The sequence below is a fragment of the Microcaecilia unicolor genome, chromosome 8 (genome assembly GCF_901765095.1).
Source record: "Microcaecilia unicolor chromosome 8, aMicUni1.1, whole genome shotgun sequence".
Lineage (NCBI taxonomy): Eukaryota > Metazoa > Chordata > Amphibia > Gymnophiona > Siphonopidae > Microcaecilia > Microcaecilia unicolor.
In genome coordinates, this window is record NC_044038.1 from 96294742 (window position 1) to 96366830 (window position 72089).

The 72089-nt window shown below is 44.3% G+C and overlaps 1 protein-coding gene across 1 annotated transcript; it reads left to right on the forward strand.

Annotated features, from left to right (window-relative positions):
- The first annotated feature begins 17157 nt into the window (after window positions 1–17157).
- On the forward strand, window positions 17158–54375 carry LOC115475963 (TYRO protein tyrosine kinase-binding protein-like). Its single transcript, XM_030212053.1, has 4 exons — window positions 17158–17468; window positions 44802–44825; window positions 48567–48704; window positions 52303–54375. Exons 1-4 carry the CDS (start codon window positions 17411–17413, stop codon window positions 52338–52340), a joined length of 258 nt encoding a protein of 85 aa, XP_030067913.1. The 5' UTR covers window positions 17158–17410; the 3' UTR covers window positions 52341–54375.
- Window positions 54376–72089: the final 17714 nt, after the last annotated feature.

The following is a 72089-nucleotide window of genomic DNA, read 5'->3' on the forward strand; positions in this document are numbered from 1 at the left end:
GTACAATGCCACCACGCATGCCGCCGACCCGGAAGGGTAATTTTCTCGAGGCAGAGGTGGAGCTCCTGGTGCAAGAAATTGTACAGCGGCACCGGAGTCTGTTTGCTCCCACAGGGCAGAGGCTGGCAGCAACAGTAAAGCAGCGGGAATGGGAGGCAGTACGGGACAGCCTGAATGCTGTCTTCCATGCTGGGAGAGACGTGGAGGACTGCAAGAGAAAGTGGCGGAAGCTGAGGAGGGATGTTCGGAGGAAGGCGGGGGCCAATCCCCCAGGCAATGACACTGCCAACCTTACACCAATGGAGCTGATGGTGTACTCCCTCCTACCCCAGGAGGGCATCCACGGGATTGGCTCCATGGACACCTCGGGCCAGGCTGAGGACTCAGGTAGGTGTTTCATTATGCAGTTGGGGTATCTGTTGTGCTGCACTACACTTGTGTTGGGGTCAGGGGGAGGGAGGTGAGGAGTGGGGGGCAGGAGGAGGGAGGTAGGTGTGGGGGGGGGGGGGGGAGTATCTCTGGCTGTCTTTATGTATATTAACAGCCCACCTTTATGATGCTGTTGTGACCTGGTAACCCCTACTCCCTAGCTCTCTACCCTTACTCCCTATCCCAACCGTTGTCATTGGGTTTCCTCTTACCTGTCCTGTGTGCCCATATTTATTGAATTAATTGTAAGCTCTATTTGAGTAGTGGTAGTGGTCATGTGTGTTATAGGAGCAAGCAGACAGGGTGGACAGGGTGGGTGCTGTGTGTGTGTGTGAGCACCCCCAATAATGAGGAAAGATCATGTAGCTGTGCAGGGAGGAGGGTTGGTCACTGGGCTTAGCACCCCCAATACTACTTTCCAGTTGGCTCCTATGGGTGTGTGTAGGTTACTACTGTGGCAGAACTTTGGGGGCCGTCCTTCCCTACTACTCCTCTATTTTCCCATTACCAACCTGTGCCTAGTTCCTCCTGTGACCTCTGTGCTCTACTGAGTGTGGGCCACATGCATTCAACTGAAGGAGCCTGTAATGGGGGTCATAAAGCAGTTCTATGCAGTTTAGCAAGTCAGTAGTAACACAACACATGCTGCAATGTTGTTCAATTTAACATTTATACAACTAACAGCTTGAGCACAACGTTGTGAGTGGTGTCCTTCTCTTGGCTGCTCATCCACCACCTCTACCCAGCTGCCTGCGGGGCTCTCTCTTTCGTACCCGTGTCAATTCCATTCCTCCTCACCATCTCTTTGCTGGGTCATCAGGTTGGGGGACATACCAATGTATATGAATGCTGAAAGACAAAAGTGGGTTATTTGCACCAACACTATTCCTCACTCTTGTGCTATACAGGTGAAGACTCGGAGGAGGCCGGCCCTAGTGGCCTGCAAGGCCAACGCCCTACACCATCCGTCCAGCCTCAACCTCCACAGCCTGCAGCACCAGCAGTCCAGCCTCCACCACCTGCACCAGCTATGCATCCTCTGCGTCCATCACCACCTGCACCAGCTGTCCAGCCTCTGCCACCACCACCTGCACCAGCTGTCCAGCCTCTGCCACCACCACCACCACCTGCACCAGCTGTCCAGCCTCTGCCACCACCACCACCACCACCACCTGCACCAGCTGTCCAGCCACCACCACCACCTGCACCAGCTGTCCAGCCTCTGCCACCATCACCACCACCTGCACCAGCAGAGGCCGCACCTCCAGCACCGGAGGACTTTGTTGAGGAGGAGGAGGAGGGCCCAGCTCCCCGCCAGAGGCCATCTGGCCAAAGGAGGCAACTCCTGCGGCTGGCCACGGAGCTACTCCGCCACAACGTGCGCTTGGAGGAGTACCGGCAGCAGAAACTGGAGCTGCAGCGCCAAGCACTGGAGGCACAGCAGCGAGCACACCAGGAACTCCTCTAGGCGCACCGTGAAGGCCACCAGGAGGTGCTCCAGCAACTGAGACGGCTGGAGCAGAGCATCCAACACCTGCGCCCTCAGGACACCGCGCCTACTCCAGCCCCCGTGCTGCTGGAGCAGCCCCTGCCATCAACATCCTCCTCCACTGACCACCAGCAACCACCAGCTAAGAGGTGGGCATTGCGCTCCTCAGCCTCCGCACCCACGAAATCTGCTCCCATTCTGGGTCCTGTGGCCAGACCACTAGAAGCAAGAAGGTGGCCCGATTTCCACGGTGCAGCCGAAGCCGCAGGCTGCCGTGGGGATACGGAGGAGGACACTGGGAGCAGCAGCTCAGAAGAGACTTCCCATGCAGCACCAGCTGCAAAGGAAGGGCGTGGGAGGGGTAGGAGGGGACGGGGGAAGGGAAGGGGAAAATGATGGGACATGCTGTAGGGTGAGGGTTGGTGGGAGGGGGGTGGGTGTGGGAGGGGGGTGGTGGTGGTGGTGGTGGTGGGGTTGACCAAACACATATGCACTGTATGTACAAAATAAATGTTCACTTACATTCACCTAAAACTTGTTTCAATGAGTCTTTGTCTTGCTCTTACGCCAAGCTGGTAGGCATTGAGCTCTGCTCTGTGGGCTGGGGGTGGAGGGGGCTCCTCTTCCAGCTCATCTGGGGCCTCTTCTGGTGGTGGCTGTGGCTCCTCTGGGAGAGGCTGTCCTCTGCGCTGGGCCAAATTGTGTAACATACAGCACGCCACAAAGATCTTGGCCACCTTTTCTGGACTGTAGAGCAGCTCTCCTCCAGACCGGTCCAGACAGCGGAAGCGGTTTTTCAATAAACCAAAGGTGCGCTCAATGATCCCCCGGGTGCTGCGATGTTTCCTGTTGTAGGTTTCTTCTGGCCCTGGTTGTGGGTGGATCAGGGGGGTCATAAGCCATGTCCTCTGCGGGTAGCCTCGGTCACCTTTGCGGAAAAGCAGAATGAGATAGATGAGTGTGTATCGCTTGGAGCAGGTACAGGGGGGGCGGGGGGATTTGGATAGTGGGTTGTGGTGGAGGAAGCCAGGGCGGAGGGTTGCCCAATGGAGGAGGTCTAGTATGGGTGGTACATGCATGTTGCACTTACCTAGTAGCCATCCACCAATGAACTCCCCTCGCTCGAACCTGCGGAAGATGCCCGAGTGCTGTAGGATGTAGGCATCGTGGCTGGAGCCGGGGTACCTGGCACACACGTCTAATATCTCCCCCTGGGCATCACATACAACTTGCATGTTCATAGAATGAAATGCCTTCCTATTTCTGTAGGTGGCTTCGTGTGCCCGGGGGGGTCTGAGGGCTACGTGTGTGCAGTCTATCACACCGATGACCGAGGGGAATCTAGCAACAGCATAGAAGGCGGCCATGTTGTTGTGCAGGGCCTGGGGGGTGGTGGGGAAAGTGATGTAGTGTGAGGTGTGAGTTATGAAGGCATCCAGGAACTGGGTGAGACAGTGTGAAATAGAAGCCTGGGTGAGGCCTGTGTTAGCAGCTAATACGGATTGAAAACTGCCAGTGGCCAGGACAGAGAGAGCGGAAGTGATTTTGAGGTGGGCAGGGATGGGGTTACTCCTACGTGTCTGGGGCTGAAGGAGGGGGTTCAGCTGCTCACACAGCTGACGAATGGTGGCCCTATCAAACCTGAACCTTGTTAGACACTGCTGGTCAGTGAGTTGTAGGAAGGTGGTGCGGGGCCTAAACACTCGGGGCCGTGAAAACCTCCTGCGGTGGGTGGCCTCTTCGTGTAGCATGCATGCCACAAGTGCATTAAGTGCATCCATATCCCCACCACCAGTGCAAGTATTAGGACTAGTAGTCAAACAAACAGCAACACACACAGATCTGTCACTTCCAGCCACCACGCCCTCTGGCCACTCACTCGCCAAACAGTACAGGAACACAGAGACAAACGGAGGTCAGGGAATAGAGTATACACGTGGGAAGAGTGAATGGGGAGGGATAGGGGGAGGGGAAGGGGGCGATGGAGCAAAGGAGTAGGAGTAAGGAACGGTGAAAGGGTAAGACACAAAAAGAGGCAAGGCACACAGACGACCGTCACAGGTACTCAACACGCTCGGCTTTCTCTCTGCAACCACCACTTCAGCTCTTCCACCAACAATATCGCCACTCTCCAACTACACACAATCGCTAATGGGTCTAAAGACGATTTCCTCCTTGCTCTGGTCGCTTTTATTTCGGGTCCATCATATTACGCCCATCTTCCCGCCCAACCAGAGCCCTTTCGCTATTCGTTATACGTTGTACCCGTCCACGTCGTATCACCGCCCCTAACACGCCCCCGACACGCCTCTTATTTGGACGTTTTTACGTCCACGTATGAGCGACACGGACGCACTGAAACATTGCTTTCAATTATATGGATTTACTCGTTTTTGTGAGATTAACGTCCATCTCCCGATTTAGGTCGACTCTTGGGCGTTTTTTTCGTTCGATTATAAGCAGGATAGTAACATAGTAGATGACGGCAAAAAAAGACCTGCACGGTCCATCCAGTCTGCCCAACAAGATAACTCATATTTGCTGCTTTTTGTGTATACCCTACTTTGATTTGTACCTGTGCTCTTCAGGGCACAGACCGTATAAGTCTGCCCCACACTATCCCCGCCTCCCAACCACTAGCCCCACCTCCCAACCACCGGCTCTGGCACAGGCACAGACCGTATAAGTCTGCCCAGCACTATCCTCACCTCCCCACCACCAGCCCTGCCTCCCAACCACCGGCTCTGGCAAAGACCGTACAAGTCTGTCTAGCACTATCCCCGCCTCCCAACCACCAGTCCCGCTTCCCACCACCGGCTCTGGCACAGACCGTATAAGTCTGCCCAGCCCTATCCCCGCCTCCCAACCACCAGCCCCGCCTCCCGATCTTGACTAAGCTCCTGAGGATCCATTCCTTCGGCACAGGATTCCTTTATGCTTATCCCACGCATGTTTGAATTCCGTTACCGTTTTCATTTCCACCACCTCCCGCGGGAGGGCATTCCAAGCATCCACTACTCTCTCCGTGAAAAAATACTTCCTGACATTTTTCTTGAGTCTGCCCCCCTTCAATCTCATTTCATGTCCTCTCGTTCTACCACCTTCCCATCTCCGGAAAAGGTTCGTTTGCGGATTAATACCTTTCAAATATTTGAACGTCTGTATCATATCACCCCTGTTTCTACTTTCCTCCAGAGTATACATGTTTAGTTCAGCAAGTCTCTCCTCATACATCTTGTAACGCAAATCCCATACCATTCTCGTAGCTTTTCTTTGCACCGCTTCAATTCTTTTTACATCCTTAACAAGATACGGCCTCCAAAACTGAACACAATACTCCAGGTGGGGCCTCACCAACGACTTATACAGGGGCATCAACACCCCCTTTCTTCTGCTGGTCACACCTCTCTTTATACAGCCTAACAACCTTCTAGCTACGGCCACCGCCTTGTCACACTGTTTCGTCGCCTTCAAATCCTCAGATACTATCACCCCAAGATCCCTCTCTCCGCCCGTACCTATCAGACTCTCCCCGCCTAACACATACGTCTCCCGTGGATTTCTACTTCCTAAGTGCATCACTTTGCATTTCTTCGCATTGAATTTTAATTGCCAAACCTTAGGCCATTCTTCTAGCTTCCGTAGGTCCTTTTTCATGTTTTCCACTCCCTCTTTGGTGTCCACTCTGTTACAGATCTTAGTATCATCCGCAAATAGGCAAACTTTACCTTCTAACCCTTCGGCAATGCCACTTACAAATATATTGAACAGAATCGGCCCCAGCACCGATCCTTGAGGCACTCCACTACTTACCTTTCGCTCCTCCGAGCGAATTCCATTCACCACCACCCTCTGGCGTCTGTCCGTCAACCAGTTCCTAATCCAGTTCACCACTTTGGGTGAACTGAATAGTGATTTGCATTGCATGTGGTGTTCTCCCCCCTTTCCCTACTGAGGAGCACCACACTGTCCCCCACTTGTGTAAAACAGAGTGTAGTGCAGCACAACAGATATCCCAGCTTCCTAATGGTCAACCTACCTGAGCCCTCAGGCTGTGCTGATGTGTCCAGGGACCCAATGCTGTGGATCCCCTCCTGGGGCAAGAGCCCATGAATGATGCGTTCTAGGGGGGTCAAGTTACTAGTGTCATCTGCTGGGGGGTTGGCACCAGCCCTCTTTCTCACATCACGCCTGAGTCAGCCCCAATTCCACTTGCAGTCTTCCACATCCCTGCCACAGTGGAAGATTTTTCACTCTTTCAAAAAGTACAAAGACAAGGGGCCAATCAATGAAATTACATGGTAATACTTTTAAAACAAATAGAAGGAAATGTTTTTTTTTTCCACTCAAAGAATATTTACGCTCTGGAACTTGTATTTTGCATGGGGGGGGGCATATGTTTGTTTCTCTTTTTCCAGTATTACAGTACATGCATAATCTGACTTCTTAAGGTTTCTATTCAAAACCTTTGCTCTCTTATTCTGTATGTGGGGATAGGGTTGCCAACTAGATCTCGATTTTCAAGATAAGCTGATCCAGTCCTGGATTTACCTTACTACATGGATGGACTTATGTTCTTGTTTTTCTCAGAGAACACAATGGGGGAAAACCAGGAGTCAGTTTGCAACCCTATTTGATGATGGTTTGTCTGTGTTTTGTGTTTGAGAGACAGGAGTGAGGTGTAGAAGCTGAGTGAAAACAGGATTTTGGTTTCAGCCAAAATCGAATCTATGGCCAAAATTCGCAGATAAGTTTCAGCAAAAGCCATAACTAAAACAGGCCTGGGCTAGCTATTGAACAGAAACTGCTCCCACTTCCTCCCAAAGAGAAGGAGCCTCCTCCTAGACCCACCCATAGGTCTGCCCACCCCCCTCTGAGGAGGGGTCTCCCTCCCGGACCCACCTGTAGCCCCCCCCCCCCCGCCTACTGTATCATTAGTGGTGTAGCAACTGGCTGTGACAGGAGTGATTCCTAGTCACTCCTACCCACACTGGCTGGAGATTACGGCAGCTATTTCGGGATTGAAGCCAGCATTGGCAGGAGTGACTGATGGCACCGACTCATGTCAGCTCCAATCTCAAAATGGCTACCACTGGAGATTCCGACAGCCATTTTGACCAAAGAGCTGGCATGGGCAGGAGCAATTGCAGAGCACTCCTGCCTTGGCTAGCCGCTACATCACCAATGATATGGTAGGCCTGGAGGGGAAAAGGAGAGGGGCACTGTTTCTGTTGAAGGGGGAAGAGGAAGCACTTCTGTTCTGGGTTGGGAGGAGAGAGGGAGTGGGGGCCACAGAGCACAAGTTCAGTTTCAGCCAAGTCCATTTTAATAATGGCTTATGGACTTTTCTTTTAGAAAATTATCCAAAACTTTTTTAAACCCTGTTAAGCGAACTGCTTTTACCACATTCTCTGGCAATGAATTCCAGAGTTAAATTACATGTTGAGTGAAGAAATATTTTCTCTGATTTGTTTTAAATTTACTACTTTGTAGCTTCATTTTGTGCCCCTTAGTCCTAGTATTTTTGGAAAGAGTAAACAAGTGATTCACATCTACCTGTTCCAATCCACTCATTATCTTATAGACCTCTATCATATATCCCCTCAGCCATCTTTTCTCCAAGCTGAAGAGCCCTAGCCGCTTTAGCCTTTCCTCATAGGGAAGTCGTCCCATCCCCTTTATCATTTTTGTCGCCCTTCTCTGTACCTTTTCTAATTACACTATATCTTTTTCGAGATGCGGTGACCAGAATTGCACACAGTATTCAAAGTGTGGTCACACCATGGAGCGATACAAAGGCATTATAATATCTTCATTTTTGTTTTCCATTCCTTTCCTAATAATACCTAACATTCTATTTGCTTTCTTAGCCACCGCTGCACACTGAGCCAAGAGTTTCAACGTATCATCAACAATGACACCTAGATCCCTTTCCTGGTTGGTGACTCCTAATGTGGAACTTTGCATCACATAACTATAGTTTGGGTTCCTCTTTCCCACATGCATCACTTTGCGCTTCCTCACATTAAATGTCATCTGCTATTTGGATGCCAAGTCTCCCAGTCTTGTAAGGTCCTCTTGTAATTTTTCACAATCTTCTTGCGATTTAACAACTTTGAATAACTTTGTGTCATCAGCAAATGTAATTGCCTTACTAGTTACTCACATCTCTAGAACATTTATAAATATTTTAAAAAGCAGTGGTCCCAGCACATACCCCTGGGAACCCCACAATCTACCTTTCTCCATTGAGAATACTGACCAGTTAAACCTACTCTCTGTTTTTATCTTTTAACCAGTTTTTAATCCACAATAGAACTACGGACCACCAGGGACATTTGGTTGGCCCGGGGGGGGGGGGGGGGGGGATACCTAGATGGCAGATGGGCATGCCAGCTGGGGGTCCTTGATTATGTCGGGGTGAGGGTTGAGGGAAGGAGGGGAATTTATTAGGGGGCTGGGAGGGGGATTGGGGAGTTAAGGTAAAATAAAGTTATGCAGGTGTAACCCGAGGGGCAAATAAAATTACCTGAGTCCCAGAGTTCCATTGTGGCCAGCAGCATAGGTCCTTAGAATTTGCTGAGACCTGAGCTTCTGTTGGCTTCGTAACAGCAGCTGGCAATTGAGAGAGAGTGAGTTTGGGTCTCAGAGGGAGAGGAAGCGCTGCACTGGTTGTGTGTGAGTGAGAGAGGAGTAATTTGTGTGGAAAAAGAAAGGAAAAATAATTTTAAAGGTAGTTGGGATAATTGAAGGTGGGGAGAGAACTAGAAGTGTCTGTTTTAAGAGGGAAGTGTTTTTGCTGCAATTTATGTGTTTGGTGGGGTTAGTGTGTGAAAGGTATGTGTAAGAGCTTAGTTAAAATTTAATGAATGTGAGAGAGAGGTTAAGTAGGGAGGTTAAGTAGGGGGGTTGAGTAGGTTTAATACATTTTGGGGGAAAATTATACATTGTAAGGGGAAAAGAATTAAAAAAAAACTGTGTATGTAAGGTGAGAACTATGAGTGGAATGTTCAGAGCTGTGCTGCTGGTGGAATGTTGAAACTGTGCTGCACCACTGAGAGAGACCAAACGCACTGATTAAGAGTAGGGAAGAGAAATCAATAGCATAGGCACTGGAAAGTAAGGGCCATTTATTTATTTTGATTTTACTTAAATAGAGCCCACAGTTCCGCTGTTGGCAGCACTCCCTGTTAAAGATTATTAAAAGAAGAAAGTAGAAGGAGTAAGGTTTTCCTTCCAATTATTTTAATTAAGAGAGAGGTGAAGGAGGAAGACCATAGAAAAAGTTAAGAAAACCGGACAACTCACGAGCTCCAACGCAAGCAAGGCCGGGAAGAGAAAGAAAGAAAACTTCTACAGCTAAGTAACTGTATACACTGAACAAGAAACATAATAGGAAAGAAATATACACAGAAATACATGAAAGAAAATAAAAAAAGAGATACTTACCCAAAGTCCATGGCAAAGAAAATTGGCTGAAAACCTGAAAAGAGAGAAAAGCAAAAGCAAAGAATCAAATTCTTGTCAAGCTATACTCACATGAATGATACACAATAACATTTACATCTCCCAAGGAAAAGGTTAAAGAAAGAGACACTTATCTGACAGTGCGCTGAATACAAGTAGATGTTTGATTTATCTGTAGGAAGATAAAAAGTTATTTTAATAATAAAAAAAGTATTATATGTTTGGTTATAGAGTTTTAAGCAAAGTTTGATTAACTGTGCAAGAGAGTTGAGTTTATGTTCATTTTAAATGCTTAAGTTATTAAATTAAAATTGTTTAAAACAACATGGGAAACTAAGTTTGTTCTCCTTTATCAGAAAAATCCTGAACTTTAGTTTTAATTCCTCTTCCGTCCTTTGAGGGCGGAAGACGAGGATAGTATCCTGCACTAGTCCCCTAATCCTGAGTGTGTTTTCTGACAGCAGCCATGACTATAACATCGCTGTCCTGAGACCACATCTCTAGGAAATAACCCTGTCTGGGGGGGGACTAGTTACACAGGTCCCAGCCAGTATTCAGTTGGGACCCGCATAATTGTCTTATGTGGGCCCTTGCAGAACATTGGCCGAGACCTGCATAAGCTCTGGTTGCCAGCATCAGGAAAATTATCCCCAAATATTCAGTGCCAGGGCCCACACATGGCCCAGCACTGAATGCAGAATCCACATCAGACATTTTAGCAGGAATCCAGGTCCAAGTCTCAGCCTGCCTGTCTGACATTGATGCCTTGATGTCTCACTGCCATCTGAAACTAAACTTGTCCAAGACTGAGTTTCTTATCTTTTCCCCATGGGCATATTTTGACTGGTACATTTGGGGGGGTGGAAGGATGGGGCAAGGCATATTAGCATATTAATTTGCATATATCTTACATATTCATTATGGTTATTCCCAAAAAAGCCAGCTCTTTCTCCCTTCCTTCCTTCTTTTGTCCTTACCCAGCACTCTCTCTTCCTCTCCAGTAGTATTTCCCCACCCCCTTTCCCATACCATGCCAGTGTAGACCTTAGAAATGCATATGCTCTATATGTAGATACTTCAAGAGGTAGCATGTCATGATTTAGTCTCAAACACTTTCTGATGATTTGGTGCCACCTCAGTAAGGCCAACACACAATCTCTCCACTGCAAAACAATATACACAAACTTGTGCAAAAATACACTCGTAACCATACCAAACCATAACAGTACTAATTCCAAGGTCAGGACAAGCTACAACCTTATGCATGGAAAGGCAGCACTGTAATTACACTGGACTCTAAAACACCAATACATTACCTAGTGAAAAAAACAAAACAAAAAGGGCTGCAAATACTACATGCTAGCAGAATACTGCACCTTGATCACTCATGAAAAAACATGACAGAACAGATATAACACAAGGAACTAGAAATCAAAAAATATAAAGGCAAAATATTGAACTGGAAAGCTACCTCAAGAAGTCAGACTCGGCTTGCAGCAATACTAGAGAAATTGAAACTTACATGCAAAATATCACAGATGCACATTTCCAAAAGCTGAGATATTCTAATTAATAAATTCTGAATAAAATACTTTTTTCTACCTTTGTTGTCTGAGCATTTAGTTTTTCTATTCGCTTTGGTCCCAGTGTCTTCTTTCCATTTGATATTTTTTCTCTCACCATGTCCACTATCCTCCTTATGCATCCTGTCTACCATCTGTAGCCCTGTCCCTATCTTTCTTCCAGTTTCAGCATCTGCCCTCAAGGTGTTCCGATCCAACCCTTAAATTCAGCAGTTTTCCCTCCATCTATATCCAGCATTTCTCCTCACTCCCCTCCCCTCCATCCATGTGCATCTCCTTCCTTTGTCTTTCCTTCCCTCCATCCTTGTCCAACATTTCTCCTATCTTCCCTGCCCTCCACTCCATCCATGTCTAGCATTTCTCCTCTCTTCCCTACCCTCCATCCATCCATGTCCAGCAATTCTCCATTCTCCCCTGCGCTTTCCTCCATCCATATCCAGCAAATTTCCTCTCTCCCCTGTGCATCTCCTTTCTGTCTTCCCTCCCCTCCATCCATCCATGTCCAGCAACTCTCCTCTCTCCCCTGCCCGTCCCTCCTTCCATCCATGTCCAGCAACTCTCCATTCTCCCCTGCCCTCTCCTCCATCCATATACAGCAAATTTCCTCTCTCCCCTGCCCCCTCCATCCATCCATGTCCAGCAATTCTCCTCTCTCCCTTGCCCTCACCTCCATGTCCAGCGATTTCTCTTCTCTCCCCTGCCCTCCCCTCCCATCCATTTCCAGTGATTCTCTTCTGCCCCTCCCCTCCCATCCATGTCCAGCGATTCTCCTTTACTCTCTATCCTCCCCTCCCATCCATGTCCAATGACTTGCCTCAGCCCCCCCTTTTCAGTCCCCGAGTTCGAGTTCCAATCCAGCCCCACCTGCCCGCCCTCAGCTCCCCGACAGCCCTCTTCTCCGTTCCTGCCGCCCTACATTTAAACCTTTTATTTTAAGTCACAGCGATGGCACTGAAGAAAACAGCACAGATTGCTCATCTCCAGCCTTTCCCTTCCCTCTCAGTGTTCCACCCATCAGAAACAGGAAATACATCATCAGAGGAAGGTGGGACACTGAGAGGGAAGAGAGAGGCTGGAGGCGAGCCTGCTGTATTGTTTTTTTTTTCCACTGCCTCCGCTGCAACTTAAAATAAAAGGTTTAAACAAAGGGCAGGCAGGAATGGAGAGGAGGGCTGTCGGGGAACTGAGGGCGGGCAGGGGGGACTGAGAGCTACCTGTAGCCGGTTTGCGCCGGCCCTGCGTTTGGGGGGCCAATGCCCCCTCACCCCCCAAACTATGCCCATGCTTTCCCCCTAAACCCATCTCTTCTCTTCCACAACTTGTAACCTTGGGGTCATCTTTGACTCCTCCCTCTTTTTCTGTGCACATATCCAACAGACAGCTGAAACCTGTTGTTTCTTTCTCTATAACATCACAAAAAAAAACATTAGTCACACTCTTATCACCTCTTGCTTAGACTACTGCAACCACAGATCTCCCACTAAGCTATCTCTCTCCCCTTCAATCTGTTCAAAATTCTGCTGCACAACTCATATTCCGCCCATATCACTATGCTCATATTAGCCCTCTCCTCAAGTCATTTCATTGGCTCCCTATCTGTTTCCACATACAATTCAAACTCCACTTATTGACTTACAAAGTGCATTCACCCTGCACCTCCTCAGTACCTCTCCATGCCTATGCCCATGCCAGCTCCCTACACTTTTCCCCAGGAGCTCCGTTCATTGGGTAAATGTCTCTTATCTGTACCCTTCTCCACTGCCAACTCCAGACTCTGTTTCTTTTATCTTGCTGCACCATACACCTGGTATAGACTTCCTGAATCAGTACATTAAGCTCCACCTCTGACCGTCTTCAAATCTAGGCTAAAAGACCACCTTTTTGAGGCTGCTTTTAACTCCTAACTCGTATTCCCTGTTTGTCTGTCTTGATTAGATTGTAAGCTCTGTTGAGCAGGGGCTGTCTTTTACATGTTCAGTGTACAGTGCTGAATATATCTAGTAGTGTTATAAAAATGATAAGTAGTAGTAGTAGTAATATCTGGGGCTAATCTACTGGCAACTATCAGCGTTTAAAAAAATGTGACCATTACTGGCTGAATATTGGTTGGATGGTTTTTATATGACATCATTTTCTATGTTTCTGTAGACCATTTTCCTGCTTTCATTTTTGTACACCACTTAGAATAGTACATAGGAGGTCTATCAGCCAATTAAGTGGGTCATTTATTAATGGTTAGCGGATATTAACAATGTTAACATGTGATATCTGCTGCAGAGCCCATAGGAATAAAATGGCCTCTGCTGCATGTAATGTGCACTAATGCTATTAGCAAATCACCCCACAAATAGATGTCTAGTGGGGTTCTGCTGGGGTTACAGGGAGATTTGATTTGCTTACTTTATTTATTTTTTGTCTATTAGATTGTAAGCTCTTTGAGCAGGGACTGTCTTTCTTCTATGTTTGTGCAGCGCTGCTTATGCCTTTTAGCGCTATAGAAATGCTAAATAGTAGTAGTAGTAGAGATACAGAAGGAGGCCTGAAATATGACTGAGAGTGGAAAGGTGGGCTGGGACTCAGAGAGAATACTGAGAGGGGGAGACAGGGCTGAGTGAGAAATGGGAAAGAGGGAGCTAGAAAAGGAGACATGGACATGCCAATCTGTCAGTTTGGAAAATGTTTATATGCCTCATAAGTGGCAATTCTGTAAGTGGGTGCCTCCTTTTAGCTGCACCGATGCAGCACGGGGAGAGCCCGTTCTATAACAGCATCTGGGCACCCAAATTCCATTATAGAATACTAGTATAAGTTGACATTGGCATACCTAAAATTTATGTGCCTGCAGTTACACCAGCCTTAGACCTGGTGTAACTACGGGTGCATAAATGTGACAAGGGTGTGTTACTTCAGTAAGTTATGCACATTAAGAGGGAGCACACCCATGTCATGCAAATTCTGCTCCCATATGTATATTTCCCTTGCAATTACACACAAATAGCGTGTGTCCTTATAGAATAGACTTAGACCACTTATGCTATTTTTCCCTTCTAGGGACACGTAAATGCAGGCATACATGGAGGGGCATAATCGAATGGGGCGCCCAGGTTTTCCTGAGGGTGTCCTCACAGGACATCCCTGCGAAGGGGCGGGGAAAACCGTATTATTGAAACAAGATGGGCGTCCATCTTTCGTTTTGATAATATGGTCGGGGACGCCCAAATCTCAACATTTAGGTCGTCCTTAGAGATGGTCGTCCCCGGTCTTCGCTGATAATGTAAACCGAGGACGCCCATCTCAGAAACGACCAAATCCAAGCCCTGTGGTCGTGGGAGGAGCCAGCATTCGTGGGGCACTGGTCCCCCTCACATGCCAGGACACCAACCGAGCACCCTAGGGGGCACTGCAGTGAACTTCAGAAATTGCTCCCAGGTGTATAGCTCCTTTACCTTGGGTGCTGAGTCCCCCCCAAAACCCACTCCCCACAACTGTACAAAACTACCATAGCCCTAAAGGGTGAAGGGGGGCATCTAGATGTGGGTACAGTGGGTTTGTGGTGGGTTTTGGAGGGCTCACATTTACCACCACAAGTGTAACAGGTAGGGGGGGATGGGCCTGGGTTTGCCTGCCTAAAGTGCACTGCACCCACTAAAACTGCTCCAGGGACCTGCATACTGCTGTCAGGGAGCTGGGTATGACATTTGAGGCTGGCAAAAAATATATTTAAAGGTTTTTTTTGAGGGTGGGAGGGGGTTGGTGACCACTGCGGGAGTAAGGGGAGGTCATCCTTGATTCCCTCCGGTGGTCATCTGGTCAGTTCAGGCACCTTTTTGAGGCTTTGTCGCAAGAAAAAAATGGACCAAGTAAAGTTGGCCAAGTGCTCGTCAGGGACGCCCTTCTTTTTTCCATTATTGGCCGAGGACGCCCATTTGTTAAGCATGCCCCAGTCCCGCCTTCGCTATGCTTCTGACACGCCCCTGGGAACTTTGGTCGTCCCCGCAATGGAAAGCAGTTGAGGACGCCCAAAATCGGCTTTCGATTATGCTGATTTGGCCGACCCTGTGAGAAGGACGCCCATCTTGTGATTTGTGTCGAAAGATGGGTGCCCTTCTCTTTCGAAAATAAGCCTGATAGTATTTATAAAATTTGCTTTCATATTGGCCTCAGTGAGGATGTCAATGAGGGGAATCTTCTGGGAGGAGACAGGATTTCCATGTATAGCAGAGACCTCAGAACTGTGCCGTGTCCACATAAGGAGCATTCTGGAGACCTGGCTCCTAAGCTGAAGGCAGCTAATAACCTGATGTAATAGAGGCTGGACTTTCCTGTCACTAACAAGGCATGAGAAGGCCCTCTCCAAATTGGAGGGAACAGGAGTGGAGGAGTGGCCTAGTGGTTAGGGTGGTGGACTTTGGTCCTGGGGAACTGAGGAACTGAGTTCAATTCCCAGCACAGGCAGCTCCTTGTGGCTCTGGGCAAGTCACTTAACCCTCCATTGTCCCATGTAAGCCGCATTGAGCCTGCCATGAGTGGGAAAGCGCGAGGTACAAATGTAACAAAAAAAAAATAAAGGGGTCTTGGATGCAGGAGCACAAGTCTAATGAAGCCTGGGTGCTGCTTTCAAAGTGATCTACTAAACCATTTCAACAAATGCTTGCAGTTCATCCTCAAGCCGACTAGGCTTGAACCAGCAGCACACTATATACAAGGGAGAAAGATGAATATAGGGAGATCTGTAAAAAATAGAAAAGAGCAACACTAGAGGAGCTGGTGTATCAAAGAAGAGGTAATCATATAAATCACCTGATGGGGGAAAGATGAAAAGAGGAGACCAAACCCAAGGCTGTAGGAAAGACCTGACATCCAGGTGTATCTCTGCTCTTCAGCTTGAGAACTCAGCACCTCAGTGGAGAGACCTGCTCTGCAGCTTAAAGACCCAGCACTGTGATGGAAACAGATGTATCTCCAGATGAATCCTTTGTCTCACAGTCAAAGAGTTAAAGTACTGTTTTACACTTGGTCTTGGGGAGGAGAACAAGGGAACACCAATTCCTCTAAACAGGAGGTTTACCCCTCACTAATTGAATGGACTAGAGGAGAGCTGGGGTATTTCAAGTCCAGAGCATAAATACACTGATGGGGCTTGAACTAAGTTCCAGACAATGTGAAGGAGAAGCTACTGTTCCTCCATGGAGAGTTCCGGCTTGCATGAGTGTGAGGGTGAATGTGCTCACCCTGGAACCGTCAAGGAAAGGAGAATAAGGAAGTGGAATGCCAAGGAGACTTCTGAGTCCAAGCAGGGACTTAGAATTACTCCTTAAACTTTATCTTATATATTATTTTTGCCTAATATAAAGGATTGTATAGACTTTATTTTAGGGGATCACGTAATAAGAGTGTGTGACTTGAAAATACAAATTTGTCTTGCTGCCTTTTGCCTCTTAATGTACTCCAGACCTTTAACTCTATCTTCCCTTATCCACCAGGACCCTTCATCTTGATTTCAGTGCACTGGTTTACTGTCTTTTTCTGTTTTCATTCCATTTAGAGCAACAGTCACATATAGTATATGAGTATCATGTGTGCAGCACCTCTGGGGTATCTTCACTTTTACTGAGAGACTGACTATAAGTGAAGAGACCCCCCCCAAAAGGTAAGGCAGGTGTACTGTGATGGGGGGATTCCCCTTTTGCCTCCCTGGCAACATCATTGTCTCTTGACACGTGGCTGAAAAAGCATGGCCAACTCCCATTTTAGGTCATGATATGATGCTGAAGGGAGCAGATATAAGAGGATACTTCATGGAAAAGGTGGTGGGAGCAAAAGCTGGTAGAATTCAAGAAAGCCTGGGATTGGCACTGAGAATTCCTAGGTGTGAGAATGTGAGAGACAGCCTTAGATAATAATCATAATCTAGCATTTATATCTCGCTTAACCTAGTGTTTCTAAGCAGGTTACAATACAATTGATAAAATCAATTGATAAGAGAGCCCCTTCCTGATGAAATACTGCAGAGCCTCACTAGAACGGTCTCGTGGTGGTTATCTGTCATTTTCCTCTTCTATGAGCTGCATCACTGTTTATCCCTCCTCCTCCAGGAAGGAGCTGCCAGTGAAGGCATAAAGTAGGGCGCTCATCACCAGCTACATGCCATCATACCCTTACCTCTCCCCCTCAGAAAAGGGGCTGCAAATATACCAGTGAGACAGTTGCCTGAGCTGTGGTTTCCAAGCTGTGCTGTCCACAGAACGTCAGAAGCGAGAAAGATAGCATAAGCTTTCGAGCCCACACATCTCTGGGAGAGGTGCTGAGAGGAAAAGACCACAGAAGTTCTCTGTCTACAAAACAAAAAAAAAAGAAAAAAGAAAAGAGAAAAGAAAAAGGTACAGGCAAAATCAACCTGATTCTGATTGTGCCAGGTCTAATCTGGACAAGTTGCACTAAGATGGGATTCAGAAGCCTGATCAGCCATTTCCCTGCTGTATTCCTGCTGCTCCTTTCTAGTAAGTGACTGCATATGTATTACTAATTATTGTTATTATTTTTAACTTTATTTATAATGAAATTTTACAATTACAAGGAGAAAGAACTTGTTACAGCAATGAGGTCAATAAAACAAAAAAAAAAACAAACAATCGTCATATATTTAAAAAAAAATGGAAACTGAATAGTACTCTCTTAGCCACTATGTTAGAGACCTCTAAAATTTAGGAGGATGCTTAAGAAATAAGATAACCTAAAGAAAAAGGACATCCAGCATATTTAAACGAGCACCCAGTTCACAACTAAGAACATCCTTTAAGAACTAGGGAGCATTACTACTTATCAACAACAGCCATCAGTTGTTTAGGGTCAAAGCAAATAAATTGAACATTTTCAAATTTTATCAGGCATTTAACTGGGAACCTCAGAAAAAAAGTATCACTATTCTGTATCACCCTTGGGCGCAGAGCCAAGAACTTCGTATGACGTTTCTGTGTCTCTCTGCACACATCTGGGAAACACCATTTTTTTTCTTGTTTACCCAAAAACAGATTGGCACGATGGTAAAAAAAAATAAAATTAGAATATGATTTCTGTACATTTCAAAGGTAAATAAAACAAGGAGATTAGTTTGGTCTTCCATATTGTCTATCAATGTTTCCAAAATATCAGTTGCATTTAAACTGTCTGGAGAGACAGGTAACACAGTCTCTGCTCTTACATCTTGTTCATCCACTTTCCACTTCTTAAAAGGCATATAATAGATCTTTTTTTAAAAATTACATTTGTACCCTGTGCTTTCCCACTCATGGCAGGCTCAATGTGGCTTACATATTATATACAGGTATTTATTTGTACTTGGGGCAATGGAGGGTTAAGTGACTTGCCCAGAGTCACAATGAGCTGCCTGTGCCTGCAGTGGGAATCAAACCCAGTTCCCCAGAAACAAAGTCCACCACTCCAACCACTAGGCCACTTCAACAATGGGAGGCAAAGTTTCCAATGGAATTTTTAATACCTCGAGCATGTACTTTTTAAACAACTCTCTAGGTGGAAAATGAACTGCTTGAGGAAAATTTAAAAATCTTAAATTGCACTTACTTAAACTGTTCTTGTTTCCAATGAATTTTAATGCAATCCTGCACAATCTTACTCTGGATATATTGTAATTCCTCAACTTTCCTCCCCATGTCACCAGCCTTTAATAATTTTACCAAAGAGCTATTCTCCAAGTTCCATACTTTAGTAGATGATGTCCTGAGCTCACCTTCAACTTGATTCAATCCTGAACTCTTAGTTTTTTTTCAGGTCAGGAACTGCTTACCAAATAGCCTCTAAGGTTACAGTTGTTACTCCTCCTCCTTGATTTCCCAGCACTTTAGCACCAACAGTCACCATCGGGATTTGTTCCACTAGCTCTGGATTAGTTTCCAGCACAGCTAGTGTGACTCCAGAGCCCGGGGAGAACCCAAGTCCATTCCTCACACTTTCTAGGTCGGGTTCTTGATTCAGAGCAGGGGCCACTGCTAGGTCTTCGACCTGGAAGGGATCTCCAGGGAGGACAGACTTGCTGCAAATCAGGAAGCTAGTTGCAGCCAACTGAGGGGGAGTTCAGGCTGGCAGATTAGGGGCCTCATTTTCAAAGCACTTAGCCACACAAGGTACTTTGTCTAAGTACTTTGAAAATGAGTTCCTAAGGATTATTTCCTTCTCCGTGCACAGGAGACTTCCCTCTCCCCCTTCTTCCACGAAGCTCAAGGAGTCATCCAACAGCTCCCAAGACCTCAATGAGTATGGCATATTTAATTATCATCGCCTGGGTAGCTGGAAGATTACTCGGCAAGGAATATTTTACCTTTCCTCTGAATCAAGAACCCATCTCCAAAGAAGAAAAAGGAAAAAAGGTTTTAAAAAAAAAAACAATTGGTAACTGTGAGAGCTTATCCGCCCAATGTTATGTATTGGTGACCATCTTGTCAGGTCCCTGATTATTGTTATTATTTATTTATTTATTGCATTTGTATCCCACATTTTCCCACCTATTTGCAGGCTCAATGTGGCTTACAGAGTTTGGTTATGACATAATCATTCCATGATATCAGACACAATTAGTGATGTACAAAGATTAGGTGAGGGAAGAGAAAAGGAGGGTGTTAGGCAGGATATAAGGTGGACTGTAATAACTGGGTGAGTTGGTGAGGTAGTTTTGTAAGGCTATGGGTTCTCTTTGTAGGCCTTGCTGAATAGATGTGTCTTCAGAGATTTGCGGAAGTTAGTTATTTCATCAATAGCTTTCAGGGCTGTAGGTAATGCATTCCACAGCTGCGTGCTCATGTAAGAGAAGGTGGTGGCGTGTATCAGCTTATATTTTAATCCTTTACAGCTGGGGAAGTGCAGATTGAGAAATTTGCGGGATGATCTTATGGCATTTCTGGGAGGCAAGTCCACAAGGTTTAGCATGTAGATTGGGGCACCTGCATGAATGATTTTGTGTACAATCGTGCAGATCTTGAACGCAACTCGTTCCTTGAGTGGGAGCCAGTGAAGTTTCTTTCTTAGGGGTTTCGCACTTTCATATTTGGTTTTTCCAAATATGAGTCTGGCGGCGGTATTCTGGGCTGTTTGGAGTTTTTTGATAGTCTGTTCTTTGCAGCCAGCGTATAGTGCATTACAGTAGTCCAGATGACTTATTACCATTGACTGTACCAAGGTACGGAAGATGTATCTCGGGAAGAAAGGTTTTACTCTTTTGAGTTTCCACATGGAGTGGAACATCTTTTTCGTTGTGTTCTTCACGTATCGAGAGTGAGGTTTCGGTCGATAGATTTTGTTCTGCAAATGTGGGTTGGGGGGAATAGAAGATCAATGACAGAAGGCAGATGTGAAATAAGCAAAACAAAAATCAAAACTAGCAAAAATCAATCAGACAAATAAGACAGGTGGTAGATGACTCTTTCTTTTTATATAGATTTAGGAAGGAAGTTATCAATGCGGGCTACTGTTAAGATGCGTTATTTTACTGTGAACCCCAGTTACTACTACTATGTATCATTTCTATAGCGCTACTAGACTGTACACTTGAACATGAAGAAACAGTCCCTGCTCGAAAGAGCTTACAATCTAATCAGGACAGACAAACAGGACAAATAAGGGATAAGGGAATTAATAAGGTGGGAAAGGTAAAACATACAAGGGTGCTGTACAAGTGAATAGGGGTTAGGAGTTAAAAGCAGCATCAAAAAGGTGAGCCTTTAGCCTAGGAAATCTATTTCAGGCATATGTTTTATTTATTTAGATTTTTTTTCACACCTTTTTTCAGTAGTAGCTCAAGGTGAGTTACATTGGATATTTCTCTGTCACAGGAGGGCTCACAATCTAAGTTTGTACCTGAGGCAATGGTGGGTTAAGCGACTTGCCCAAGATCACAAGGAACAGTAGGGGGATTTGAACTGGCCACCTCTGGATTGCAAGACTGGTGCTCTGTCCACTAGGCCACTCCTCCACTCCATATGTTGCAGCAAGATAGTAACTAGGTCCCGTTGCATAAAATGGGATCTGTGCTAAAATAGCAAGAGTTGGGGGGACATTATCAACATGCTGTAGGCCAAAACTCCTGACACCCTTCAGTATGTAGAAACGGTAATAGTGTGAATAAAAGAAATTACATCCAATCTTAGGAACTAAAGGGTTGATACCCAAAGTGATTTAACTAGGCAGGAGAGACTCAGGCCTCTCCCCACCCAGGTCCACCTATGGCTATGCCACTGGCTGATGCAATGCCTTTTCTAAAATACCTGTGGGAATGCACATGTATTTGCTGGCATGTGCAGCAGGTGCTCCTGCCCCCAAAGTACCATCATGGATAGGAGGTAGGTCTGGGGGGGTGGCTATTGAGCCCCAGTGAAGGGGTCATGGGATGTCCTGGGGGTAGAGGGGGTTGTCAATATCATGGCTGGGGGGTGCTGTCTGGAAGGAGAGGGCTTGGGCTCGAGGGGGGATAAGAAAAAAATATGCAGGTTCCAGCTGATATTCAGCCTAGGCCCACATAATTGTACTAAGAACATAAGTAAACATAGTAAACATAGTAGATGACGGCAGAAAAAAGACCTGCACGGTCCATCCAGTCTGCCCAAGAAGATAAATTCATATGTGCTACTTTTTTATTTGTACTGTCCTCTTCAGTGCACAGACCGTATAAGTCTGGCCAGCCCTATCCCCGCCTCCCAACCACCAACCCCGCCTCCCAACCACCAGCTCTGGCACAGACCGTATAAGTCTGCCAGCACTATCCCTGCCTCCCACCACCGGCTCTGGCACAGACCGTATAAGTCTGCCCAGCACTATCCCCGCCGCCCAACCACCAGCCCCGGCACAGACCGTATAAGTCTGCCCAGCACTAGTCCCGCCTCCCAACCACCAACCCCAGCACAGACCATATATGTCTGCCCAGCACTAGCCCCGCCTCCCAACCACCAGCTCTGCCACCCATTCTAGGCTAGGCTCCTGAGGATCCCTTCCTTCTGCACAGGATTCCTTTATGTTTATCCCACGCATGTTTGAATTCCATTACCGTTTTCATCTCCACCACCTCCCGCGGGAGGGCATTCCAAGCATCCACCACCCTCTCCATGAAAAAATACTTCCTGACATTCTTCTTGAGTCTGCCCCCCTTCAATCTCATTTCATGCCCTCTCATTCTACCGCCTTCCCATCTCTGGAAAAGGTTTGTTTGCGGATTAATACCTTTCAAATATTTGAACGTCTGTATCATATCACCCCTGTTTCTCCTTTCCTCCAGGAACAGGGGTGATAAGAATAACCATACTGGGCCAGACCAATGGTCCACTAGCCCAGTATCCTGCTTTCAACAGTGGCCAATCCAGGTCACAAGTACCTGACAGAAACCCAATTAGTAGCAACATTTCATGCTACCAATCCAGGGGTAAGCAGTGGCTTCCTCCATGTCAAATCAAAATAGCAGACTATAGACTTTTCTTCCAGGAACATGTCCAAACCTTTTTAAAATCCAGATACCCTAACCACTGTTACCACATCCTCCAGCAACAAGTTCCAGAGCTTAACTATTCTTTGACTGAAAAAATATTTCCTCCTATTTGTTTAAACGTATTTCCGTGTAATTTCATCGAGTATCTCCTGGTCTTTGTACTTTTTGAAAGAGTGAAAAATTGATTCACTTTTACCCATTCTATACCACTCAGGATTTTGTAGACATCAATCATATCCCCCCTCAGCTGTCTCTTTTCCAAGCTGAAGAGCCCTTACCTCATTAGCCTTTCCTCATATGGGAGGAGTTCCATCCTCTTCATCATTTTGGGTGTTCTTCTTTGAACCGTAGAGTGATAAAGAGGGACTATAATATTCTTGTCTTATTTTGCATCCCTTTCCTAATAATTCCTAACATCCTGTTTGCTTTTTTGGCCACCACCATATACTGGGCAGAAATTTTCAGCATATTGTCTACAATGACACCTGGATCTTTTTTTTGAGTGCTGACTTCTAAGTTGGACCCTAGGATCAGGTAACTATGATTTGGATTATTCTTCCCAATGTGCATCACTTTGAATTTGTCCACATTAAATTTCATCTGCCATTTGGAATCCCAGTCTTCCAGTTTCCTAAGGTCTTCCTGCAATTTTTCACAGTCCGCGTTTTTTGACAGCTTTGAATAGTTTTATGTATATGTTTATTAAATTTATGTTTATTTTTTGATATACTGACTTTACATTAAATAGGTCAAAGTGGTTCACAAAACCAATTAAAACAAAGTTTTTAAAAAGGAAGCAGAAAGGAAACTTCAGGTATGGATAGGATATAGCGCAAACATACAATAGTTCCAATTTCCAGATCTTTTTTATCTTAAATAGCACCAGTCCCAGTACAGATCCCTGTGGCATTCCACTATTTACCCTTCTTCATTGAGAAAATAGCCATTTTACCCTGTTTTGCGTCCAGTGTCCAAGTCCTAATCCACAGAAGGTTATTGCCTCCTAGTCCTATCCCATGACTTTTTAATTTTCTCAGGAGTCTCTCATGATGAACTTTGTCAAAAGCTTTCTGAAAATCTAGATACACTACATTAACCAGCTCATCTTTATCCACATGTTTATTTACGCCTTCAAAGAAATGAAGCAAATTGGTGAGGCAAGACTTCCCTTGGCTGAGCCCATGCTTACTCTGTCCCATTAAACCATGTTTGTCTATGTGTTCTGTAATTTTATTTTCACTATTTTGCCTGGCATGGAAGTCAGGCTTACCAGTCTGTAGTTTCCTGGATCACCCCTGGAACCCTTTTTTTTTATTTTAATATTTATTCATTTATCCATTTTATTACAAGAAACATCTTGCTTAAGAAAGTATGCAAAAATAAGGCAGTTATATAACTACTAAGGAAAATTAAGAAAATATATATTAAAAAAAAAACAATATACATTTTCAAGGTAACCCATACTCAAGTCCATAAATTCGAAATCCAAGATTAGGAAGTCTAAGGGAGTATAACAAAAGGAAATATATGACTGATAGTGCAAACCTTGCTAAGTGGAGTTATCTTATAATTTAATGCTTATCCACTTTTACCGAGGCAATAAGTGCCGACACGTGAGCTGGTTCTGTGAAAACATATTTCTTCTCCCTAAGCCTTATTATGCACTTGCAGGGGTACCTTAAAAAAAAAGGTTCCCCCCAAGTGCAAAACCAGGCCTAAGGAGCAAGAATTGCTTCCTCCGTCTTCTAGTCTCTTTAGAGACATCAGGAAATAATAATATTTTAAAGCCCAAAAAAGGCTTATCTTTATTTCAGAAAAATAAACAAAAGATCCAATTCTTATCCGGTAATAATGCAACTGTCGCCACTAACGTGGCGGCAGTTGCTAATTCAGAGTCAGAAGTCTGAAGCAAAAGAGAGACATCAATCAGATTATCAAGTTGGTTCAAATCTTTCCCAGGAATATAATATGCCATAGTTAATGGTGGTAAATTCGACTCAGGTATCATCAAAATTTCACGCATATGGCGTTTCAGCATCTCAAGGGGAGCAACATTCTGTAGTCTAGGAAAATTAACAAATCTCAGATTATAACTTTTAGTATAATTGTCAAAAATTTCAGTTTTCAGTCTGAGGTTTGTCAAATCTTTCGTCATAGTAGGTTGTATTGTTTCAATCTTCACAATTCTTTGATCCATTTTATCCACTTTATCATTTAATTCTTTAAGCTGCTCATCTTTTTTTTTTTAAATCAATTTCCAAGGATTTTACTTTTGGCAATACTTCATTAGTCTGTTTTAGGAAGGTTTGTCCAAAATTAGAAACTAAGTCCCATAATGCGTCTAATGTCACTTCTTTCGGTTTAGTTACTAACTCTTTAGGTAATTCAAACCCTTCAGAAAACCGCTCACAAGTCTCACCTAGTCCCTCAGGTCCTCCTCCCTCGATCCGTGGCGATTCCATGGGCAAACTGCCCTCCGTTCCAACCTGAGATGTAAATGAAGCTTCCAATCGGCGTTCCTCTGGGCCCCTACCACCTTCCAGAGTGGTCCCCGTCGATTCAATAAGGAAAGAACTTGCGCCGATCGGCTGGGGAGGAGGGGTGGGCGCAGCGGGGCTCAAGGTGACTTCATAGCCAGGAGAAGCCGAAATCTCCAAATTGCCGGCATTCCCTACTGGCTGCATTCCGCCGTCTGTAGTAACTCCCTGTGGCCTCAAAAAACGATCCATCGGACCAGGTAAGGAGGGGGGTAACGGGGAAGCTCTGCTCGTTGTTCTCCCTCTTCGTTTAGGCATTTTAGTAGAACACGGAAAACGAGGCTCACAGCAACTTAGCTAGGTGCAGCCATCTTGGATTTCGTACTGCCCCCCCCCCCCGGAACCCTTTTTAAAAATCAGCATTACATTGGGGCCATCCTCCAATCTTCAGGTATTACGGACGATTTTAACGACAGGTTTCAGATCACTAACAGCAGATCAGCAATTTCAAGTTTGAGTTCTTTCAGTAACCTAGGGTTTATACCATCTGGTCCAGGTGATGTATCACTCTTATGCAGGCCCCAGCTGAATGTCGGCCAGGACCTGCATAAACTCCGGCGGTCACATTAGTCTCAGGTATTCAGTGCCCATGGCCACATATGGCTCAGCACTGAATATACTACTACTACTTATCATTTCTATAGCGCTACTAGACGTACATGGGGCTAATATAACCAGCGATGGTCAGCGTTTAAAAAAACAGTGCTGCTGGCTGAAAATTACCCCCATAGATTTGAGTCCCACCTGTCCCACACCTAAACCACGCACCTTGAAACCTCTGTATGGCGTGGATCTTCACGTGTAAATAGCAGCTTTCTGAAATCAGTATTTACTCTTGTATGTGTTATATACATGAAAATTATGTTATTTGCATGTGGGTATGTTTTTAAAATAATGAACTTGCGGCCCAATACACAAAGCTTATCGTGCTTGCAATATTTGCTTAAGACTGGTGGTAACTGGTCTAAAACAAATGTTATTTAGCATCTAATGCACAAAGGGGTTCTGCTTGGCTTTAACTGTTTGCCGTAGCAGCTACTGAAAATCCAATGCAAATGTATTACAATGAGCTCATTAGTATTAAAATTAGCATTCAGTTCGACACATAGATATTTCTGTGTGATGCACAGAAAGGAATGCCTACTTTTAATGTGCAAAATTTTCTGGCAGGTGTGGAGCTGCCATTGTATGGGGTCGACTTTCAGAGAAGTAGCCTGCTTTCATTTCTTAATAGTATCTGCACATGTGTAGCACTGGAATAGAGGAAGATGCAAAACAGCTGATCAGCCAGTGTTGTAGAGCATAGAAAACAGCTCCTGAAGGTTTTCAAACCCTGAACTGGGGAAGGTCACATGCCCAGATTCACCAAGGACCAGTGTCTTCATTACTCAAAACAAGAGCACCAATCTTTCCAGAGTAGTAAATAGATTTGTATCCTGTGGTTTTTTCCCCCAGGATCAGCCCAAATGTTGGTGGAACTCGTAGATGCAGGGAATTCCACAAGCAGCCCAATGAGATGGGGATATTCAGCGGCACTCTAAGGTTAAGTACTGCTAAATATCCCCACTTGGGCAGTGTGAAGTGATTTAAGCGGGCAGGAGAGGCTCTTGCCTGCTTAAATTGCTTTGAAAATTGGCCAGTTCATTTTCTGCAGAGCTGGTCCTGGTTTCATGTCATTGTATGTATAGAGAGTTAGGGAGGAAGTTATCAACATAGGCTACCGTGAAGATGTGCTATTTTATTAATCCTAGTTTCAAGTTTATTCTGTGTTTGATATACCATCTGTTCAGAGGATTTTCAAGGCAGTTTACAGCATACAATTAAAAAGAAAGGTATACAGAATGATATAAAATACAATGTTAAAGTAAGTAAATAAAATAAGAATATGCTGTCACTGCAGAGATGATAAGAGGAAGAATTCCGCGATGTCCTTTCAGAGACCATGGAGGTGAGGACAGATACCTAAATCAGGCAAAAGCTTCTCAGTTCTCGAAATAGAAATGTTTTAAAACTGTTCTTGAAGTCTTCCAGAGAATGCTGTAATCTTAAGGATAACGGAAGAGCATTCCAGAGTGTAGGTCCGGTTACTTGCGGAAACAGGAAATAAGGGCGGGATCAGAGTCAGAGCTGAGCGCGAAGAGAAGGGAAGGCAGCAGACTTGCGAGGCTCTTCACTGCTGCCGCCAGGACCCTGGTAAGAGGGAGGAGGGGAGGGTAGCAGAGGGGGAGGGTTGACGATTTTGGAGGGGGGCGACATGCACGTAGGGGGATGGGCGGGGCCAGTATCGGGGAGGACCGCGGGTGGAGGCATCGCAAGGATGTGTCTGTGAGACAGAGAGGAGGGGGGACTGGAACTCGGGGGAGGGACAGAGGGAAGGAGAGAGAGGGAGGGAGAGAGAGAGAGAGAGAGAGGGAGGGCCTGGAAATCGGAAGGGAAGAAAGGGAGCTGTGGGACTTGGAGGGGACAGAGGGAGAGAGCGAGGGAGGGAGGGAGGGATAACCTTGCTAGCGCCTGTTTCATTTCATACCGAAACGGGCCTTTTTTTTTACTAGTTATTACATATAGCAGTGATTTCAATTTCTAGAGATACTTCTTTCTTTCTTTCTTTTTCTTTTTTTTTTAATTAAGGGAGGGAGTTACTAATGTGAGCTACCATTAAGATGTGTTATTTTACTGTTAATCCCATTTATTAGTAACTAGGTCTCATTGTATAAAATGGGATCTGTGCCAATGTAGAATGAGTTAATGATAAAATAACACTTCATAACAGTGGCCCAAGCATGCAGTTGGATAAATCCAGGCCTGGATTAGCCAGTCACTTATGACAGCATGTACTGTACATTTGGAATGGAAAGTCAGACTCGCATTTGAAGAATCATCAGTCAAGTGTTAAAATGTTGCTTGTGCAGAGTTTTTAAGATTCTGAGACCGGACGTTGCTTTGCTGTCTCCACTCCAGCCATATTTGTTACCACATCCTTATTTCTTGAACAGGAAGTTTTTGTAAGTTTCAGTAGTTATACAAATTTCACAGTAATCATGACACTCTTGTATTTTTCTTTTTCAACTAAAGGTGACTGAAGTATGGGTAAAACTGAAGTTGGGCACAAAGTTCATATCTACAGTTTAGTGCTTTCATAAAAAACAACAGTTGGAGGTCTGCACAGCAGTTAAATATTATCACTGTCAACGTAAAAACCGAGGGCCCTGTTTACTAAGGTGCACTAGTGTTTTTAGAGCGTGCTGTGTAGACGCCAATAGGAATAATATGGGCGTCTACATGGTTAGCATGTGCTAATGACTAGCACACGCTAAACATGCTAACGTGCCTCTAGTGCAGCTAAGTAAACAGGGCACCAAGTTTTCAGTAGGTGAAAAAAAATGGTATGGCTGGAGGTCTAGGGTTAGCCCATTTACTTTAGAGTTCACTAATTGGTTAGCACAGGAATACCACATGAGCCTTTACCACCTACAAAATGGATGGTGTTAATTGCTCACTAAAGTACCTTTTTTAATGGCCACATGCTAATTCTATTTATTTATTTATTTTATTTATATCCCGCCTTTACCCAAAGCGGGTAACAGAAAAACACATATAATTAATAAAAACACTAAAACATAGCAAACAACAATAGTCAACAACAATTAATACATCAACCCAATTAACTGAAAAATGGTTACTTCAGTACACTGCATTCTTCTAGAAAGGCCTTTAAAAAATAGTGAGTCTTTAAGAATCGCTTGAAATGCTGAATATTTTCACACAGTTTTAAATATCCAGGCATATCATTCCATACCAGAGAACCAGCAATCAAAAATGCTTGCATCTTTGTATCCACGTAGAGATACATTGCTGGAGAAGGCAAACAAAGCTATTTTGATTTCTCAGATCTTAACGATCATCCTGGCAACATTAGTGCATGGCCATTAATACAAAAAATGGAAAATTGGTCATTTTACAGCTACAATAAAAATGGCCCAAAACCCGTGCTAGCCACTTTTTTCCACAGCTTAGTAAAAGGACCTCCAAATTTTCAATTTTATATTTAAGGCAGTGGTTCCCAAACCTCAGCTTTTCAGTTTACCCACAATGAATATTCATGAAGAGATTGGCATGCACTGCCTCCACTGCATGCAGATCTGTCTCATTGTGGATATACTGAAAACTTGACTGGGTGGGGTGCCTCCAGGATTAGGTTTGGGAACCACTGATTTAAAGGTTCAATATTCAAAGCGATTTAACCGCCCACAAACAGCTTCTGCTGCTATCTGCTGATATTCAGTGGAACTTAACTAGTTTCTGCTGCTGAATATTACCACATACCTTTAAACTCAAAGCCAGCTATTTTGTGGGGGGTCCGGTGGTGGAGATGGCACTTATGCAATTAAATATCAATATTCAGTACTTAACCACCTAAGTTTAATGGTTAAATTGGATCGCATAAAAGTCATATCTTTATACAGTGTTGCTTATGCGGTTAAGCGCTGAATATCACATTTTAACCACATAAGAGATAGCTGGTTGCATAAACCCAGATATTCAATGTCAATGCTTAGACATGGCCCAGCACTGAATATCCAGAAATAAAACTGCCAGCAGCTAAAAAAAAAAAAATACCCTCACTGCCACTGGCAGCTAAAAAGAATCCCTCTCTGCTATTGGCTTAATATTGACACCTAAATTAATAGTTTTTTTAATTGGAAAATAGCATTTTGGAAATTGCATATAATCTTTAAATAACAATTGTAATGAAACTGTTTTTCCTAAAATTCAACCTAAGTTTTGCAACACAGATCTTTGCAAAGATTATATGGGATATGCCTCCCCAGCCCAATCGTGATCTTCCTCTTCTCCCTGTGACCACTTATATACTTTCTGGGCTGCTGTATCACAATCTGCAGTTGCAGCAACAAAAACAAATTGGGAGCTTCCCCTCCCCACCTGCCTGATCTGCTACCTCTTTTATTCGGTGGTACCAAAGAAACAGAAACTGTGAATGGGGTCATAGAACTGTGCGCGCTGCTGCCAGTCCGGCACCTTATGATGCAACTTCCTGTTTGGGATAGACCAATAGAGTTGGCAGCGGCATGCAGAGCTCTATGGCCCTGTTCACAGTTTTTTGCCACCACCAAATCAGGGAGGCAGCAGGTCGGGTAGGTGGGGAGGGAAAGCTCCAAGTTTGTTTTTCTTGTTATGGCCTGGCAGAGGTGTCTATGAGCGAGTGATTGGGTGGGAGGAAAAGGAGAGAGACAGAACAATTGTTGGGGGGAGACAGAGGGGCAAAGCTGGATAGTAGGGAAAGGAGAGAGAGAGAGATGGACAATGCTGGATGGTGGTGAGGTGGATAAGGGAGAAAGAGGAGATCCTGGATGACTGGGGGAGAGACAGAGACAGATCCTGGATGGCTGATAGGGGAGGTAAACACACAGAAAGGATATTTATTTTATTTATAGCAGTATTTATATCCCACATTTTCCAAACATATTTTGTTCGATGTGGCTTACATATTTAGTTGGAAACGTGGAAAATTACAGTTGTAAGAGGAAGGGAGGAAGTGGGAGAAAAATGTTAAGAGAGAAACATTTTAAAAGAGTTTTTAGTGAATAGTATATTAAGAGATTAGATAGGTACATAAAAAGATGAGAAGGAGGTCTTGGTTAGGGAGGTGGGGGTAGTTGGTTGTCATAGGGAATGTTTGGGTTAGTTGGTTGGCTTAGGGAGAGGTTGGAAGGGTCAGCTAGAATGTTCATTTTTATTATATGTAGGTAGGAACATTTTGAATAGGTAGGTCTTGAGGTGTTCCTGAAAGTTGGTTTGAGGTGTTAAGGACCTTAGGGGGTCTTTTCCTAAGGCACACTCACATTTTTAGCGCGCGCTAAATTTTAGAGATGCTAATGCATTCCTATGGGCGTCTCTAACATCTCGCACACCCACAATTTTAGTGCGCACTAAAATCGTGAGCACGCCATAATAAAAGACACCCTTAGTGACTTGGGAAGGGCATTCCACAGCTTGGAGCTTTGGTATGGGAAGTTCGCTGAGTGAACGGATTTGTAGATTAGCTTGTGACAAGGGGGATACTGAATGGTTCGCTTCTTTCATGGCGTTCTTGAGAGGTAGGATGATCATGTCTGAGAGGTATGTAGGTGCTTCACCATGGACTATGAGCCAGACCATGGTACAGAGTTTGAAGGTTATGCGGGCCTTGATTGGGAGCCAGTGGAGAGCTTGTAATAGAGGGATAGCCCTTTCGTATCGTGTTTTCCTGAAGATGAGTCTGGCTGCCGTGTTTTGGACAGTTTGGAGTCTCTTTATGATTTGCTGTTTGCAACCTGAATAGATTGCATTACAGTAATCTAAGTGCGTGAGAACTAAGGATTGTACAATGAGCTGGAATACTTTTGTGAAAAAGTTGTTTATAATTCTCCTTAGCTTCCACATTGTGTGGAACAGGGGCGTAGCTAGGTGGGGCCATGGGGGCATGGGCCCCCACAGATTTAGTCCTGACCCCCCTGCTTTCACCCCCGCTGTCGCCGACCCTCCCCGCCACATTCGACCCCCCCTACCGCCGCCACCAACCCTCCCCCCGCCGCCCTCAGGTACCTTTGCTGGTGGGGGTCCCCAACCCCCGCCAGCCGTAGTCCTCTTCAGCACCGGTCTCCGGCGTGTTGCTGATCTGGATTCTGTTTCTGTGAGTCCTGACGTCCTGCACATAGGAATGTGCAGGACATCAGGACTCACAGAAACAGAATGCAGATCAGCAAATGCGCCGGACTCGGAGACTGGCGTTGAAGGGGGCTTCGGCTGGCGAGGTCTCTCTCCCTCTACTGCTCCTGCTCCCAGGCCGCTGGTGCTGCAGTCCCCAGTCTCCACCTGCCTACCCTCAGCTCCCTTGACAGCCCCCTTCTGTCTGTCACCGGGCCCCCTGCATTAAAAAAAAATCTCTAAATCAGCAGCGCAGTGCCAGCGATCAGTGCCTCGCATCTGTGTGAAAGCGTCAGATCGCCTTGGGCCTTCCCTCACTGTGTCCCACCCTCGTATGATGTAACTTCCTATTTCCGTGAAGGCGGGGCATAATGAGGGAAGGCCCGAGGTGAAATCACTAACAAGATCACCCAAAGCTTCAGAACCATGCACAGCTGGGCAGATTCATTCCAGCTAAAACTCAACGCAGAAAAAACCCAATGCCTAGTACTCACTTCTCAATACAACACTAACAACTACTCCACTATAACCACACCATACTGCACCCTTCCTATATCAGAAAACTTGAAGATTCTTGGAGTTATCATCGACCGAACCTCACACTCGATACCCACGTGAAGAACACGACAAAAAAGATGTTCTACTCGATGTGGAAACTCAAAAGAGTTAAGCCTTTCTTTCCGAGAAACATTTTCCGCACCTTGGTACAATCTATGGTAATTAGTCACCTGGACTACTGTAACACTCTGTACGCTGGCTGCAAAGAACAGACTATTAAGAAACTCCAAACAGCCCAAAATACCGCAGCTAGACTCATATTTGGAAAGACCAAATTCGAAAGTGTAAAACCCTTAAGAGAGAAACTTCACTGGCTACTACTCAAGGAACGGATCAAATTCAAGATCTGCACGATCGTACACAAGATCATTCAGGCAGATGCCCCGTTGTACATGCTTAACCTTGTGGATCTACCGCCCAAAAACGCCAAGAGATCAGCCCGCAAATTCCTCAATCTGAACTTCCCCAGTTGTAAAGGACTTAAATATAAGCAAGCATACGCCACTACCTTCTCTTACAGAAGTACACAGATATGGAATGGGTTACCCCCAGCCCTAAAAACTATGGACAATCTAACCAACTTTTGCAAATCTTTAAAGACGCATCTCTTCAATAGAGCCTACAAAAAGAACCCTTAAAGTCACAAGTCACCACTCAACCCACCCTAAACAGCTAAATAAAATACATCTCTTAAACTATCCTATCTAACACCATCTTTTCTAATTCCTCATCCATCTTCTGCTTACTCTTGATTGTATCCAAGATCGTGTCATGACCTTGTCATAACAACACTCTATAAGCCACATTGAGCCTGCAAATAGGTGGGGAAATGTGGGGTACAAATGCAATAAATAATAATAATAATAACCTGCTGCTTTCACACAGACACGAAGCGCTGCTCTGCCGATTTACATTTTTAAATGCAGGGGGTCTGGTGGCAGACAGAAGGGTACTGTCGAGGGAGCTGAGGGTAGGCAGGTGGAGACTGGGGACTGGGGACTGCAACGCCAGTGGCCTGGGAGCAGGAGAGGGAGGCGATAGCAGTAGTGATGGGGGGGGGGGGACCCGGGGCGACCTTGCCCCAGGCCCGGCTCAGTCTCTCGGTGGCCATGAGTTAGTTTAGTTTAATTTAGTTTCTGTGCTGTGGTGTGATTTGAAGCCTGACTAATACTGAGAAGTTGTTCAGATCCAATATCTTAGCAAAGAGCGGTATGGAGGCCACCGGCCTGTAATTTTTGACGTCACTTTTGCTTGATTTAGGGTTTTGGGGATTTGGTGTTAAAATGATTTTCCCCTTTTCCTTAGGGAAGATGCCGATGGCTAACAGGTCAGTTAGGTAGGTAGGTAGGTTGTGATGCTTTCTAGGAAATGGATGAGAGGTTCTTTTAGTAGGTAGCTGGGGCATGTGTCTAGTAAGCAGTGGGATTTGGTAGTTTTGAGTAGCAGTTGCCGATTTAAAGCTGTGTTTGGGGGTGAGAATGTTGACCATGATCTGTCAGCGTTGAGTGGTTCGTCTTTCCTGGTGAGTTCATCTAAACAGAGATCAAGGTCTGGGTCATCTTTTTGGAAGGTGGCTCTCATTGACGTTATTTTATCTTCAAAATAGTTGGCTAGTTCTTGTCCTCCCGGTGAGTTTACTAATTTGCATGTCAGTTTGTCCATGGAAATGAGCGAATTGAATACGTTGTAGAGCTTTTTTGTGTTTTTGTAGTCAGATCCAATTAGTTGTTTGAGTAGCCGAATCTGATTTTCCCGAGTTTCACTTTCTATAGTCTGATTTCTGATTTCCATTTTGTTTTGTTGTCATCTGTTTTGTGTTTCTGCCATAATTTTCTGCATTCTCTTTTGTGTTCCTTTAGTTCATTGTTGTACCATGGATTTGTCTTGTTCCTGGTGGTTTTGTTTGTTTTCAGAGGTGCTATAATGATGTTGAGGATGGTCTGGCATCTATCCTCCCAGGATGATAGGAATTGTGAGGTATTATGGGGGGGGGGGGGGGGGGGACAAGAGTTGGAATAGATGTTGTTCCAGAAGGTTTCATTGTCGATTCTGACTCAGGATTCATAAGTTGTATGGTTGATTGGGGTTTGGGGGGAGTCCTCTTTCCAGTTGAGGGTGGCAAGTAGTTTGAATCGGTCTGACCATGGTGTTTCTTCCCATTTTAGATCACTGTGCTCTAGGTGGTGTGTTTCAGGTGGTGAATTTAAATGCTATTACATAGTAGTAGATGATGACGGCAGAAAAAGACCTGCACGGTCCATCCAGTCTGCCCAACAAGATAAACTCATATGTGCTACTTTTTGTGTATACCCTACTTTGATTTGTACCTGTCCTCTTCAGGGCACAGACTGTATAAGTCTGCCCAGCACTATCCCCGCCTCTCAACCACCAGCCCCGCCACCCACCACTGGCTCAGACCATATAAGTCTGCCCAGCACTATCCCCGCCTCCCAACCACCAGCCCCGCCTCCCACCACCGGCTCTGGCACAGACCGTATAAGTCTGCCCAGCACTATCCCCGCCTCCCAACCACTAGCCCAGCCTTCCACCATCGGCTCTGCCACCCAATCTCGGCTAAGTTCCTGAGGATCCATTCCTTCTGAACAGGGTTCCTTTATGTTTTATTCCACGCATGTTTGAATTCCGTTACCGTTTTCATTTCCACCACCTCCCGCGGGAGGGCATTCCAAGCATCCACCACTCTCTCCGTGAAAAAATAGTAGGATTAGAAAGAGAAATATCAGAGAGATGTGACTTTTGGGGGATTAGTAGGGGGTGAAAGATCAGTGAGTATGTGACTTTCAGGAGGATCGGAAGGGGAGTAGATTTCAGGGGGTGCACCGTTGCAGCAGTACTGTATTTATGTAGTTAGCATAGGCGCCCGGTATAAGAGGCTTGGGGAGGCTAAGCCTCCCCAGCCAGTCCGCTCTCTTTTTTTGCAGCGCCCCGCTGTGGTTTCTCCTCGCTCTCTCCCTCCCCTGCATGGGCTGCGTGACTCACTTCTGGGCTGGCAGGAGTTCCCTGCAGGGCGTCCCCCCCTCCCTTTCAAAATTTAAAAGTCACTCATCCCACCCCCTCGTCGGAGGAGTTACACCTGCAGCAGCAGCCCAGGAAAAAGCGCGCAGGCAGGAGACCCAGAGCTGCCCCGCCTGGTCCCTCCGAGCTCCGGTCCCGTCCTCATTTCCTGTTTATGCAAGGGCGGGACCAGAGCTCAGAGAGACCAAACGGAACAGCCCCGAGTCTCCCGCCCGCACGCCCCCTCCTGGGCTGCTGCTGTTGCTGCAGCAGATGTAACTCCTCCGACGAGGAGGCAAGACGAGTGACCCCTAAATTCGGAAGGAGGGAGGGAGATGGGAGGGCCGGCCTGGAACTGGGAGGGAGGGTGGGTGAGAGGGGGTCTGGAACTGGGAGGGTGAGAGGGGGGCCTGGAACTCAGAGGCAGGGATGGAGTCCTGGAACTCAGAGGAGAGGGGGCCTGGCCTGGAACTGGGAGAGTGAGAGGGGGGCAGGAACTCAGAGGCAGGGAGGGAGGCCTGGAACTCGGAGAGAGGGACAAGGGAGACGGAGGGAGGGGGGCGGGCAGGGAAATGCACCACCTGTAAAAAAAAGAAAAATTCAGCACCCCCAATCATTTTGAAAAGTTGGCTACTAGGCCCTTGATCGGTAGTGATTGCAGAGGAGAGGGGTGGCAGAGAGATGATTACTACTACTACTACTTAACATTTCTAGAGTGCTACTAGGGTTACGCAGCGCTGTACAGTTTAACAAAGAAGGACAGTCCCTGCTCGAAGAAGCTTACAATCTAAAGGACAAAATGTCAAGTTGGGGCAGTCAAGATTTCCTGAATAGAGGTGTAGTGGTTAGGTGCCGAAGGCGACATTGAAGAGGTGGGCTTTGAGCAAGGATTTGAAGATGGGCAGGGAGGGGGCCTGGGTATGGGCTCAGGGAGTTTATTCCAAGCATGGGGTGAGGCGAGGCAGAAAGGGCGGAGCCTGGAGTTGGCGGTGGATTAACAGATGGACTGTAACTGGAGGTGCAGCAGTGCGGAGCTGAAGCTTCAGGCTCAGTTGTGCACTAAGAGAATGGATGAACGGTGGTCGGAGAAGGTGCCCATCGTTCTAGCAGGGCCGAAGGACATGGAGTAGCGCAGTCCACCACCCGTGAGTACACTGTGCCTACTCCCGCCACAATCCCGAGTGGTCGCAGGACCTCATTTTTTGTCAGCCGCTTTTGAAGTGAAGCAAAAGTGCAACATGGGTGGCTCAGTTCACGCGAAGGACGAAATTTGTACAAAGTGAGGAGAGCACACACATACACACACAAATAATTTATTCATGCACAGAAAGCGACCAGTTATTAGGTTGAGTGTGTGGCCTTTGCTGTGGGTTGGTTGAGGGGAAGGGTAATGGAAGTTCCATTGTTGAAGGAAGTTGTAGTATTCTTTGGTATTTGAGTCATTTGTGTTTTCTAGATGTATGTTTAGATCTCTGAAAAGCAGTATGTTTGAATGGGATATACATTAGTTGAAGATGAAATCAGTGAATTCCTGAGAGGATTCTGACCATTTTCATGGTGGTCTGTAGAAGAGGATGCAGCATAGTCAATCTTGAAGTGTGTCTTCTTGTATTGTGCATGATAGTATTTTGAGTTGGAGAGAGCTGAATTTGGAGATAAGTTCTGTTTTGAGGAAGGATTTGAAAATCACTTCTATTTCTGCCTCCTTTCTCTCATAGTGTGCATGATTTTGTAACCTGAGGGGCATATTTCATTTAGGATGGAGTTGTTATTGAGTTGAATCCATGTTTCTGTGATGAATAAAGCTCCTAGGTTTTCCTCCTCTATCCAGTCTCTAATGGTTTCTTGTTGTTAACCACTGATCTGGCATTTATGTATGCGGTTGGTATTGGTAGGTAGCTGGGGGTTGGGTTGTTGTTGCAGTGAATTTTGATGAGGTTATGTTTGCCAGTTTTGTTTGGTTTTGTATTTCGGTTTTATTTGCCTTCTTGTTTCTGTGGGTTTGGTCTGCAAATGCTGTTGTATGGTGATATAAGGTTGGTGATGTGGGTGTGTGTTGATATGTCGTTAAGGTATGTATGGGATATGATTGGGATGTTGTGTACATTGTTTGTGTGGAGGTTGAGTGTGGTGGAAGTGGAGGAAATGAGGATTATAGTGAGGATAGATTTGAGGTACAAGTGTTTGTTAGTTCTAGTGTTGGACATTCTCATTGATGGATTTTGTTGGTTTTGCATTGGGGGATCTGATATTGGGTTGGTATAGTCAGTTAGGGTCAGGCTGTTATAGTTAGAATCATGGCTTTTTTTGAGGGGGTACTTGGGGGTACTGAGTACTGGCACCTTTTCCACTGTCTGTTAAAATTGACTCATGGACCCCAAGTTTTAATGATAGATCTTAGGCTCTAAACACCAATTCTGTCTTGTCATAGATTCTGTGACTGGTTGCAGGGGGCCTGGTTATTATGGGGTGGGTCCCTCAGTGATCACCCCACTCCTGAAGGGTGGCCTAGCATTTGAGTACCGGCACCTTTTTTGCTAGAAAAAACACACTGGTTAGAATTGTCCTGGGTTGGACGTACGGTAGTGAGGTGAAGTGGAAGCCAAGGGTGTTTGCTTTGTTTTGTTGGGATCAGCTTTGGGCTTGGAGGGCAGTAATGGAGAATCTCTTCTTGTTTCTATAGGTTAGGCAGTAATGAGGATCTCTTTGCTGTATAGCATGGGCCTGGTATGGTGGGGAGAATAGGTAGAGGATAGGAGAAAGATGGGTTTTGGTGGAGTATTAGGAACCTGTCTTTGTAGTGATTGAGGAGAGGAGGATAGTTAACAATTAGATATGAGGAAATATTTGGTATACAGTTACATATTTTGAGGAACAGAAAATCCCCTTTAGATCTGTTTTGTTCGTAGCCTAAATGACTGGTTTTCACTTCTGCTGCATGTGAGATTCTATTTCGAAACAGGAATTTGCTAAGGAAGTGTTAGGACTAATATTACATCAGTTTATAGTCTACATTTTTACATTATGAACTAAAAAGAATAGATTCACTTAGTTTGGTCCAATCTAACAGACTGAAACAACTAATGCTTACATCACCATTTCAGAAGACAATTCAAAAACAGATTTTCAGCTTTCTATTTCCCGTACATGTAGTCAAAATATGGAACTCTCTACCTTTTCCCATCAGAACAGAAAACAGTTACCTCAGCTTCAAGAAGAGGCTAAAAATCTTTCTCTTCCCAAAGACTGCTTCATAATAATCCATCATGACTTCTACTTCCTAGTATCATCCATTATCCTCTCCTTTAATGTTTTTAGTCTCATGCATTACACCAATGGTATCTAATTTTTCTCATACCTCATACTAACACTACCTGCTTTTCTCTCTCCTAGAATGTAAACTACATTGAACCCTGGAAAGGGGATATTAGTGCAATATAAGAATTGAATTGAATTTATCACTGCGTTGCAAACTGAAAAGAACAGATTCATTTAATCTCTAACACTGTACTATGAAATAAAATGAACTAGTTTGCTTAAGTTTTAACACTGGATGATTGGTTTGTTTTTGAAATCTGAAGTTTTTGAGAAAGAATAAATTCACTTATGCTTTGACACTACATTGTGAGGTAAATGAACAAATTCATTTAGCTTTAATATTGGGTGTGCAGTTTGTCTTTGTAATCTAGGTCTGATGAAAACCCTTGTTAAGAGGCGTAAGTAAAATGAACAGATAAGTAGTTTTTACAGTACTTCTTGCTTGGGAAGGAAGTGTTAGGATAGATATATATTATCAGCAAAACTTCACTTTGTGGTCGCGATGCTCTCTCTCTCTCTGTGGTCAAGGACAGCTGTATTCTCTGTGGTGGTGTGGAGTAATGAGCGGTGGGTTATCATCTTCCTCTGGTATTGCAGATGATTGATCCTGCTCCTGTTGCATGATGTGTGCTCCATGTGGTAGCCTCTCTTCATTTGGGCGCAACCTCCGTATCTGTGGTCGTGGGACACACTTCTGGTGGGTGGACTGCTGTGGGTTGCTCTGCTGTTCATGTACTATTCCAGTTCCTGATTCTCAGTCCATGCAGTCATCTTTCGGTATGGGGAGACATGATGTCACTCCTGCTGATCTGCGGCGTTTGCTCGCCCCATATGTGTGGATGCACGCGAGGCTCGGTTCAAGCCTCCTCGTGTTCTAGTCCTGTCCCCGCCTGTTCATGGCACAGTTTGTGATTCAAGGTGGCCCAGGTAGCAAGGCAGACCCAGGAAATGGGGTGGATGGCCAGAGCTGGGTCACAAGTGTCCTTCTGTTGGTCATCTTAGTCATACTTGCTTCATGGCTTTGTATGCTTCATGGCTGGGGGAGAGAAGGAAAAGAGGAGACAGTATATGGATTGAGGGAGAAGGCAACATACACACAGAAGAGATGCATGTCTGGGGAGAGGGAGACAAACACATACACACACAGAGGAGATGCTGCATGGATGGGGAGAGAGAAAGAGAGAGGACATGATTCATGGCTTAGGGAGAGGAAGACATACAGAGGAGATGCTTTATGGCTGGGGGAGAGGGAGATATACATACACTTACTTATATTTATTTATTTATTCAAATTGCTTGTTATACTGCCATTTGTCTATGAAAGCGACTATGCAGTTTATAATTAAAAAAAAAAATAGCGTAGTGGGATCTGAGAGACAAAAGGGAGGGGAGACACAATTAAGATGTAGTACAAAAGGCTTCTGTAAATAGGAAAGTTTTGAGTAACGATTTAAACACTGCTGTGTCAAAAAGTGCCCCCACTGACACAGGCATCCTAACCACAAGGATTTAAATTTGTCATGGAACCAGAGCAGGGGTGGGCCAAAGAACTTCCAGCAAATTAAATGTAAAATATAAAAACATTCTTTTATTGACAAAGCACCAACAATTAAAAAGACCCAACACAGGCCGTGTTTCGGTAGAGAACTTCCTGCTTCAGGGATCACAGATGCTGTAGAAACCAAGCAAGACAAGAGCAATAGTGCATACTTGAACAAAAAATACATATGCATCATTTGGTACAAACATATTTGAAAGCACATACAGAAATTGCTATGAAACTACTATGTCACAACAATACCAGTATGAGGGCAGACCTAGGAACTACTTGTGGCCACAGTGACCTATGAAATTATTTACAAAATGCCAGCGAATCAATGGTATGTGTTATAAGAGGTACAGAGTCTATAATACACATACACACACACACACACACACACGTATATATATATATATATACGTGTGTGTGTACATATCTATAAAAAACTGACATACATAAAATAAAAGGTCCAATAACAATAATTAGATGAATAAATAATGAACAATGGAGCTGTAAAACACCTATTAAAGGTAAAATAATGCATAAAATGACAAGAGAGACATCCCGCAGATCATGCATGCATTTGTATTTTATGCTTACTTCAAGTATTCATTATTACTCTTGTCTTGCTTGGTTTCTAGACCATCTGTGACCCCTGAAGTAGGCCATTCTCTGCCACGACATGGTCTGTGTCAGGTCTTTTTAACTGTTTGTGCTTTGTCAATAAAAAGTGTTTTTATATTTTACATTTAATTTGCTGGAAGTTCTTTGGTCCACTTCTACTCTGGTTCCAGGTACTTTTTATGTAGGGGTTTCTTCCTTCCTTTTTGGTTGCTTTTTTAAATTTGTCCTGTCACACCTCACCCTGTCCCACTTTAGCCTCCTTAAACATCTACGTCACCGACTGCCTATGGAAGTAATATAAGAAAGCAGGAAACAGATAAAGTAGAATAACACAGAATACACATGGATATTGGTTAAAAAAAAAACAGAGAAAAGCTGAGCTCAGTATATACTAACTAGTTCCTATAAGGACTAGTTTGGACTTTGTTCTGTACTTTGGACCCTCTCTGTGCTGGGCTGTATATTATGAAAACATTACAACAAACAAAATCTATACTTACCTGAATGTAAAATTCTGTTTTTCAACCTAGTATAGTTGAAAATATATCCTTAGTTATTGCTGTGAAGGTGATTCTAGAATTTAGTTATTTTAAACTGGATCCAGTCAGAGATATTTGTATTTGATTGAGCACTTTAATTGGTTTACCATAGGTTTAAATACTTTTAACATTTTTTTAAATTTTTTTATTTATCATTTATATATATACTTTACAAGTTTCAACACTTGGCAGAAAAATAATGCAAATGGCTATGTTATCACAAGAAACCAAAAGAAAAAAAGCAACACTGGGCCTTCAAGAATGAGACAACAGGAGTACTTTATTAAGCCAAAGACCCGACACGGGCCGTGTTTCGGCGCCAAAAAGGCGCCTGCCTCAGGGGTCAAATTGTAGATATGGCAATCGTGCAATGTTTAAGTTGTAAGTGCCTTGTTATCTTTCCGGCGGCTGTGACAGCATACAGAGAAAGCAGAAGAGCAATCAGCAGAGCGGAATTGGTGTACATAACAGCCGAGGAGCTTCGCGTACAAAAGGAATGGGAAAAGCAGAAAGAAGCGGAGCTTCGTTCCTTCAGCTCCGGAACCATTAACAGTTCTCTTCCGTTCCGCTTCTTTCTGCTTTTCCCATTCCTTTTGTACGCGAAGCTCCTCGGCTGTTATGTACACCAATTCCGCTCTGCTGATTGCTCTTCTGCTTTCTCTGTATGCTGTCACAGCCGCCGGAAAGATAACAAGGCACTTACAACTTAAACATTGCACGATTGCCATATCTACAATTTGACCCCTGAGGCAGGCGCCTTTTTGGCGCCGAAACACGGCCCGTGTCGGGTCTTTGGCTTAATAAAGTACTCCTGTTGTCTCATTCTTGAAGGCCCAGTGTTGCTTTTTTTCTTTTGGTTTCTTTGATTGTATACTGTATTACCCTCTCTGTCTGTACTATGTTATCACAAGGAAAGAAAAATAAAAAAAGAGAAAAAATTTTCACTTATAGGTAATAAATTCCTCATTAACATCATAAAAGTCCACAAATTCTGGAGTTCAATAACCCAACTAGGGAGAACAGAAAGGAAAATATTTTAACAAACTTAGATCAAGTCAGAAGCGTTTACAAGCTAGATACAACAACTTCTTGAGAAACCTTTTTTGATATAATAAAAGAGGATAATTGAGAAGGCTCAAAATAAATATATTTTTCAGTTTGATACAAGACCAAGCACTTGCAAGGATACTTTAAATAAAAAGTTGCTCCAAGTTACAAAGTTTCCTGTTTCAGTTGTAGAAATTTCTGTCTACGTTTTTGTGTCTCACTTGCCAGGTCTGGAAATATTCGTACAGACCTTTAAATAGTTTTCCTCTTACTTGAAAAATTCTTTTCAATGTCCAGACCTTGTCTGTGAGTAACGCAAACGTTACTAATAAAGTGGATGGTACAACTTGTTCCAAATCAGATGTTTCCAAAATAGCCAACACATCAAGCGCCTGATTATTCACTTGAACTTGAGGATTTTTCTCCATCTTTAAGGGAATGTAAAAGGCCTGTGACACTGGAGGAATACAATCTTCATTTATTTCAAAAATTTCTTTATAATAAATCTTCAACATTTCCCTTGGGGAAATCATAGGATGAAAAGGAAAATTTATAAGACGCAAATTATTGCCACGTGAAGCATTTTCCATAAACTCTGACTTCCTCCTCAGGTTCACTAGATCTTTAACCATCGTAGTTTGTACTAATTGTGTCTGTTGAAGTTCCTTTTCCACCTTATTTACCCATGTTTCCAATGATTTTATTTCAGTGTCCATTTCTCTCACTTTCCCTTCAACCACAATTATATCTTCTTTCATTTGCTTTATTTGGGGGCATATCGCCTTACCCAACTCTACTATCAACATCCAGAGACTGACCAAGGTAACATCCACTGGTTTTCTTTGAAAAAGAGTAAATAAAATATCTGCAGGCTCACCCTTTTGTTGAAGTTCTGTCTCAATTACTCCCCGTCCTTCCTCAGTGGATCTCAATGTGGCGTGTGCAGCTAATACATCCGATTTAGGTGGAATAGCCTCCCACCCTAAGGATCCCGCTACCACTTCGGAATTCGGGTCCAATGGGGCCGACATCGGCGAGCTGCTAAACACCGGCTGGGGAGGCGGTTCTCTACCGTCGGGACTCAAGGTGGTTTCCAGCCCATTACTCCTTCCGCTATCTCCAGTCGCGGGTTGAGTTTGCAGGCCTCTCTCCGACGGAATCGTCGAGCTTGCTGCTCTCTGCATATACTGAGTAATCAAACCCGTTGAGGTTGGAGTTCTTTGCTGCTGGGAGGCAACAGCCGCAGCAGCTCTTCCTCTCCTCTTTGGCATAGTAAAGGGAAAAAATTTTTTTTTTAGGCAAACGCAGAGGAGCACTCAAACGCGTCTGTCTTAATCGGCAGCCATCTTGAACTCCAAATACTTTTAACATTTTAATCTGATTTTAAAGTTACAAGAGAATTTTAATTTCTTTTAAACTAAGACACAGTGGTTTTGTTTTTAAATTTTAAAAACTGCAATAAATACTTTTGCACAAACTTTACCACATTGTTAGTTTGGTTGTAAGCTTCACTTTTTAATTCTAATTGTAACATTCTTTGGTGTATTACTCAAGCCCACCTCGCATTATTACCTAGAGCACTGCCTGAGGTAAAACGGCCACATTGACTGCAATTGGACATATCAGGTGAACAGTAGGGGAGGGGTTAGAGTACATTTTCACCTTGGATTATAGTGTGTTTGATCTTTAATTGAGTTTAAATCAGGGACATCCAAGTTTTCTCAGCAGTGGATACATGATCAGAAATCTGTATGTGTACAAGCCACATTCATTTTTAGACTTTTATAGCTTAATTCATGGTCATCAAAATCAGTTAATGTCTTTTGAAATTGTGTGACTTCATATCCATCAAATTTCTCTGTAGCTTTTCAAAATCATGTGTGCAACTTAAGTAAAAAAAAGTTTTGCTAAAAATCTCAAGTGGATTGCTTGCTAAGGTCAGTTGGGCTGCATGTTGGATGCCTCTGGGTTAAAAATGAGAAGCTGTAGTGGAAATTGAGACATAACTGTTTGGGAAGACCGTATCCAGGCACTGATCAGGTATGGGCAGAGAGCATCTTGTTGGAAAATTGTTTGATCTTGCAACATGCTGTAGTTGCGTGATCAGATGACACTTATTCACTAAGCTGGGCCAGTTTTGGTTTCACCCCAGTACATCTGTGACCTGTAACTCCTACATTAACTAGTGTAATTGGAACAAGATTTTAGTAAAATTGGTTAACAAGGCAGGCTCAGCCTGTCTCTGGTAACCCAGAAACATGTTGTAATCCTCTGCTTGGCCACAAGCCTCCAAAATTCTCCCAGTGAAATGAAAACTGTGGCTTGTAGTCTCTTCCTCAATGCTCTTGTGCTTAGAGGTCAGCAATAATAAAATGGAAGGAAACAACAAAAATATCTGATTTCAGATGTCTGTATACAGTTAGTTTATAAAGTAATTTATGTGCTCCTTCCTCTTTCTTTTGCAGTTGGAACTGTGTTCGCAGAACAAGGTAAAGACATTTTCTCTTCATGTGTCAAAATACTGGGCTATGTGGAAAAAAAAAAGGAGTTAAGAAGATCCAAGTAACTCCTGCTGAACCATTTTGATTTGAGACTCATTCATGCTTCCAATTACTGACTTCACACTGTGATGGAGTCTCACTTATTCCTCATCCCACTCACCTCACACACTGCAATGGAGTCTCACTTATTCCTCCCATCTCTGACCTCACACACTGCAGTGGAGTTTCACTCATTCCTAGTGGTTAGAGTGGTGGACTTTGGTCCTGGGGAACTGGGTTTGATTCCCACTGCAGGCACAGGCAGCTCCTTGTGACTCTGGGCAAGTCACTTAACCCTCCATTGCCCCAGGTACAAATAAGTACCTAAGCCGCATTGAGCCTGCCATGAGTGGGAAAGCGTGGGTACAAATAAAAAAAACACACACACACACTGCTGTGGAGTCTTACTCATTCCCATCTCTGACCTAACACACTTGCAACAAAAGTTTTACTCATTCCTAAGGTTGTTGATCTCACACACTGTGATGGGTCTCATTATTCCTCCTATCACTGGCCTCACATGTTGTGAGGGAGTCTCTCTCATTCCTCCCATTACTAACCTCAGATCCTGTAATGAAATATGAAATCTCACTCATTCCCCCCCCCCCCCCCTTATTGACCTCTCATACTACAATGGAGTCTTACTTATTCCTTAGCCCACTGACGTCACACACTGCAATGGAGTCTTACTCATTCTTTACTTTTCTGACTACACACATTGCTGACCACATACACTGCAATGGTCTTGTTCATTCCCAACCCCACTGACCTCATACATTGAAATACAATCTCACGTACTCCTAGGATCACTGATGTCACAATATTCTGAGTTTCACTCATCCATTTTATAACAATAAATAGATAGACAATGTAGTATAAAAGGTAATATCTAAGATTTGATGTCAGAGACCTGAAGAGATCATTGTGGAGAACCATAGAAAGACAGGAATGGTAGGAATCTGAAGAGGTGCTCAGTCCAGCCCTCTCTTCAAACAGGGTCCACAATCCATAAATGATCTCAGATATTTTCTACCTATGAAGGCATCCAGTGGTGGAAATTCCATTATCTCCCTAGGTAGCTTGGTTCAGTACCACAACATATCAGGTAGTAGCATTGATAGCTACAAGCAGTAAGAAAAATACCGAGTCTAATCGGGTTTTAAAAAGTTTGGACAAGTTCCTGCGGGAAAAGTCCAGTCTGCTATTGAGACAGACATGGGGAAATAACTGTTTGCTCTGAGATTTGTAGCATGAAATGTTGCCACGATTTAGGTTTCTACCAGGTACTTGTGACCTGGCTTGCCACTGTTTGGAAACAGGATACTGGGCTAGGTGGACCATTGGTCTGACCCAGTATGGTTACTCTTATGTAGAAAGACTAAGTAGGCTAGGGCTTTTCAGCTTGGAGAAGAGACGGCAGAGGGGAGACATGATAGAGGTATATAAAATAATGAGTGGAGTGGAACAGGTGGATGTGAAGCGTCTGTTCACGCTTTCCAAAAGTACTAGGACTAGGGGGCATGCAATGAAACTACAGTGTAGTAAATTTAAAACAAATCGGAGAAAATCTTTCTTCACCCAACGCATAATTAAACTCTGGAATTCGTTGCCGGAGAACGTGGTGAAGGCGGTTAGCTTAGCAGAGTTTAAAAAGGGGTTAGATGGTTTCCAAAAGAACAAGTCTATAAACCACTACTAAATGGACTTGGAAAAAAATCCACAATTCCAGGAATAACATGTATAGAATGTACGTTTGGGAAGCTTGCCAGGTGCCCTTGGCCAGTGGCGCTCAGTGTGTTTTAAAATACTGGCTGCTGCGGGCTTTTCTAGAGCCAGATGTTCAGTGCTGGGCCATACTCAGATATTGGTGCTGAATTTCTGAGTATTAGGCTGCCAGGAGTTACCTGAGTATCACCACTATTCAGCAGTGGTACTCGGACAGCTACCCAGTTAACACGGAACAGACTTTTCTCTGTCCTAAGTTAACCAGGTAGCTATCCACATACTGTCACTGAATATCATTGATGCCCACATAACTCCCATCACCAGACCATCCTAGAACTGCCTGGTTAATGTTGAGGTGGTCTGCCCAGATTTTCAGCATACTTCTCGATACCCTGTCCTCACTTGGATTCCAGGGCTCTGTCCTTTCCTGGTTCTCTTCCTACCTCTCCCTCCGCACCTTTAGTGTTCACTCTGGTGGATCCTCTTCTACTTCTATCCCTCTGCCTTTCGGCGTACCTCAGGGTTCTGTTCTTGGTCCCCTCCTCTTTTCTATCTACACTTCTTCCCTTGGTTCATTAATCTCATCCCATGGCTTTTCCTACCATCTCTATGCTGATGACTCCCAAATCTACCTTTCTACCCCTGATATCTCACCTTGCATCCAAACCAAAGTTTCAGCGTGCTTGTCTGACATTGCTGTCTGGATGTCTCAACACCACCTGAAATTAAATATGACCAAAACTGAGCTTCTCATTTCCCCCCCCAAACCCACCTCCCCGCTTCCCCCGTTTTCTATTTCTGTTGATGGCTCTCTCATTCTCCCTGTCTCCTCAGCTCGAAACCTTGGGGTCATCTTTGACTCTTCTCGCTCCTTCTCTGCTCATATCCAGCAGATTGCCAAGATCTGTCGTTTCTTTCTTTACAACATCCGTAAAATCCGCCCCTTTCTTTCTGAGCACTCTACCAAAACCCTCATCCACACCCTTGTCACCTCTCGTTTAGACTACTGCAATCTGCTTCTTGCTGGCCTCCCACTTAGTCACCTCTCCCCTCTCCAATCGGTTTAAAACTCTGCTGCCCGTCTCGTCTTCCGCCAGGGTCGCTTTACTCATACTACCCCTCTCCTCAAGTCGCTTCACTGGCTCCCTATCCATTTTCGCATCCTGTTCAAACTTCTTCTACTAACCTATAAATGTACTCACTCTGCTGCTCCCCAGTACCTCTCCACACTTGTCCTTCCCTACACCCCTTCCCGTGCACTCCGCTCCATGGATAAATCCTTCTTATCTGTTCCCTTCTCCACTACTGCCAACTCCAGACTTCGCACCTTCTGTCTCGCTGCACCCTACGCCTGGAATAAACTTCCTGAGCCCCTACGTCTTGCCCCATCCTTGGCTACCTTTAAATCTAGACTGAAAGCCCACCTCTTTAACATTGCTTTTGACTCGTAACCACTTGTAACCACTCGCCTCCACCTACCCTCCTCTCTTCCTTCCCTTTCACATTAATTGATTTGATTTGCTTCTTTATTTATTTTTTGTCTATTAGATTGTAAGCTCTTTGAGCAGGGACTGTCTTTCTTCTATGTTTGTGCAGCGCTGCGTATGCCTTGTAGCGCTATAGAAATGCTAAATAGTAGTAGTAGTAGTAGTAGTAATTTTCAGCACCACTTACCTGGGTAGTGCCTCTGAAAATCTGGGATGGACCCAGTCAGCATGATTTAATAGGGTGACTGCCCTTCTATCTGGTTAAATTACGCTGGATATCAATCCGTATGTATTTATTTATCTAAACATACTGTATATGTCACCTTCTGCATGCAATAAAAAGGGGTTCCAAAATTACTTAGTAATTATAAAATACAACAATCAGACATTCACCCTGCTCTAATAAAATCTGGACAAATGCAATTTTATATAAGTGAACACAAAACAGAAGTTACTTCTTCCCTCTTTCCTCTATTAGTGAACTGTGGAAACTGTTACCAAATCAACCCTGGCATGCTGGTGGGAGTGGTGATTGGGGATGTTATCTTGACTGTAATTATCATCCTGATGGTATATTTCTGTGCCAAGAAGAAGAGTCAACTCAGACCTATTGTGGGTGAGTATGGCATGAACGTTTCCTAGTGAACCCAACAAAGAAATGTGAAGAGAGGTCCTCCAATACTGTTCAGGAAATACTGTGGTTCTTAAAAAATGGATTTGTACCCAGGTAGCTATCCTTATGGAAGTGCCATAGGTTTGCTACAATTTGGTGATTTGTGAGAGAGATTGACATCTAATGATGAATCACTGGACAGGGCTATTAACTGGCTCTGTTATATGTATATATATATTTTTATAACAGACTGATCCATATCTAGCTTTTTTTTTTACCACACGTGTGGTCACCTATTCTTCATTTTTCTTAGGGATATAATAGGCATCTCTGAGACCTGGTAGAAGGAAGATAACCAGTGGGACACTGTCATTTCAGGGTACAAATTATATTGCAGTGATAGGGTGGATCGAATTGGTGGAGGGGTAGCATTATATGTTAAAGATGGCCTTGAATCGAATAGACTAAAAATTCTGCAGGACATGAAACACATCTTAGAATCCCTATGGATAGAAAATCCATGTGTAAAGGGGAAAAGGATAGTGATAGGAGTGTACTACTGTCCACCTGGCCAGGATGAACAGACTGATGTAGAAATGTTATCAGAAATTAGGGAGTCTAATAAAATGTGTAAGACAATAATAATGAGTGAGTTCAATTACCCTTAAATTGACAGGGTAAATGTAATATCTGTGCATGCTAGGGAAGTAAAATTCCTTGATGAAATCAACAACTGCTTTATGGAGCAGCTGGTTCAGGAACCAACATGAGGGGGGGGGGATTCTAGACATAGTCTGTAGTGGAGTGCATGATCTGGTGCAGGAGGTAGTGGTGCTGAGGCTGCTTGATAACAGTGATCATAATATGATCAGATTTTACATCATATCTGGAGTAAGTACACACAAGAAATCCAATACTTTAGCATTTAACTTTCAAAAAGGAAACTGTGATAAAATGAGAAGACTGGTCAAAAAAAAATTTAGAGGAGAAGCTGCAAAGGTGAAAAATTTACATCAGGCATGGATGCTGTTCAAAAATACCATCCTGGAAGCCCAGACCAGACATATTCCATGTATTCAAAAAAGAGGAAGGAAGGGCAAATGACAGCTGACATGGTTAAAAAAAAACGAGGTGACGGAAGCTATTAGAACTAAAAGAAAATCCTTTAGAAAATAGAAGAAGGATCCGACTGAAATTAAAAGGAAACAGCATAAGGAATGGCAAGTCAAATGCAAAGCGCTGAATGCAAAGAGAGAAGTTGAAAAGAAAACTGCACTGGAGGCACAACCCCCCCCCCCCCCCCAGAATAATAACTTTCTAAAGATATATTAGAAATTAGAAGCCAGCAAAAGAATCAGTTGGACTGCTAGATGATCGAGGGATAAAAGGGGCAAACAGGGAAGGCAAGACCATAGCAGAGAGATTAAATGAATTCTTTGCTTCGGTCTTCACTGAGGAAGATGTGAGAGAGATACTGGTGACAGAAATGGTATTTAATGCTGATGAGCCAGAGAAACTGAAAGAAATCTCTGTAAACCTAGAAGATATAATGGAACAATTTGCAACTTGAAGAGTAGCAAATCGCCTGGACTGGATGGTATACATCCCAGCATACTGACAGAACTGAAAAATTAACTTGCAGAGCTATTGTTAGTAATATGTAATTTATCTTTAAAATCAAGCATAGTACCAGAAGATTGGAGGGTGGCCAATGCAATATCAATTTTTAAAAAGGTTTGCAGAGGTGATCCGGGAAATTATAGACCGATAAGCCTGATGTCGGTGCCAGGCAAAATGGTAAATACTATTATAAAGAACCAAATTACAGAGCATATACATAAGCATGGATTAATGAGACAAAACCAACATGAATTTAGTCAAGGGAAATCTTGCCTCACCAATCTCACCTTTCTTTGAAGGGGTGAAGAAGCATGTGGATAAAGGTGAGCCGGTCGATATTATGTATCTGGATTTTCAAAAGGCACTTGGCAACGTACCTCATGAAAGACTCCTGAGGAAATTAGAAAGTCATGGGATATAAATGATCTAGAGATAGAATAACTAGTGAGTTAATTAAGGGCCCTGTTTACTAAGCCACTCTGTAGGCATGCAAACGTTTTAGCGCACATAAAAAATTAGTGTGCACTAATGATAGGAATATAATTGGTGTCTCTATCGTTAGCACAGGCTACTTTTTAGCACATGCTAAAAAGTTAGCGTGCTTGCATTGCGGCTTAGTTAACAGGGTCCCAAATTTGCTGATGACACAAAGCTGTTAAATCACAAGAGGACTGTGAAAAATTGCAAAAGGACCTTACGAGACTGGGAGACTGGGCATCCAAATGGCAGCAAGTGCAAAGTGGTGCATGTGGGAAAGAGGAACTCAAACCATAGTTACGTGATGCAAGGTTCCACATTAAGAGTCACTGCTCAGGAAAGGGATCATTGTGATGGTACGTGAAACCTTTTGCTCAATGTGCAGCGGTGGCTAAGAAATCAAATAGAATGTTAGGAATTATTAGAAAAGGAATGGAAAACAAAACTGAGAATGTTATAATGACTTTGTATCGCTCCATGGTGCAACCGCACCTCGAATACTGTGTGTAATTCTGGTCACCGCATCTCAAAAAAGATATAGTAGAATTAAAAAAAAGGTACAGAGAAGGGCAACGAAAATGATAAAGGGGATGAGACAACTTCCCTATGAGGAAAGGCTAAAGTGGCTAGGGCTCCTCAGCTTGGAGAAGAGACGGCTGAGGGGAGATATGATAGAGGTATATAAAATACTGAGTGGAGTTGAACAGGTAGATGTGAATCACTTGTTTACTCTTTCCAAAAATACTATGACCAGGGGGCAGACAAAGAAGCTTCTAAGTAGTAAATTTAAAACGTATCAGAGAAAATATTTATTCACTTAATGAGTAACTAAACTCTGGAATTTGTTGCCAGAGAATGTGGTAAAAACAGTTAGCTTTGCAGGGTTTAAAAAAGGCTTGGATAATTTTCTAAAAGAAAAGTCCATAAGCCATTATTATGATGGATTTGGGAAAATCCACTGCATATTCTAGGATAAGCAGCATAAAATCTGTTCTACTGTTCTGGGATCTTGCCAGGTATTTGTGACCTGGATTGGCCACTGCTCGAAACAAGATACTGAGCTTGATAGACCTTCGGTCTGTCCCAGGATGGCAATGCTTATGTTATGTTCTTAAAACTAGAAGTTGCTGTTTGCCATGAGATTAAAACAGGACCTGATCAGCCTGCTCTGAAAAGAAATGGAGACAGCTGGTAATCTAAAATGGCACATCAGTGCAAGGTTCATTTCTTCCACTTTATGTAACCTGGTGTTTGATTGTGAGACAATGATCATTTGATACTCCCAACTTCAAACAAATCACTGGAATGCCAGTTTTAAATATATTCATCTTTTGATCAGAAAGCCTTTATAGGGAACAGGTCAGGTTTTGCCAAAAGGACCAATATCTTTGTTGATTGGGAAGGGGGAGGGAGGTGATGTCCTCGAGGCTATGCAGTTAAATCCAGATGTATCTAGGCATTTGAAAAAAGTGATAGATTAATTGCATGATTTCTCTCTCTTCAGATGATACCAAGGTTTACATGAATATGCCAAACAGATGAAAAATTTTGTTGGCAATCCCCTGACATGGCATTGAAGAACACTGGGACTTTGTCTTTCTTGATACTTCTTAGAATTAAGAAATTCCTGCACCAGCCCCTTCCTTCTAAAGCAGCTTTCTTTCTACCTCCAATCAAGAGAACTAGATTATGGCAACCACAGCATTCCTCAAACACCAGAAGAGTCTAGCTCACTGTAGAGGATAATGGGGGAAATGTATAACCTGAGGCACCAGGGCTGGATATAAGGACTAGCCAATGAAATGAATGGAGAACCGCAACGTGAGCTCAACCAATCATGAAATATAGAGCCTGATTCTATCCAGTCAAGGGAAATAAAAGTGACACTGGCAATGGAGATGAACAAACAAGATTCTTCAGGCTTCCTATTTCTCTGACTTTTCCTGTACATTATGGTGTTAGTCGTCACTGCTGCAACCAACCTGGACCTTATTTCATTCATCATGTTTCCTTCTGATACCCCATGAGTCAGTTTAAAGGGAACATTTCACACATCCCATGCTATTCCACTATGGGCTGTAGAACTTCTATTTTTTTTAATTTAAATGTATTATTTATAGTTTATCACAACTTTTACAAATATATAATGTGTATAAGAAAACTAGCAAAGGGAATAAAAGAAACCTCACAAAAACATTCCATAAAAGTAAAAAAACACTCCTCCCTCAATACTGTTCTATTCTATTTACTATCCGCCTAGTTAAAATACCTAATCCTGCCTATCTGCTGATATTCAGAGTGCCGCTGGACAGTGCCACTGAATATCAGCTCCAACTGCTCCTGCATTGTCCAGTTAGTGTCAGAGCAGTCTGTGGGCGGAGCCTGGGCAGAGCTGGTACTAAACCGGTTAGCAACAATATTCAGACTGCTAACTGGTTAAGTAAGGGGATAAAGTTAGGACAGCTGGGATAGATTGCTATTTCTTTTGAGGGGTGGCACACCAGACCCTAAGTGAGTTTAATCTTACACCAGCTGATATTCAGGCTGGTGATCAGTTAAACTTGACGCATAAAGTTAGAACAGCCTTTTTTCTGTCCTAACTTTATGTGTTTACCTACGCTGTTAGTGGTCTGAACATTGTGCTAACTGACTAGGACCATGCTCCACTCAATCTCTGCCCCCAGCCTGTCCCTAACATTGCTAGTTAGGAGTTAGTCATTTAGTGGCAATATTTAGTGGCACTGTTCAGTTAAATGCTGCTGAATATTGTCGGTTAGCCTTCATCAAGCGAGATAAATGACTAGAAGTCTCTCCTGGCTATTTAAATCACTTTGAATAACTACCCCTATGGGGCCAGGAAAAAAGCACCAGTCATGTTCAATATGAGGCTTACTAAAGACCAAACCCCTTGGGAGTAGGGTAAAAAGGTTTGCCATCTCCAAGTTTACCTCTGTCACGCCCTTCACCTTGCTGGTAATGGCGCTCCCGGTGACACAGTCTCCACCGTCACTTCTGTGCCGGTGTTCCATCAGCGCGCTGGTGTCTGACCGCCAGCGTGCGCGCATGCTCTCCCCATCCGACTCTCCAGCACGTGCGCATGCCCTTCCGACGCCCTCGATCCATGCTGCTGTCTTCCTCTCTCCGGTGCTTTGCTCCTCTCTCCCGCAGACACTGGCTGGGCGACACCCAGCGTGCCGGGATCTCGAGCCCCACCTCCTTGCTCCACGGGGTTGGCTATCCCCTTGAGTAGTGTCCTGGCTCTTCCTCTCTCTCTCTGCCTTTAACCTATGGATTCTCTCTTGCCCTCTCTGCTCTTTCCCTATTGGATGCCTATCTCTTTTCCCTTGTTCTCCTCCTATCAATGGCTCATCGCCTTCTCAGCTATTCCCAGTTGATGCCTGAAGCCAGCACTATTTCTGTGGGACTTTTCCCTGCCTCAGGGCTTCGGCTTCTACTTCGGTAGGTGATTACTTTGCACTGTTGTTTGCTTCTTTGTCCCTGTTGCTGAACGTTGCTTGTTTCTGGATTACTCTCTTGCCTGCTGCCTGCCTGTTGACGTTGCCTGTGCCCAGATTACTCTCTTGCCTGCTGCCTGCCTGCTGATGTTGCCTGTGCCTGGATTACTCTCTTGCCTGCTGCCTGCCTTTATGACGCTGCCTGTTCCCAACCACTCTCTGTATCTGTTGCCTGCCCAGCCGATCCTTGTGTCACCCCTCTTCCAGCCTTGTCTCGTGTCCTGCAGGCTGCCTGCACCTGGAGGCTCAATCTCTGGGGAACAACAGTCATCGCAGGTGAAGCCCAGGGTCATCCGGCTGCCAAGCAGAACCAGGTCTGCGTCACCGGACTCAGCTGCGCTCTACTTGGCACAAGAACTCACAAGTCTGACAACCTCATTGATTGTATTTGTGCTTATATTTAGGGTGTTTTTTTACTAAGGTGTGCTCACGTTTTTAGAGCGCGCTAAAATTGTGGACGCGCTAAACATTAGAGATGCCCATAGGAATGCATTGGCGTCTCTAAAGTTTAGCGCATCCACAATTTTAGCACATGCCAAAAACATGAGCACATCTTAGTAAAAGACCCTCTTAGTCATTTTATTGTTCTTATTTTATGTCAAGCTGTACCTGCTGTACACTGCCTTGGGTGAATCTCTACATAAAGCCAGTTAATAAATCTCATTAAAATGAATAAATAAATAAATAAATAAGTAAAGCCACATGAGCTACAGAAGAAAGGTGGAAACCAGTAAACAGTTATTCTCTGGGCAGTACAAGGTGAGATGAGGTCTTGGAGGAGCCAACCAGACCATCATTTGGTTCCTAATCAAGGACACTCCTTCCCTTGGTCCAATGACTCCTTTGAGGGACCTTCTGCTATCCAGTGGATAACAAATCACTGGCTTCTGCAATGCCTGTGCAGTGCAGGCAATCCATAGGGGCCATGCCATTAAATGGGTTTCAACTGGCATAACAGCAGAGTCTTATAAAATGAACTTTTGATTACATTTCCTTCTTTGAGAATAATATCAAGCTCATTTTCAAAAGAGAAAAACATCCAAAAAGTGACATGTCTGCATTTGGACGTTTTTCTCACAAAAACGTCCAAATCAGTATTTTTGAAACCTATTTTTAGACGTTTTTCTCTGAAGTCCCCAAGACACTGGGGGAATAAGGGGAGGTCATTCCTGATTCCCTCCAATGGTCAGTAACCCCCTCCTACTCCCCAGAAATGTGAGGAAAACATTACTTACCAACCTCTATGCCTGCCTCAGATGTTATACTCAGGTTCATTAGAACAGCATGCAGGTCCCTGGAGTAGTCTAGTGTTGGGTACAGTGCACTGCAGACAGGTGGACCCAGGGTTCTACCTCCCCTTACCTTTAACACTTGTGGAGGAAACTGTGAGCCCTCTAAAACTCACCAGAAACTCACTGTACCCACATATAAGTGCCCCCTTCACCCGTAAGGGCTATGGTAGTGGTGTACAGTTGGGGGCAGTGGGTTTTGGGGGGGGGGGGCTCAGCACACAAGGTAAGGGAGCAATGGTGAGATGTGTACCTGGGAGCAGTTTATGAAGTCCACTGCAGTGCCCCCTAGGGTGCTCTATTGCTGTCCTGGGATGTCAGGGGGACCAGTCTACTACAAATGCTGGCTCCTCCTATATCCCAATGGCTTGATTTTGTGCGTTTTGCACTTGGACTTTTTTTTTTTTTTTTTAAATAGACCAACCCCCCCAAAAAACGTCTAAATCACAAAATGTCCATAGTATTTTTGAAAAAAAAAATAGACGTTTTTCTTTTTCAAAAATTACTTTCTTTCCTGTTCAGAATTTGGACATTTTGTGTAAAATGTCCAAATTCAGATTTAGACATCATATCGAAAATGCTCCTCCACGTCAACTGAGAAGCCAGAACAAACGCAAGGTATCAGACTTTTCTAGCTACTGGTAAACTCATGCCAGCCAACTGTAAATCTTTTTGGATAAGCAGGTTCAGCACATACACTTTACAAATGGAGACTCAGAGTCGAATTCAGTGCATATGGGCTTCTTTCAGGGATCAGCATTATCAGCTATTGTATTTAACGAATGCCTGCATCCCTTATGTGACACCTTGTATGTATGCGATGTTACCTTAAGGCAATACAATATAATTTACTGCATTTTTGTTGATAACATTTTGATGTTTGCTCCTTTTATCAGTGACTTAAAGGAGACACTGACCGAGATGAATAGTTGTTTGATAGAAGTTGCTAGGTGGCTAGTTTCCAATAATTTGGTCTTAAATTCAAAGTAGTCTGAAATCATTGTAATCATCCATAGCTCTAATTTCATCTTCTAATACCTACCTTTTACTGCATTAGACACACAGTGTTAGAAGAACTGACATAGGGATCATCACCTCACTTATATTGGAAAAAATATTTCTTAAATTAACTTATAATTAAGCTCTGGAATTAAGCACTGGCAGAGAATGTGGTAAAAGCAGATAGCATAGCAGGGTTTACATAATAGATGTTGGCAGATAAAGACCTGTACAGTTCATCCAGTCTGCTCAACAAGATAAACTCATTACATATGGTATGTATACCTGTTCTTGATTTATCCTTGCCATTTTTAGGGCATAGACTGTAGAAGTCTTCCCGGCACTGGCATTGTTCTCTTCAATTTCTTGTTGTTGTCAAAAGCCCACGAAAAGCTCCTCTCTGCCCATCCAAATCTAATTCAGCCTCCATACAAGTCAGCCCAGCACTGGCTTTCCTACATGATCTCCCCTAATCTTCTTTCAATCCAATCTTTCTAAACAGAATTCCTTTATGTTTGTCCCACGCATTTTTTAATTCTATTACTGTTTTCATCTCCACCACCTCCCACGGCAGAGCATTCCAGGCATCTATCGCCCTCTCAGTGAAAAAATACTTCCTGACATTATTCCTGAGTCTGCTCCCTTTCATTAACTTCAATTCATACCCTCTAGTTCTACCACTTTCTTGTCTCTGGAAAAGGTTTGTTTGCAAATTTATACCTTTCAAATATTTGAACGTCTGTATCATATCACCCCTGTTTCTCCTTTCCTTCAGGGTATACATGTTCAGGCAAGCAAGTCTCTCCACATACGTCTTGAAGCATAAACCCCCTACCACTTTGCTTTTCTCTGAACCGCTTCAAGGTTTGTACATGTTCCTAGAAGAAAAGTCCATAAACCATTATTAAGATGCATTTGAGGAACAATCCACTGCTTATTCTTGTAATAAACAGCATGAAGTCTATTTCACTCTTCTGGGATCTTGCTAGGTACCTGTGACCAGGATTGGCCACTGTTGAAAACAGGATATAGACTCCTGGTCTGTCCCAATAGAGTAATGCTTATGTACTTAGTAATAAGAAATTGAATCTCCATATTAGGATTTGCAGTGTATTTCCAAGTGCCCCAGATAGGTTGCTGTCAGTGACAGGATGCTGGGTTGATGAATCATTGGTCTAACCCAACATGACCCTTTCTTATGCTCTAAAATATATCTAGTTAAGTTCTACTGTGAGAGTTAACCTGACAGATTGGTACAAATGTATGTCATTATTGATAATCAAAATAATAAATCGCAAACCAAGTCAGTGTTCTTCATTTTATTTGATATACAATAGGTTAACTGTCCGTATATGCTAATGAAGATGCACAGGAGTGGTGGAGCTGATAGTAAGAACAGCAAATAGTTGCATGACTGAGGATGTAGATGATAACATCTAATTATCCCACCATAAGCTTACAGAGGTAAACCAAGGACAGTGGCGCCCTGAGCCAATTTGCACCATCACATCTGGTGCCCCTTCCTTCTCCCCCCTGTGGGTTCAGCATTTTTTCCTCCCTTGGGCTGGCATCTATCCTTGCCCCCCCCCCATCCAGTCTCTCTTCCTCCCCCCCCCTTCTCTGTCCTTCTCATTGGTCCAGCACTGCTCCCTCACCTCTCTTGTTCCCCCATGGTCCTGTAAAGTTTATGTCAGTCACTGGTGACAGCAGCAGCAGCATGACAGGCTACCTTTGGCCAGCCCCTAGCTTTTCCCTCTGCAGCATCCTGTTCACAGGAAATTGCATCAGAGGAGGCTGTATATGACAGAGGGAAGACCCAGGGGCTTGCCAAAAGCAGCCTGTTATGGTGCTGCTCCAGCCGCCAGTAACTGATGTAAACTTTACAGAATTGTGGAGGAGTGAGAGAGGTGAATGAGCAGTGACTGGAGGGGAGAGACTGGATCAGGATAGAGGGGGAAGGCCTAACCTGTAGACTAGTGAGTCAGAGGCTAGGTATTTTGGCACCCTTAGTTGCTGGCACCCTGGGCCAGAGCTTCAACTGGTCCAACGGTTAAGCTAGCCCTACCAGATGCTGACTAGGAAGAGTGCAATCCCTACACCAGAGCTAGCATGATAACATTCCCATTTGAAGGATGGTAGATGAAGTCTTCAGCAAATTGTTTCACCTTTGACTCAAAATGTTTGGATTCCACTTCTTGTTGGTAGAGACATGGTAAAGTTCACAAATAATGCAGAAGTTTTCAAAATGCTATTTATGCAGAGACAAATTTTGGATGGGTGACAACTGGCCTATCAGAGTATGCAAGTCAGACAGAATTAATATTTTCACTAGTGATGTGCTAAAACCAGACATACATATTTTTTTTTCAAGCCATGTACTATTCACTTTTTCAATAAAAAGATCCTGGTTCCAGAAATTAGGCTATCTAGCTTATTTTCGAAAGGAAAGGACGCCCATCTTCTGACACAAATCGGGAGATGGGTGTCCTTCTCCCGAGGTCGCCCAAATCGGCATAATCGAAAGCCGATTTTTTTGCGTCCTCAACTGCTTTCCATCACGGGGATGACCAAAGTTCATGGGAGCATGTCGGCAGTGTACCAAAGGCGGGACGGGGGCGTGGTTAAGAGATGGGCTTCCTCAGCCGATAATGGAAAAAAGAAGGGTGTCCCTCATGAGGTTGACTTTACTTGGTCCCTTTTTTTCACGACCAAGCCTTGAAAAGGTGCCTGAACTGACTAGATGACCACCGGAGGGAATCGGGGATGACCTCCCCTCACTCCCCCAGTGGTCACCAATCCCCTCCCACCCTAAAAAAAAAAAATTAAAAAACTTTTTTCACAGTCTCTATGCCAGCCTCAAATGTCATAGCCAGCTCCATCATAGCAGTTTTTAGAGGGTGCAGTGCAGTTCAGGCAGGCTGATCCAGGCCCACCCCCCTCTCACCTGTTACACTTGTGGTGGTAAATGTGAGCCCTCCAAAACCCACTTGAAACCCACTGTACCCACATGTAGGTGCCCCCCTTCATCTCTAAGGGCTATGGTAGTGGTGTACAGTTGTGGGGAGTGGGTTTTGGGGGGGGGGGGTTGGGGGCTCAGCACCAAAGGTAAGGGAGCTATGCACCTGGGAGCAATTTGTGAAGTCCACTGCAGTGCCCCCTAGGGTGCCCGGTTGGTGACCTGGCATGTGAGGAGGACCAGTGCACTACGAATGCTAGCTCCTCCCTCGACCAAATGGCTTGGATTTGGTCATTTCTGAGATGGGCGTCCTCGGTTTCCATTATGGCCGAAAACTGGGGACGACCATCTCTAAGGTCGACCTAAATGTTGAGATTTGGGCATCCCCGACCATATTATCGAAACGAAAGATGTACGTCCATCTTGTTTCGATAATACGGGTTTCCCTGCCCCATCGCCGGAATGCCCTTAGAGATGGACGCCCTTAGAGATGGTCGTCCCCATTCGATTATGCCCCTCCACATTTCCCAGTCCTACATAAACATTTCAAGATTAGGAACTGTGATGAATGAAATATTCTTAAGGACATCTTCCTTTGGAAGCTGAACCCCTTCTCTGGCAAGGATCAAAGCTAAAATGTATTACATATACAGTGTAACATAACATCATTCCCTGAAATCTGTGCAGTTAGCCTGCTAGGGAAGCAGAGACCAGCATACAGACAGCATAGAAACTTAGGAAAGGATGGTAGATGAAGACCATATGGCCTATCCAGTCTGCCCATCCATGCCAACTATGAAGCTTTACATGCTCTTCTCTCCCTTACAGATCCTCTGTGCTTGTCCCCTGCTTTCATTTTTCTTTTTAGTTCAGTCTGTTTATTGAATTTAACAGAGATGTACAAAATACATAAAATACAAAATAGTAAAATGTTGAAGCATCAATATAGAACAAATAACAGAACAAGAATGACTGTAGGAGGAACTAGATTAATGCTCTAGCAATCTTATCAGGTGAAGAAGACTGAAGATACAATTCAACTGACTTCCATGTAAGAATTAAATTTGCATATGCATGTATTTTTTCAATAGCATGAAGTTCATATCATTTATAGAGGAAAACTATGTTGCACCAAAATGTGCTGTTAAGGAGTTTTGCAATTTTCCAACTTTTGAAAATCTGTTGAGCCCCAACAGCAATAAGATCATCAATCAATGGGTTTACAAGGAGACTTACTGAGATCAGGGTGTAGAGAATGGAATAGTATAATATCCAAGGAGATATCTGATGGACATTGAATAATTTACCTGATAATCAACCAAATTTCTAACCACTAGGAGCAGACAGGAGGGCATTCAAAAAAATCATGTATAGTATAGTGCCGGTTGATTTTGAACAGTGTCAACAGGTATCAGATTCTCTTATTTTGGCCCCCACATTCTGCATGGAGTCCAAACTGTCTTATTATCAAAGAAAAAATAAAGTTTGTAATAATATTGCTTCCAACAGTGGTCAATTAATGGTATTCCATAATAATTGCCAGCTTGGATTTAGAGAAGTAGTCATCAAATCCGCTCACCAAATATCTTGTAAATCAAAAGGTGGACCATATTTTTTGTCATGTAGAATCTTATAGAAGGTGGACACATCCTTTCCCTCCATAAGTATTAAATCACACCAGTCTCTGGTTGTGGCTCTATTGAATAAGTTATTTAATATGGTGTTACTAGCATGGGTGCTTTGAGATAGTTTCACTTATTGGACATTGGACGAAGCCAAAGATGGATGTGTCAAACTAAAGTCTGAAAAATGTTGAAGTTGACCATTCAAAATCATCTAATTCAAGGTCCATAAACCAGCTGTCTGCCATTTCTTCCAAAGAATAATTTTAACTTTAAGTTTTGGATTATTCTATAAACACATACTCAATTTTTTCCACAATGATATTTTAGCTGTATCATCAAGAACATGTAGGGCAGACTGAGTAGCACACAGGAGTTCATAACTTCTCACATTCGGTGGGGGCAACATAGTTCTGAACATGAATAATGAAACAGGGGCACATAAAACAATTTCCACTCAGCCATGCTGAAATCTTTGCGGAATCTAAAGAATATTGCAACCAAAATGCACTGTCTCATGCCAAGGAAGCAAGATGATAGAAATAAAAATCAGGCATATTAACACCACCATGTGGTCTGGATGCTTTAAATTTATGAAGAGCTATATGTGAGGTTCCTCAATAAAAAGGAAGATAATTTGTGATCTAACTATTTGGAAAAAGATTTGGGGCACTCTTTTTTGAATTCCAGCACCATTTGTGCTTCCATCACCTCTTTTGGGAAGACATCAGGGCTGCTGAGAGAGCAAGCCCGGTCTGGGGCAGGGCCGCTGCTGCCAGGCCTGTGACAGGGCCACCCCCCCTAGGATCATTGCCACTGCCACCCCCCCCCCCCCGTGTCATGTTCCCTGTTTACGCAAGGTATGGGCATCTGAGGATATGGCGGCCATCTTGGATTTGGGCATCTACAGGATAGGGCGGCCATCTCAGAGGTGGGCGCCTCAGGAAGGGGCGGCCATCTTAGTGCTGGGCAGCCTCACGAAGGAAGCCCATATTTGGACTTGAAGGCATCTCCAGTGGGGGCAGCCATCTTGAAGACAGCTGTGCATTTTTGGGCTTAATTCCTGTCCTATTTAAAGCCCTGCCTCCTATTTAAAGCCCTGTTACTGCTTGCTGCCTGGCACGGACCACTGTTTGCTCCTGGTCTTGCTTTTGCCCATTGCTTGGCCGTGCCCCGTGGACTATGTTCTGGACTTAGTTCTCTCTGCTTTTTGCTTCCCGCATCTGGGGGCTCAACCCCTGGGGAACAGAGGGGGGGCACAGGGGGAACTTGGGGTTGGCCGACAGCCCGGTGAGGAATCCTCCTCCATCAGGCACAAGGGCTCACATCTCCCCTGGGTGAGCCTGACACCCCGTCACAACAAATACCTTGGCTGGCGGGGAATCCTGAGGCCCTGCCAGCAGAAGAAGTCTTCCTCCAGCGCTGTAGTGCTCTTCACTCTGCCTCATTGCCTGCCCTGCCCCTGCGGCTGCTTTTTCTCTCGCGTCGTGCATGCTCGGTTTCAAAACCAAGCACGTGTGGCCTGAGGGGAAAAGCAGTCGCTTGTCAGGCAATGCAGCAGAGAGTAAAGAGCAGCACTGGAGGAAGGCCTCTTCTGCTGGCGGGGCCTGCGGGGCACCCTCACTAGTCAAACCAGAGGACCTGGCCCGAAGCCCTGCTTTTGTCTGCTCCTCCAATGGGGGCCCGGTGCTGGAGTTTTCTCTCTCCTGCTCCTGTTGGGACTCAATCACCCGGGTCCCGTCAGGAGCAGGAGAGAGAAAGACCCCGGCGCCAGACCCCCCTTGGAGGCCGGGCCAGGGGAATTTTGCCCCCTCCCCACCCCCCTCTCAGCAGCCCTGGAGGGCATTCCAGATATCCACTACCCTTTTAATAAATATTTCCTGATCTTGCTTTTGACTCTACCTCCCTGTAGCTTCACATCATGTCCTCTAGTTCTAGAGTGCATCTTTGCTTGGAAAAGGCATCTTTGTAACGTAATTCTTTCAAATATTTAAAGGTCTGTATCATGATAGTCTCTGTTCCTCCTCCCCTCCAGGTATACATATTTATTTATTATCTCATTTGTACCCCACAGTTTCTCAACAATGTCAGGCTCAATGTGGCTTACAATGTACCACAGAGGCAGGCGCCAATGTACTAAAATGAAACTAATACAGCAAACCTACAAGAGATAACGGGGAAGAATAGGAATGGATGGCAATAGAGGGCAAATTGTGAGGGAACAGGGAAGGGGGATATGTCCAACTGTCTTTAGGTCGGTGTGTTTCCAGCAGTGGAGTCACTGGGAGAGCCAGCAGGGTAGGCACTTCTGAATAACATGGTCTTCAGTGATTTCCGGAAAGTTAGATGATCTGTAGTGGTTCCAAAACTTCTATCCCTCTGCCTGTCGGCGTACCTCAGGGTTCTGTTCTTGGTCCCCTCCTCTTTTCTATCTATACTTCTTCCCTTGGTTCATTAATCTCATCCCATGGCTTTTCCTACCATCTCTATGCTGATGACTCCCAAATCTACCTTTCTACCCCTGATATCTCACCTTGCATCCAAACCAAAGTTTCAGCGTGCTTGTCTGACATTGCTATCTGGATGTCTCAACGCCACCTGAAATTAAACATGACCAAAACCGAACTTCTCATTTTTCCCCCCAAACCCACCTCCCCACTCCCCCCGTTTTCTATTTCTGTTGATGGCTCTCTCATTCTCCCTGTCTTCTCGGCTAGAAACCTTGGGGTCATCTTTGACTCTTCTCTCTCCTTCTCTGCTCACATCCAGCAGACCGCCAAGATCTGTCGTTTCTTTCTTTACAACATCCGTAAAATCCGTCCCTTTCTTTCCGAGCACTCTACCAAAACCCTCATCCACACCCTTGTCACCTCTCGTTTAGACTACTGCAATCTGCTTCTTGCTGGCCTCCCACTTAGTCACCTCTCCCCTCTCCAATCGGTTTAAAACTCTGCTGCCCGTCTCGTCTTCCGCCAGGGTCGCTTTACTCATACTACCCCTCTCCTCAAGTCGCTTCACTGGCTCCCTATCTGTTTTTGCATCCTGTTCAAACTTCTTCTACTAACCTATAAATGTACTCACTCTGCTGCTCCCCAGTACCTCTCCACACTCGTCCTTCCCTACACCCCTTCCCGTGCACTCCGCTCCATGGATAAATCCTTCTTATCTGTTCCCTTCTCCACTACTGCCAACTCCAGACTTCGAGCCTTCTGTCTCGCTGCACCCTACGCCTGGAATAAACGTCCTGAGCCCCTACGTCTTGCCCCTTCCTTGGCCACCTTTAAATCTAGACTGAAAGCCCACCTCTTTAACATTGCTTTTGACTCGTAACCACTTGTAACCACTCGCCTCCACCTACCCTCCTCCTTCCTGTACACAATAATTGATTTGATTTGCTTACTTTATTTTTTGTCTATTAGATTGTAAGCTCTTTGAGCAGGGACTGTCTTTCTTCTATGTTTGTACAGCGCTGCGTATGCCTTGTAGCGCTATAGAAATGCTAAATAGTAGTAGTAGTAGTAGTAGTAGAAGGAGGTAGCGTATGCAGTCTTGTACTTGACTCCATTGCAGTTCAGATAGTGAAGGGGTAAGGTACGAGCGGGAGAGCTGAGACGCATTCCGGAGCGGTAGGGAGACGAGATCAATCATATAGCCAGGTACATCACCGTAAAGAATTTGGTGGACTAGAGAGCAAAGTTTAAAGGTGATGCGTTCTGTGACAGGGAGCCAATGTAACTTCTTTTGAAGGGGCGTGGCAGACTCGAACTTGGACTTACCACAAACCAATCTTGCCGCTGTGTTTTGGGCAGTCTGCAGCTTCTTAAGCAGTTGCCGTTTACATCCAGCATACACGCCGTTACAGTAGTAGTTTCATCGCATGCCCCCTAGTCCTAGTATTTTTGGAAAGCGTGAACAGACGCTTCACATCCACCTGTTCCACTCCACTCATTATTTTATATACCTCTATCATGTCTCCCCTCAGCCGTCTCTTCTCCAAGCTGAAAAGCCCTAGCATCCTTAGTCTTTCTTCATAGGGAAGTCGTCCCATCCCCCCTATCATTTTAGTCGCCCTTCGCTGCACCTTTTCCAATTCTACTATATCTTTCTTGAGATGCGGCGACCAGAATTGAACACAATACTCAAGGTGCGGTCGCACCATGGAGCGATACAACAGCATTATAACATCCTCACACCTGTTTTCCATACCTTTCCTAATAATACCCAGCATTCTATTCGCTTGCCCAGTTTGTTAGCTTCCCTAATTTCTGATAACACTTCTACATCTGTCTGTTCATCCTGGCTAGGCGGACGGTAGTACACTCCTATCACTATCCTTTTCCCCATTGCACATGGAATTTCAATCCACAGGGATTCCAAGATGTGTTAGGACCCCCAGTCTCTTCTCATATGTTTTCTAATGGAGATTTCTTACCAGTTTGGTCGTTTTCCTCTGTACAGACTCAGTCTCTTTATATTCTTAGCAAGATACGGCCCCCAGCACTGAACAAAGTACTCCAAGTGAGACTTCACCATTGTCATTTATAGGGGCAGTATGACCTCCTTCTTTCTGCTTGTTATGCCTTTTGCTGTACCACCTAGCATCTCTCTGGTTTTAGCAATCATCTTGTCACATTTTTTGCCACTTTGTGATCATCGGATGATATCACCTCAAGATCTCTCTCCTGCCCCATGCTCATAGTAACATAGTAACATAGTAGATGACGGCAGAAAAAGACCTTCACGGTCCATCCAGTCTGCCCAACAAGATAAACTCACTTGTGCTACTTTTTGTGTATACCTTACCTTGATTTGTACCTGTCCTTTTCAGGGCACAGACCATATAAGTCTGCCCAGCACTATCCCCGCCTCCCAACCACCAGCCCCGCCTCCCACCACCGGCTCTGGCACAGACCGTATAAGTCTGCCCAGCACCATCTCCACCTTCCGCCACCGGCTCTGCCACCCAATCTCGGCTAAGCTCCTGAGGATCCATTCCTTCTGAACAGGATTCCTTTATGTTTATCCCACGCATGTTTGAATTCCGTTACCGTTTTCATGTCCACCACCTCCCGCGGGAGGGTATTCCAAGCATCCACTACTCTCTCTGTGAAAAAATACTTCCTGACATTTTTCTTGAGTCTGCCCCCCTTCAATCTCATTTCATGTCCTCTCATTCTACCGCCTTCACATCTCCGGAAAAGGTTCGTTTGCAGCAGGGCCGGTCTTAGGCAAAGGCGACAGAGGCGGCCACATAGGGCCCCGCGCTTAGGGGGGCCCCACGCGGCATGCCTCAACTCTGCCTCACTCCGACCGACCCCCGCTCGGACAACTGCATCATGATCCCGCTCGGCCGCCGCCACTCCGCTCCCGCCACATTGCGGCACGGTGCCCACCCCCCGCTGAGCCCGCCGTCAGCAGCCTCCCGCCTCCCTGGACCCCGACAGTTGCACCAACGGCCCCGACAGACAGTTGCAGCGCCAGCATGACAGCCCCGGCTCCCAACAGAGAGTTGCAGCGACGGCTCACCCCAGCGTTTCACTTCCCGCTCAATGTCCCGCCTTCTCAAGAGGTATTTCCTGTTTGGCGGACGGGAGTCACTGAGTGGAAAAGCTGCCTGGAGCCTGGTCGGAGGTGAGCCGGTGTGTGAGTGAGTGCGACTTAAAAATAAATAAAGACAGTCAAGTGGAGCTCGAGCTGGAGCAAGTTTATGCCACTGCCATTCAAAGGTAAGCCAGTTATGATGATAGCTTTTCTTATAAGGAAGAAGGAAGTTTCAAACCCCTTTTGTGCCATTTTAAAGGTAAATACTATTGCAGTAGTGTATTATTCTCCCATCAGTGATTAAGTCAAAATTCAGTGTTTTATGAAGGGCAGTGACAGGAAAAGATCAAGAGGTTAGCTAAAGTTGTGCATGTATGTGTGGGGTGGGGACAGGGGCAAGTGGAGAGGGCTAGTAGTGTCAGCCTTTCCTGTTAATTTGCCCAAAGTTATTGAAAACCTAAAGAATCCCAAGTGGGCAGACTAAAAATTGTCCATCTAAAGGTACTTATCTTGCTAAGCTGGCCAGATCATGTGTATTTAGGAGAATTTGAGTTTCCAAAGCAAATAGCATTGTAGCCTCTAGAAAGAGGGGCATTTCTCTAAGCATGTTCAGCTTAGGAGAGGAAAAGAGCACATATAAAATCCATTTCCAAGGAACCTTTTTAAATTAAAAAATAGGGGAATTTGAAAGTACTGGATCTTTTCTTAGTATTTTTCCTTTATTCTCCTTTGTTATGAGAATTGGAACTACTAATTGTAGTGGACTTGAACTGAATTTCTGGGGGGGGGGGGGTTCATGATAGCATTGTGCTTATTATTTCAATCAGTTTTTTTGTACAAGTTGTACAAGCAAGTTTAGCTTCATTTGTCTTTATTTGAAATTTTATAAATAAAAATTTTTTCTAAAAATGGAATAATCTTATCAATGGGGAAGAGCTAGGGTGGGGGCGGAGCTATGGTGGGACGGGGCTAGGATGGGGCCCCACCAAATTGGTCTGCACAGGGCCCCGCACTTGCTAAGACCGGCCCTGGTTTGCAGATTAATACCTTTCAAATATTTGAACGTCTATCATATCACCCCTGTTTTTCCTTTCCTCCAGAGTATACATGTTCAGGTCCGCAAGTCTCTCCTCATACGACTTGTAACGCAAATCCCATACCATTCTCGTAGCTTTTCTTTGCACTGCTTCAATTCTTTTTACATCCTTAACAAGATACGGCCTCCAAAACTGAACACAATACTCCAGGTGGGGCCTCACCAACGACTTATACAGGGGCATCAACACCCCCTTTCTTCTGCTGGTCACACCTCTCTCTATACAGCCTAACAACCTTCTAGCTACGGCCACCGCCTTGTCACACTGTTTCATCGCCTTCAAATCCTCAGATACTATCACCCCAAGATCCCTCTCCCCATCCGTACCTATCAGACTCTCCCTGCCTAACACATACGTCTCCCATGGATTTCTATTCCCTAAGTGCATCACTTTGCATTTCTTTGCATTGAATTTTAATTGCCAAACCTTAGACCATTCTTCTAGCTTCTGTAGGTCCTTTTTCTTGTTTTCCACTCCCTCCGGGGTGTCCACTCTTTTACAGATCTTAGTATCATCCGCAAATAGGCAAACTTTACCTTCTAACCCTTTGGCAATGTCACTCACAAATATATTGAACAGAATTGGCCCCAGCAACGATCCTTGAGGCACTCCACTACTTACCTTTCCCTCCTCCGAGCCAATTCCATTCACCACCACCCTCTGGCGTCTGTCCGTCAACCAGTTCCTAATCCGGTTCACCACTTTGGGTCCTATCTTCAGCCCATCCAGTTTATTTAAGAGCCTCCTGTGGGGAACCGTGTCAAAAGCTTTGCTGAAATCTAAGTAGATTACGTCCATAGCTCGTCCCTGATTCAATTCTCCTGTCATCCAATCAAAGAACTCAATGAGATTCGTTTGGCACGAATTCCCTTTGGTAAAACCATGTTGTCTCGGATCTTGCAACTTATTAGCTTCCAGGAAATTCACTATCCTTTCCTTCAGCATCGCTTCCATTACTTTTCCAATAACCGAAGTGAGACTTACTGGCATGTAGTTTCCAGCTTCTTCCCTATCACCACTTTTGTGAAGAAGATCCACATCCGCCGTTCTCCAATCCCTCGGAACCTCTCCCGTCTGCAAGGATATATTAAACAAATCTTTAAGAGGACCCGCCAGAACCTCTCTGAGCTCCCTCAATATCCTAGGGTGGATCCCATCCGGTCCCATGGCTTTGTCCACCTTTAGCTTTTCAAGTTGTTCATACACACTCTCTTCCGTGAACGGTGCTCTAGCCGCTTCAATCTCATTTGTTCTTTTTCCAGTCCATCGCGGTCCTTCTCCAGGATTTTCTTCTGTGAGAACAGAACAGAAGTATCTATTTAGCAAATTTGCTTTTTCTTCATCATTATCCACATAGCGGTTCGCAGTATCTTTTAGTCTCACAATTCCCTTTTTAGTCATTCTCCTTTCACTAATATACCTGAAGAAAATTTTGCCACCCCTCCTTACATTTCTAGCCATTTGTTCTTCCGTTTGCGCTTTCGCCAGACGTCTCTCTCTCTTGGCTTCTTTTAGTTTCATCCGGTATTCCTCCTCGTGTTCCTTTTCTTGAGTTTTTTTGTATTTCTGGAACGCCAACTCTTTAGCCTTTATTTTCTCAGCCACTTGCTTGGAGTACCATATCGGTTTCCTTTTTCTCTTGCTTTTATTTACTTTCCTTACATAAAGGTTTGTGGCGCTATTTAAAGCTTCTTTCAGCCTGGACCACTGTCCTTCCACTTCTTGTATTTCCTCCCATCCCATCAGCTCCTTCCTCAGGTATTCCCCCATTTTACTAAAGTAAGCTTAAGACCTATGGAATGTGTTTGCTGTAACCTATCTCTAGAACAGCATTGAAATGCCCAGAGCCACAACTGTAAGGTAGGGGTAATCAGAAAATAGTCTTATCTGATAAGCTCCCAAATCTGTCCAGCTTCTGTGCAGAGACAAAAACCACGTGGAGAGAAGCTCCACCTGTGCTATGCAAATACCTTTCAACAAAAGCAGATGGGGGAGGGGAGGGGCTCCACACACTATGGAAGCAGAAGAAGAAAAAAAAACACAAGAGAAACTACTACCGATTTTAAAGCACTTGTTAAATCCAGTTCTCAGATTATCAACTATCAAATACAAATAGCCAATAAGCAGTTTTAAAATCTGTTACATAGAATACAGATATCAATTAGAAATAGCCACTAAGCAGTTAGTTAGGAAACACAGATTATGAGATCACAAGTTTAGCTGAGCATGCACCCCAAATGCATCACTCTGCACTTTTTCACATTAAATGGTTAATTACCAATCATCCAATCAAAACTTGTACATCAATCTCATTTTATCTTTTCCCTCCAGGGAGTTCATTCTTTTATAGATCCTTGTGTCATCTGCAGAAATGTTAATTTTCCCATCTAACCCTTTTCAGTTATTGCTCATGAAAATGTTCAACAGAATTCCGCCCCCCCCCCCCCAACTGGCATTAAGAAAAGCTAATGAATTCACCAGCAGCTCTAGTTCCACTAAATTAAAAGTAAAACACAGAACTAATAAAACTGGAATCATCTGCTGCCCCTGTCCTTTCCATGCAAGATCTCATCCCAGACCACAGTTAACATTGTTTCAGTGCTGCATCCAGCATGAAACCCTGGCTGTATCGCACTGGGAACTGACCACAGAAAGGCATAAGGAATGAAGGGTAAAGAGTCATGGATTTGGTATACGAGGTCTTAGGGGCTCTTTTACTAAAGGGTTGCCACATGGCATGCCAGAACTACCGCTGGTCCAACATGGGTGCCGACGATAGTTCCACCCCCAGCCTGTGCGCCATTTCTGGCACTGGCTTGGGGTTACTTGGGGTAATCCAACAGCATTGAGTGCTGCCCAGTTACTGCTGGGTTAGAGCGAGTGCCCTTACTGCCAAATTCTTAAAGATCCTTATACATGTTTTCAGGGAGCCCCAGGCACTGGTAAAGAGTATTTGCTCACAATTCATGAACACATAGGGTTCACTTACTGATGGCCACCCTTGATAGAAAAAAGATTATTTTTCAATATTTTATTGAAAGTTTTCAGATTTATAACAAGAAATATAAAACAATCAAACTGACAGAACAATTAAATTTTGAAGTAATTATTTAGAGCCCTGTTTACTAAGCAACGCTATGCGCTAGCATTTTTAGCGCGCACTAAACACTAAAGACACCCATAGTAGGTGTCTCTAGTGTTTAGTACAAGCTAATTTTAGGCGGGCGCTAAAACCGCTAGCGCATCTTAGTAAACAGGGCCCTTAGTATGATATTTGGTTGGTGGGTGTGATTATGGAGAGTAACAATACACATCTCAGTTGTATTATGATTAATATTTATGGAATGTTATGTAATTTGAAAAAGCCTAAAACTTTATTCCACTGGGTACACTGATTCAATGTATAATATATTTGGATTGCAGAAAGTATGGGAATTTATTATTAACCAATTGTATGTTTCTACTTTGGCCACTAGAGGACCTATGTTTCCTTTTTTAAAGTAATACAATCTATTGTATACTCCATCCACCAAACCATGCTGATAAAATTAACTAACCATAGACTTCTTGCATCTGGGTGATTTTCCTTGCTGAGACCTTCCTTTAATGTATAGTGATACCTCGCTTTTCGTCGATAATCCGTCCGAAAACAATCAGCGAAATCCGAAACTGAGGCAATTATTTCCATATGAATCAATGTAAATCCAATTAATTCATTCTAGACACTCCAAAATACATACCAAAAACACATTTTATAGAGACTAAATATAGTGTTTAATACTAAACAATAAGAAATTATTATAAAATGAATATAAAAGACTAATGTAAAGAATAAATGAACATTTAACACGGCACTCACCTTCAGACCCATGGACGTCCCCAAATCAACAATTGACTGCACCACATGTGTAAGGTCATCAGGGGAAGGCTCAAACCCTTCAAAATCTCTCTCATGAATGGTACACCAGTAAGGGCTTCACTTTACAATCACCACTAGCATTACCACACAACAAAAGAGTTAGCCTATCTTTCATAGGCTTATGTCCTGGCAGTGCCTTTTCCTCCTGTGTAATGAACGTCCTCTTTGGCATTTTCTTCCAAAAGAGGCCAGTTTCATCACAGTTGAAGACTTGTTGGGGGATGAATCCTTCAGCCTCTATGTAATCTTTGAATTCAGACACAAATTTTTCAGCCCCAGACTTGTCCGAACTCACACCTTCGCCATGCCTAGTAACACTGTGTATTAGCACTCGCGCGGGGTGATGCTCACAC

Bases quoted from the DNA above. Each gene is read 5' to 3' on its own strand.
- LOC115475963 (XM_030212053.1), top strand. From the start codon at position 17,411: ATGGGATTCAGAAGCCTGATCAGCCATTTCCCTGCTGTATTCCTGCTG. The intron at 17,469-44,801 runs GTAAGTGACTGC...TTTCTTTTGCAG, and splicing joins ATTCCTGCTGCTCCTTTCTA to TTGGAACTGTGTTCGCAGAA. The intron at 48,705-52,302 runs GTGAGTATGGCA...CTCTCTCTTCAG, and splicing joins TCAACTCAGACCTATTGTGG to ATGATACCAAGGTTTACATG.